At 34.0% G+C, this 72,089-nt stretch overlaps 3 protein-coding genes across 5 annotated transcripts; 1 reads left to right on the plus strand and 2 right to left on the minus strand.

The window, feature by feature from the left end:
* Positions 1-303: 303 nt before the first annotated feature.
* Positions 304-27,497, minus strand: LOC144448980 (apoptosis-inducing factor 3-like). 3 transcript variants are annotated; one of them, XM_078139372.1, is made up of 17 exons: positions 27,393-27,497; positions 24,617-24,979; positions 18,922-19,015; positions 17,995-18,104; positions 16,199-16,308; positions 15,624-15,668; positions 15,011-15,092; positions 14,533-14,645; positions 14,232-14,410; positions 11,686-11,816; positions 6,973-7,088; positions 4,867-5,079; positions 4,582-4,699; positions 3,938-4,036; positions 3,625-3,700; positions 2,582-2,686; positions 304-1,671 (listed from the first exon to the last, which is right to left on the minus strand). In XM_078139372.1, exons 2-17 carry the CDS (start codon positions 24,879-24,881, stop codon positions 1,638-1,640), a joined length of 1,890 nt encoding a protein of 629 aa, XP_077995498.1. In that variant the 5' UTR covers positions 24,882-24,979; positions 27,393-27,497; the 3' UTR covers positions 304-1,637. The 3 variants fall into 3 exon arrangements, with proteins under 3 accessions (XP_077995498.1, XP_077995497.1, XP_077995496.1); XM_078139371.1 differs by lacking the exon at positions 6,973-7,088 and adding an exon at positions 6,739-6,854 and having other exon boundaries at positions 18,922-19,018; XM_078139370.1 differs by having other exon boundaries at positions 18,922-19,018.
* A 258-nt stretch (positions 27,498-27,755) lies between these two features.
* On the plus strand, positions 27,756-30,077 carry LOC144449320 (cytochrome c oxidase subunit 6A, mitochondrial-like). The gene is made up of 3 exons (XM_078139840.1): positions 27,756-27,882; positions 29,187-29,347; positions 29,719-30,077. Exons 1-3 carry the CDS (start codon positions 27,780-27,782, stop codon positions 29,800-29,802), a joined length of 348 nt encoding a protein of 115 aa, XP_077995966.1. The 5' UTR covers positions 27,756-27,779; the 3' UTR covers positions 29,803-30,077.
* An 8,812-nt stretch (positions 30,078-38,889) lies between these two features.
* On the minus strand, positions 38,890-71,332 carry LOC144449198 (ribosomal protein S6 kinase-related protein-like). Its single transcript, XM_078139704.1, has 10 exons — positions 71,199-71,332; positions 59,071-59,262; positions 51,249-51,332; positions 47,734-47,802; positions 46,844-46,916; positions 43,329-43,477; positions 40,921-41,038; positions 39,870-40,072; positions 39,354-39,590; positions 38,890-38,934 (listed from the first exon to the last, which is right to left on the minus strand). The coding sequence occupies exons 1-10, from the start codon at positions 71,244-71,246 to the stop codon at positions 38,890-38,892; spliced, it is 1,218 nt and encodes a 405-aa protein (XP_077995830.1). The 5' UTR covers positions 71,247-71,332.
* Positions 71,333-72,089: the final 757 nt, after the last annotated feature.

Raw genomic sequence — 72,089 nt, forward strand, 5'->3', positions numbered from 1 at the left:
TTACAAAATAACATCCAAGTGATCCTTTTGAATAGAAGTAATGTATTTTAATTTGTATGTAATAAAAGAAATACTTGCCATGGTTTTGTGATTATATAAATTTACATAATTGCATGAAATATACAAAAACAATAATAATTGCATAAAATACACACAAAATAATTGCATAAAATATACAAAATACAATAGTAATTGCATAAAATACACACAAAAAATTGCATAATGTATACAAAATACAATAATAATTGCATAAAATATACAAAAAACAATAATTGCATAAAATACACACAAAATAATTGCATAAAATACACAAAAAACAATGGTAATAAAGGATTTGAAAGACTATATCTTGATATCAGATACTGCTGGAAGAAAAAAAACTGAAAATTGTAAACATTCTTGATGACAAACATCAGTGTATGATTTGTGTGTGTTTTATATACATGTACTACTCTATAATTTCTGTGTTTAACTTCTATATGGACAAATCTGCACTAGCTGCAACTTTGACATTTAATTTTTCATCAAGTAACCAAATATATGTGTTCACTAAAATGGGTCAGTTACTTATAAAAAGACATTGTATCTGTTAATTAGTGGTCACTTTTAACCATAGGTGGTATAGTGACAAGTTTAAATCTTGAGCGAAAGCTTGGTTTGCAATCTAATTTAAAACTACACTAGTTTGTAAGATAGTATCATTTTTCAATTAGACAACCACACTCAGTTCACAGAAAATTGTTAAAATAACAATAATTTGACATTGTACATATTAATCAAGCCATCTGTTACACTTTACCCCAACCTAGATGTAAAGATGGAATCTCCTTGTTATATCTCACAGCTCAATTGTGAAATCACTTGTACTCAAATAAGACTAGACTGTATATTAAGAGATTGGTTGCTGAACAGTAAAACTTACAAGTTTTCAGGCTGTCATGGAATGTTTTATAGTAGGGTTTTAGTTGTTCTGGTATAACAGTACATTCAGTAAATATGGATAGATAGCATGCATTTCTAAAGCACACATAAATTTATTAATTTACAAATGATTAATTTACATGATTATTTGAATTCTAAACAAGTTAATTTCATCAATCAAGATTGCACTAAAATATCAGACTTCCGATATTTCAACGACTGGCCAGTCATCTTCATATTGGAATGAGATCATGATTGTGGGAGACCTGCAAAAACTAGTTCTAACTACTATTACACCACCTTAGACTTGAGGTTGTGACCTTTTTGGGGTCATGGCCTCATTCCAAGATGAAGATGGCTGTCAGTGATTGAAATATTGAAAGTCTGATATTTTAAGAGAATTGTTGATATTTAGTAAATGATGATTACTTGGTATGATTCTGGTACTCTGGCTATAAAGGTATTGCAGATAAAAAATTGTAAATATATCACTGACAGACTTTATTTATAAATAGAAATTACAAATCTAAATAAAATTTCCTACATCATTATCGCTGCAGAAAGCTCAATTTTATATCAAATGTATCTCGCCATGAGGTTCTTCCAATATTGCATGTCACTGACTCCTGATGGAGAAACCAAGAAGTGATCTCTCTACAGGAGGCTATTTCAATATTGTAAATTATCACTCCTATAGAGACAAAGAAGTGGTCTCTTCAAAGGAGGCTCTTCCAATATTGCATATCACTCCTGTGGGGAAGAAAAAGAAATCAGAATGGATATATTAAAAAGAATATTGCTAAAAATTTGATCCACTGTCTTTATATTGTTAGCGGTAAGTATTATTACTCTGTAACATTTTTGATAAAAAGCCCTATAAAAAGATTACCTCAACCAATGAAGTTATGTGGAAGTTATGTGTTGCCCCCCTCCCATTTTCTTGTACATTAGTCCTGTTTGTTAATTGGGTAGCTAAAAACGTTGATTAATTTTTATGACCTTTATGGTAAGATTGCATACAAAACATTAGGACAAAAGGATTAGACTTTGGTGGATATTTTGACCAGAACTTGAGTAATAGTGAAGCCATGGTATTCATAGCATTAGTTGTCAAGCTTGAACCCCTGAGTGTGCCCTCAGCAATGGCCCCTTGTTACTGTACAGTCGATGATATTAAACTTTCAGATGGTGGTAACTTAATAATCTGAAGCTACGTTAAAACATTGCTTACCTATTGCAACCTTGACTTCAGGAGGTAAAACAAGGTATATTAAAATTACCTTTAAGTTTAAAACAATAATTATCTTTATTTGTCAATATAAATTTGGAAATTTGTCGAATGGTCACCATTGATCAGAACCCTATAGCCCTAGTATTGGGAGAAACTCTGTGTTATTCTGCAGAGTCCAACTGAGCATCATCCTTAATTCTTACACACAGACCTGGTTAATTTTAATTAAACCCAGCTGGAACTGGGCAAGTTCAAACCCAACCGGTGTTTGGCAGGTTTGAACCCAACCAACGTTTGTCAGGTTTCAACCCACACTGCAGTGATAAGAGATGTATGAGCTAATTGCTTGGCCACCGACAACCTGTCAACAAATCAATATCATCACCACATATTATATCAGTCTACTGTCATTTCATGAGATGTACTTACTGTAAATCTGATTTCCGGATTTCTTTGCCACTTAGAAACATTTCTGCTGCTTGAGATACTACTGGGTCTGAATTCATACTAGCAACAGCCACTACATTGTCACCCCTGATAAAAATCAAAACAATACAGTAACCATGTTACATAAATTCTATTTGATCACGAAACTGTAATGTCATGGTTAAAGTCTCCACTTTCAAGGTACTATTATAGCAATATTGACTGTAAGATACGCCATGTTGTTCCGTGCTCACTGGCCTCCTCTCACCCCAATGCTAAATTACTTAAATTCATGCAAGTTTTTCATGAAAAAACTTTGATTTCTTTCAAGTTAGTATTACTTGAATGTACCTCTGAAGTATACAGTGCACATTCTGATGCCTATGAATATACCTCTAAAGTATACAGTGCACATTCTGATGCCTATGAATGTACCTCTGAAGTATACAGTGCACATTCTGATGCCTATGAATATACCTCTGAAGTATACAGTGCACATTCTGATGCCTATGAATATACACCTCTGAAGTATACAGTGCACATTCTGATGCCTATGAATGTACCTCTGAAGTATACAGTGCACATTCTGATGCCTATGAATATACCTCTGAAGTACACAGTGCACATTCTGATGCCTATGAATATCCTTCATTGCTAACAACTCAATTAATTGAGAAAACACAAATCGTGGATATCTTACATAGATAATATCCTTGGATTGTTCACTAGATGATTAGACAGATTATGTCTAGTATTATGTAAGAGACCATGTTAGTGTTTATAATGCTCCAACATCAGTATTAATTATTTGATAGATAAGTACCCTTGACATGTTTCAAGGAAATAGATGGGCTGATAGGTCTAGGCTGTATAACTCAAGTAAGTCAAGCACCATGGGTAATGAACCTATTGACCATCACCTTCACATGCTTGACCTTTATTACTGTATACCTCTGGCATTATTAAAAGGATATTAATTTTCATGGTGTTTTGTGTGGAATGTACTTTGGACAAGCTCAAAATGAGATCAAAGCAAGTGTACATACCTTGTGTAGTATGCAGTGAATACAAGTTCATCTAGATCACCATCTATAACAACATCATCATAACCGACATTGTACCCTGCAAAAGAGATAAAAACATCAGCACATGGTGTATATAGTATCATGACCTCCATTGAAAGCATTAGGAGAAAACTGTCCAAATAGCTTGTGATCTCTGTATACCTTATAATAGAAGGTTGCCTATGAAGGGACTAGGTTGTTTACATATGACCATTTTAACCTACCAACAATAGAAAATTCTGACAAGTTCAGATGACACTAATTTGAAATCTAAGACATCAACATATAAACAAACCTGTAAATCTGAGACTTTTCCCCATCATCATGGTCCAGAAGTAAGGCACTGTATTTAGTTCAGCATCTTGGTCTAACATGTTGAGGGCAGCAGTGCGACCTGTAACAAATTACAGACAATGAAGTGTTACTGATACTGAAGATAATGTTACATCAAGGGCAATATCTGTATTGACAAAATTACTGCTCTCAAGATTCAGACTTCAGACTATTGAATGGTAGATTAATATACTTGGAAAGATGGTCTTTTAATATGTCCATGAGATCACAATGTCATGAACAATCCTCATCTACATATCCCTATGTACTTTCCCTCCAAATTTCAGGCCAATCTGCCCTGTAGTTCTGGTTCAAGTTTTGTTTATACTGAAGATCACATTTTTGACCAAAAACACACATCTGTGATACAATCATTTAAATTTGAACAATTTTCCATCTATATGCCAGGCAATTGGTGTGGCAGCTAAGTCTGTTTACACACACACACACACACACACACACACACACACACACACACACACACACACACTTCACTATGCCGATAGCACTACTGAACTAGTTCAGTTGTGCTAAAAACACACATATAACTTAATATTCGTATTATTAGTTGTCTTTCAATTAAATGAAGACATACAATGTACATACCATGCATATGAGCTATCTGCCAGTGCTGTATGTTGACTGTCTCGTCATTCAACATAGCTAGAGGAAATTCCACTATATCACCTGCACCAAAGACGTTGGACTTATTAGTTCTCATAAACTAGGTGAAAAAAAAAGAAAAACAGGAATATACTAGGAATTATAGATAGTTACTTCAAATCATCACTCATGTGACTCTTGTGAAATAAATGTTATCATAAAAAATATGGAAAATGAAGCATCACTAAAAACTTAATCACAAAGTTTGAATCAAATTATATTACCTACCTTATCTACTGTAAGTTGATTCCTTGCATTCATGGATAGACCACTGTCTTTCAAGAATTCTGTAGTTGGCACTACACCAGCACCTACCACACACAAATCAGCTGGTAACTCTTGACCTGACTTGAGGTCAACTGCTTTCAGTTTACCATTCTCTCCGAGGAATTCCTTGACACTGTTATTCATGAAGAAGTTGACATTCTTTTCTTCTAGCATCTGAAGGCACATAAAAATTGAAAGTAATGACTTTGTAGGGACAGTAGTCATTTTTGGATTTTAGCCTTACAGCATACAACAATGTTTTTGTAGATGATATTATAGGCAAGCCTTCAGTTGAAGACAAATCCCCAACTGGTGTGTTATATGGCAATGTTATTGTGTAAATTTGAATAGTTTCTTTAGATACAACGCTGCATAATTTATTGACTGATTTGCTATTTGACCTGATTATAGAAATCTAGGTCAAAGGTCAAGATCTATAAAGAGAGCTTACCTTTGGTTATAGACATAATGTGGAAACATTTTGGTTATTTCTCCTTGAAAATATTTACTATGGTTGAAGGTCAATGTCTCATTAGAAAGCTCGTCATTTATAATTTGAGGGTACACACTTGAATGGTGTCCATATGTATCAAACTTTTGGAGATAACAGAAAATATGTGCAAATATATATGGCTGCCAATTTGCTATACAGGTCAAGGTCACAAAATTAGGTGACTTGCATATGCATCACATAGTCAAACCCACGTCATGATTATGATATCATTACTTGAAATCTTTGATTAAAAAATCTATCAAGATAACCCAAATTTGGCTATTTGACCTTGATGAAGCTCTTCAAGGTCAAGTTCAAGATTAAAAGAAAGCTCATATTTGATAATATGGGTGTAGGCACTTGAATGGAGTCACTACGTATAATACATCGAAAGTAATGATTCATATTCACAAAGTTCATTGGGGCCAAAATCTGGAACTCTATCCCTTCCCATATAAGAGACACTCGAAGTCGGAGTATGTTCAAAGCTAACTTCAAGAGCTATCTTCTTAGCCAGTATTAGTTGATGTATACCATTTTGTTCTTTCTTTTAAGATTTGTGAGTAATTGTTTCCGAATTTAGTTAAATACTTCTCCGGATTTATGTGATATGTATGTTTTGTTTTGTTTTGTTTTCCTTTGTTGTTGTTGTTATTGTTGTTTTTCTCTCTGAGGACAAAACTCGATTAGTTGTTTGGTCAACTATTTTTGCCCTCATTAAAATAAAGTATTATTATATAGTGAAATTTGACAACAAACATGGCTGCCATTCGGCCATATTTAATTCGGTCACAAACCAAAGTGACGTGCATATGCCATCATAGTATATTACCTTTGTGCCAGGTTTGGTTGAAATTGGTTGGTTCATGCCAGAGACATGATGGTGAACACACACACGCACACATGCATGGACGGAACCCAATGTACAAGTCCCCCACCAGGTGGTGCCCATTGAGGACTAATAATAGATACACTCCTTATTTCTAAGCTTGACTGATGATAAATGTAAACAAAACTTACCTTTGGGAAAACCTTTAAATACACAATTTTCACACCTTCAAATTGACAGGTGTGTGTGTGTGTGTGTGTGTGTGTGTGTGTGTGTGTGTGTGTGTGTGTGTGTGTGTGTAAGTATGTAAATATATATGATAAGCATACATATCTATGAATTATGATGGTGAAATGACTGCAAAATACACACATAAACATGTAATACATTGTCTAATATGATATTCACACTATGAGAATTTGAAAACATGCAGTGAAGAATGCCAGTCGGGTATGCAAACACACAGGCAAGCAATGAATGAAAGACGACATCACTGCAAAAAATCTCTCACCCGCTGGAGAACCATTCCAACCTGTTCCCCTAATGTAGCTTGAAATGCAGTGTTGCTGCCACTGAGTAAAGTGATATGATTGGCTTTGTCAACAAGAAAGCTGGCAACTTCCATTCCTAGTTACATGCAAAAAATATACAAAATAAACAAAAACCACAAAAAAACATGCATGTATCTGTATTACAACACAAGGCAAGGGGTACACTCATAAAAATAAAGGAATCACTGATCTACCCTCTTAAGGGAGGCTCCAATTTGTGGTCCAACTGCTAGCTCGAAAGGTGTTGTTTCAAGCCCCACTGCTGAAATGCTAGCAGCCTTGTCCGAGAGATAGGCAGCAACTTCCATTCCTAGTAGAAGAAAGAAAGCCAGAAGATAGAAATGGAAATAAAGCATAGTGGCATATGGAAGGGAAATGAGATGTTCACACTGATGCAAGGACAGCTCAAACACTACAAATATGTCGTGAAATGAAATGTGTTTGTTTCAGATTTTGAAGCATAAGGGAAATGTCTACTTGATTCAGCTCTCTTCCATGCTGAAGGTAGTATCACTCTTATCAAATGCTTGTACATGCAACTAAGTTAGATTGCAAATAGATTTCTACAATCACTGAACAAGTACATCGTTAGTTGCAGGTTATATTTGATGCTTCAAGTGTTGTTTGTTATCATGATATGAGGACTAATGGTTTTTTAATAGTATGGTTAACAATAAACATGTCAGTAGACTTTATCTTTGTTAATAGACATAGATCATGGAGCAGATACATCAGGATCTACAGTTAGACCTCACACCACCAAACAAACCACACTTGTGTGGTGGTCTGAGGTTAGACAAGACACTTAAGTACTCAATTTCACCATTTCAAGGCAATTAAAGTGTGGCTGAAACTAGCATAAATGCAATTGGGAGGTTTTAAACCAAGGAAAAACATTACACATTATGGTTTGATCATTTTGATTTGAATTTCCCAATTAGACACCCAAGGTAAATTGCACCCAGCCACTAATATGGCAAAGGTCAAGTGGTTTTTGACTTTAAGTTGTTCACACACACACACACACACACACACACACACACACACACACACACACACAGAAAATGACTCTTATCAACTTGACATGAACAAACCTGAATAGCCTCCCCCAAAGGTTTGCACACCAAATATCAAAGCAATCCGACAACTGGTCTCGGAGAAGAAGTTGAAACTATTTTTTACCAAAAACACCCCAAAAATTCACTACAAATAGAAACCGACTCATACCAACTCGGTATGAATAAACCTGAATAACCTCCCAAAAGAGACATGCACACCAAATATCAAAACATTCTGACTCGGTTTTGGAGAAGAAGATGAAAATAGAAAAAGCTGACAAACAACAGAAAAAGGAAGACAGATGATGACGGATAACCAACCTAACCCTTAAACTCTGCTCAGCTCTTGCTGACAGTGGAGCTAAAAAGAGAAGTAAAATTAGAATTTTAAGCAATCAACATTTCTTTGTCTCCAGGGGCTCTCAACAGGCCATGAAAAGAACCCTGGGTAACGTGAGGCTAACGCCTCATTTGAAAAGCTTACATCATGTATATACATCATGACTGTTTTGCACGTATGAATTTAGATTATTAGATTATTAGCATAATTGTTGGGTGCTTCAGTTCTCATTCCAATTGTTTGACAGCTCAAAAAAGCCACTACTCCTTAAAAAGATATTGACAGCAATTATCTCAGACTTTATACTGCCATTACATATACAGCCCTACCAATCTGAATTTTACAAGAGTACACGAGTTTAAATTTAGTGAATGTTGAACCAGTGAAGGTACTTCAATTCCTAGTCAGAGAAAAGTAAGGATAAAGAGGGGAAAGTGGTCCCAAACATCAAATCTGTTTTTGTGTTGTTGAGTTATGTTGTTATAGCTTCAGAGTGTGTTTGTATACTTGTCAGTCTTTTCTGAAATTTTGCATAGATTAATTTATTCTATCAGACAACAAAGTAAAAGTAAGAATTGGACACTGATCAATTTGAATGTGCTGGGACAATGACTGATTGTTTGAAAAGTAAAACAAACCCCTAACCCTAATCCTAACCCTAACCCTATACCCTAACCCGAAACAAAACAAAACTATACAAATTCCAAGGGTAACAGAAGTAAAATGCTAACTAAACCACTTACAAACTAAAACTAACATAACATGAATGTTTTGCGAACAAGAATGCATGTCTTTAACTTCCCTAACTTTGTCTTTGCATTACATACTGGCACATGTGGAAATGACACCAAGAACATCCTGACTTCAGATGATGGAATCAGTTGTTTGTCATGGTTCACAAACCCACCAAGATGTATCTTCCCCTCAGTTCAAATTATGTAGAGCCATCATATTTTTCTTATCAAAAGTACAAGACATATGTATATATGCATCTAATTTTTGCATTCCAAAATATGATAGACTATTCAAAAAGTACAATTTTAGTTTGCATGATACATTGCAAAAAATATTGATGTTCCTGAACATGAAAATTCTTATCAATCTATTCATGAGAAATTATTGTAGATTTTAAAGACCAGGCAATCAAAATGCCTGCAATTGCTCCACTAAGAACAAAACACATTTTATGTTCTTTGAGAAAACTGTGAAAACGGATATCACTCTTCCAACTTTTGCATGTTTATTGTTACTCCTATTATGCTATTACAAAACAATAACACACAATGTCAAGTCCTGTAACCATATACACTGCTGGAAGATCAACACAAGTTGAAATGTCAAAGTTACGTACATATCCACTGAGTGTAATGGTATAAGATTTTCAAATATAGTGTAAGTTTCCCATTTCCAAAGGTTCAATTCTCAGCTTTGCGTTGCCCTAGAAATGTCAACTGCTAAAATCCCAATTTCACTTCTCTTTCCAGGAAAGATGCACTGCACAAAGACATAACAATAGGTTTTTCCAAAGTTTCAAAAGTTCCTCAATGCATGACAGTTCCAGCCACTATTTAATTTCACTTTAAGGAAGTCATGGGAAAATAAAATATTCTGAATCTTAATATAAGCATCTTGATAAATTTGCCTTCTATATATTTCCATATGGCATTTAGACAGTATAGGACTATTTTTATAATGATGGTAGTAAGTTCTATCTGGAGTTCTCCAGTTAATTTACCGCGCTTTCACACTAAAATGTTGGTACTTGGCATGGAAAATACTGAAAATCTATAAGATTTTCCTCTCTATTACCTGGGTCCACAAACCTTAGTGAAAACACTTTATGATAGGGATCTTATGAGGATCAGATTGAGCAAATGACTGAAACTGATTTTATCCAATGCAAACTTGGCATAATTCATCCATCATATGCAGTATATGTTATTAGTTATATTTTCACAATCTTAATACAGGGTTATTAGTAAGTTTTGTACATGAAGTAACTGGCATTAGTATTAGAATATGGAATGAATGAATGAGGTTTTTAGATGATCACACACTTTAGAAAGTAGAGAAATATGTTAAATTTTTAGAACTTAGAAGAAAACAAAATGAAAATTGGCACCAAGTAAATTTGAAAACCCTGGTTATCATGGACCAATCAATCTCTTTCCTGTTGAATTAATCTTAACACAACAAAAATAGTAATTAGTACAAAATTAAATGGTATTCCCAAATATTTTTCTTCATTCAACTAAAGAAAATACAAATGACCTAAAGGGCCTTGCCACTATGAGTCAAAAAAGGAGTAGTGATAAAACCAGTGGGTCACATATTTTCTCTGGCTGAATGAAGCCAAATAGTGGGTTTGATTTAACTACATGATACCTCTACAAGCATATTGTGAGAAATCTATGAAAAATAATGATGATTTTGGAATGTTTTGACTGCAGAACCAATGACATAAACATGAATTGTCATGACATAAAATGACCACGGTTTAAATTCCATTTTATTTTTTGTTTCAACACGGACACTCTAGCTTGTGCGAGGTATAATCATACTACTGTTAGAGTATTAAAATTGTCATTTCTGTGCTGTGCTGTGGTGTAAATAACATGAAAATATTCAAAATTATTAAATACAATTATAAATGCTAATTCATGACTGATGAACTTAGTAATAATAATCTACAGATGTAAATATTGAAATATCAAGATGTCATCAAAATTAATCATTACATGTAGAGTTACTTAACAATCAAATCAATATTGTGCACACTTGGATAAATTGATGATGAAAATTTACAGCAACAAAATATAGAATTGACTCTTAAATGTCAGAAAATTTATGATTATTTATAGATGTAAACACAGTAACTACAACAAGTGTTCATACAAGACACAGCACCATCAAAAATTACTTCTATATGCATGATTTTACAAAAATGGTGGCATGACTTTATGATATAAATGGTGGCAACAAATAAATACTACAAAGTGTCAGCAAGAAATGGCTTGCTTTTTGGTAACTGACCCCCAAAGTTAAGTCAATGTCAAAGGTTGAGGTCCTAAAAAGAAAGCTTACATCTGGGGATAGACACTTAAAAGGCAGTAAATTATGATTGTTCACACTGAAGTAAAATACTTTTTCTATGTGCTACACTCATTTATAGCATCCACATCATGTGTAAAAGTATACTGTTTCATTTGTTAATTGACCACATTAGAAAGGCCACATGCTTGGCTTGTAAATAAACCAATTGAAACAGTATACTTTCACACTTAATATGAAGGCTATAAATGAGTGTAACACATAGAAAAAGTGTTTTACTTCAGTGTTACTCATTGTAAATATGAATTCAGATGTGTACAGTGGAGAGTCACAATGTCATGGATGCATGTGTTTCCACTTTGTCTGAACCGGTTCATTGCAAATGGTTAAGAAAGTTAGATCTGCTTAACTTCTCGCTCTTCCTTATAAATAACATAAGAATATTTGGCAGTACTCACCAATAAATGATGTCCCTACAATGACGACACGTTTACCCTTTGCAAGTTTTGCAATTTTATTGGCATCATCAGGTGTACGGAGAAGACAGACATTCTCAAGGTCATGACCTGGTATGGGAAGGACTCTAGGTCTGAAGGGACAAAGAATACAACACTCACCACAGAGTATTCACTGCATATAATGAGTGAAGAGGTTTGACCTTCTGATACCCATCACTATTCACACATTGAACTACTTATTCTAGAACTGATACCCATCTCTATCCATACATTGGACTACTTATTCTAGATATGATACCCATCATTATCAATACATTGGACTACTTATTCTAGAACTGATACCCATCACTATCCATACATTGGGCTACTTATTCTAGAACTGATACCCATCACTATCCATACATTGAACTACTTACTCTAAATCTGATACCCATCACTATCCATACATTGAACTACTTATTCTAAATCTGATACCCATCACTATCCATATATTGGACAACTTATTCTAAATCTGATACCCATCACTATTCACACATTGAACTACTTATTCTAGAACTGATACCCATCTCTATCCATACATTGAACTACTTATTCCAAATCTGATACCCATCACTATCAATACATTGAACTACTTATTCCAAATCTGATACCCATCACTATCCATACATTGGACTACTTATTCTAAATCTGATACCTATCACTATCCATACATTGGACTACTTATTCCAGATCTGATACCAATCACTATCCATACATTGAACTACTTATTCCAGATCTGATACCCATCACTATCCATACATTGGACTACTTATTCCAGATCTGATACCCATCACTATCCATACATTGAACTACTTATTCCAGATCTGATACCCATCACTATCCATACATTGGACTACTTATTCTAAATCTCATACCAATCACTATCCATACATTGGACTACTTATTCTAAATCTGATACCCATCACTATCCATACATTGAACTACTTATTCTAGATCTCATACCCATCACTATCCATACATTGAACTACTTATTCTAAATCTGATACCCATCACTATCCATACATTGGACGACTTATTCTAGATCTCATACCCATCACTATCCACACATTGAACTACTTATTCTAAATCTGATACCCATCACTATCCATATATTGGACTACTTATTCTAGATCTCATACCCATCACTATCTATACATTGGACTACTTATTCTAAATCTGATACCCATCACTATCCATACATTGGACTACTTATTCTAAATCTGATACCCATCTCTATCCATACATTGGACTACTTATTCCAGATCTGATACCCATCACTATCTATACATTGAACTACTTATTCCAGATCTGATACCCATCACTATCCATACATTGGACTACTTATTCTAAATCTGATACCCATCACTATCCATACATTGAACTACTTATTCTAAATCTCATACACATCACTATCCACACATTGAACTACTTATTCTAAATCTGATACCCATCACTATCCATACATTGGACTACTTATTCTAAATCTGATACCCATCTCTATCCATACATTGGACTACTTATTCCAGATCTGATACCCATCACTATCTATACATTGAACTACTTATTCCAGATCTGATACCCATCACTATCCATACATTGGACTACTTATTCTAAATCTGATACCCATCACTATCCATACATTGAACTACTTATTCTAAATCTCATACACATCACTATCCACACATTGAACTACTTATTCTAAATCTGATACCCATCACTATCCATACATTGGACTATTTATTCTAAATCTGATACCCATCACTATCCATACATTGGACTATTTATTCTAAATCTGATACCAATCACTATCCATACATTGAACTACTTATTCTAAATCTGATACCAATCACTATCCATACATTGAACTACTTATTCTAAATCTGATACCCATCACTATCCATATATTGGACAACTTATTCTAAATCTCATACCAATCACTATCCATACATTGGACTATTTATTCTAAATCTGATACCCATCACTATCCATATATTGGACAACTTATTCTAAATCTGATACCAATCACTATCCATATATTGGACTATTTATTCTAAATCTGATACCAATCACTATCCATACATTGGACTACTTATTCTAAATCTGATACCAATCACTATCCATACATTGGACTACTTATTCTAAATCTGATACCAATCACTATCCATACATTGGACTATTTATTCTAAATCTCATACCAATCACTATCCATATCGTGGAAGCACTAATCTTTTTTTGACGAAAAATGAATGTCAGATAGATATCTAGAATTATAAATTAAAGAGTAAAGAAACTAACTGTAAGACAAACAAAACATCTCACAAGTTATACACATATAGACAAACTGACAGACAGACAGACAGACAGACAGACAGACAGACAGACAGACAGACAGACAGACAGACAGACAGACAGACAGACAGACAGAGACCAAATAAGTGACAGACCTGTGGAGCCACTGTGACATACAAATAGACAGACAAGTGCTCTATACATCAAAATGAACTTACCTTCCACCAGTAGCAATCAACAGCTGATCATAATTGATACTTTCACCATTTTGGAATGTAACAGCATTAAGGACAGTATCTATGGAAACAGCTTCTCTCTCTGTCAACACTTCTATATCATACACAGAGTAGAAATTACTATCTCTAAGAGCTATGTCAGCTGCAGCACTGTCTAAAGCCTGTTACAGTAATAGAAAGGACAGGGTATAAAGGGTGTTGTCATGGACACATAATTACATCATACTGTTTTGGAAACAAATGTACAGTACTGTAGTTGTCATACATACATTACTATTCTCACCTTGCTAAGTTTTGGTCTGTCATATGGAAGAAAGTTTTCCTTGGTTGCTATGACAACTCTTCCTTTGAATCCTTCCTGTCTGAGTGTTTCTGCACACACAGTTGATGCTGCACCTATGTGTTACAATAACAGATATGATTACGAGTGGAACATTTACAATTATCTGATTTTCAAAATCATATAAATTTCAAAATGCTAGTGTGATACAAAACAAGAGTAATGTCTATAGGTAATATCCAGTGTTTTGCTAAGATTATCAAATTTGATTTCTGCAAATATGCATTACACTACATAGCTAACAATAGCAGTCTGCTGATTGGCTAAGATTATGACTTGCAAGTAAAGCAAGCAGTGATGGATTTCATGTGAAATATAAATTTGCACACAAATGAAATTTGATAATTGTGAGAAAGTGTGGAAAGGCATATGCATAGAACTGGAGACAGAAGAGATGCACATTTTTTCTAGTAATCCTTACCTCCTCCTATAAGGAGTATAGTACTTTCTTCATCAGGTGATTTACTACACATTTCCTGAATTCTTCTTGACTTTTCAAGAGCCTATACAAAGACCATATTTATAGATATTTAGACATAACATATTTATATGAACTGAAATAGGCGCAAACCAAGTTGTAATAAACTGATCATTCTGTCTCTCTCATGTATCTGTTATCATTTTAAAACAATTACAGGGGTTCAATATTTCATTATATCAAAGGACAAACTTATTGTGTAATATAATGATGACTCAGCTGTGCAGTTACAAACAAATGTAAACTTAGGTAAAAAAAAAAAAAAAAAGCACCAAAATGTTTGTAGATAAATCCTTGCTTTCAACCTGAATCATCAGGTCTTCTTCAGTGATGTGAAGTCATGTTGAATCAAAGGAAGCTATGTACATCAGAATATACAAATATCTCTAAACAGTGATTAGCTGGTAAACTCTACTATCTGTCTGGGACTATATTTTGAAGTCATGCATACATAAACACTGTGACTTTACATCTCTAAAGAAGATCTGAGGACTTGGGTCGAAAGCTAAGATTGCCTGGTGCAGTACAAAGTTTTACTGACTTTATGCTTTCTTACCTTTTTATGGGTTTTTACCACTACTTTATTATCCTGGATGTCAACCTGCAATAATAAAAGAAAATTATGAAAAAAATATTATGATCACCTAGTGAGCAAACCCTATCCACATTCAACAATTTACAATATGCCATATTCCAATTACAGGAAAGATAAAAGATTTTATGGTTTAGCCACTAGGAGTGCTGTTCACAAGCTGTTCGGTGGCAGAAAGTAAGGGCCTGTATAGTACAGCATCACAGCAGAATGACAGCAGCCATAAAGATACCACTCATTCTCTATGTTGTTCCCACAATACTATTTTATTAGTGACTACCAGTAATCAAAACATGCTGAACCACTATCATAATATTCTCTTAAGAACATTCAGAGTTCTTTCACGCATATTTCATTGACTGCTTCAAGTAACCAGTGGCCATATACAAATTTTAGCCCTCACTTTGCCAGATCTGGTGTGCCCTAAAGGTGCTTATCTGTGAAATGGCCAGAACTTCTGTAACTGGAATATGACATATTGCACATGACTATATCATAACAATGGAATTTATTCACTTATGGCAAAATTCAACATTTACCTCAAATTTCTGCACTCCATCTAAACCAGGATAATCTTCTATATCACCAGACTGTGCATTAAAACATGCTCCATGCCAAGGACAACGAATTCTTCCATTACACAAAACACCTAGTGTAAATAAATCAAAACTAATTACATGTACAAATACATAAATACATAATTATAGACACACTTTCCACATTATGAAACATCACACTATAGTTTAGGACTGTATTAATTTAAAAGTACAATGTCATGCAATCTACAGTAACAGAATGTATAAAAACTTTCCACCTTCTTTACATACACATGGAAGTAAGCGACAGTCTAAATTCAAGACAGTGCATAAGAATTACAACAACTGTGATTCCATTCTTAGGTGTCATACTGTTTCTGAATGACTTGGTATGGAAATACTTCAGTACAAATAAAAAATTCTTTGGTGTGATAACAATACTATATAGTTGTATTTACAGATGAAGCTACTTTGATTATACATATTAGGCCTAATAAAAAAAATTGTGTGGTTCCAATTATGCTCAATTTTAGAACAGGTGGGGTAGGGAGATTCTTTATTTTATTCATTATATTTTTTTTAATGTGTGAGTATCTAGTTCAGGTAGTTATGTTTTCCGTTGTTTCCCATATGGTCTCTGTGTTATTGGTTTCTTCCCATCAGATGTACAGCCATTACAGATTGGAAGAACAGTTTTATATTGTCTTTTTAAGTTGATGTCAGTTTCTGCGTCCACTATTTCTCGGCAGTGAAAAACTAGGTAGGGTCGGGTAATCAGAACCAAACAATGTTTTTTTTCTAGGCCTAACCAAATTTTTGAGTTTCAGTGAAAGGGATTGAGGCAAGACTTTGTGTATATTTGACTCAGCATTCTAACATATAAGTGAAGCTGACTCTGTTATGATGGCAACCTACGGTAGTTGTCACAAGGTTGTGGTTTTGAATATAGATTTATAAATTTACTGTACTAGTGACGTTTTGATGAATGGTGATGACAGGTATAGGTCAGGGACCTTTTAGTGATGACAGTGTGCTAATTTACATGTCGGCTAATTTACATGTCAACAACTAAACATCTGCTGGGGTTTGTGTATACCCAATCATCGTTAAGCAGACACCTTCAAATACTCTCTAAACCAGTGATCACATGCTTCTCCTAACATCAAGGCCTGAAGGTTAACACTACTTGTTGCTGCTGGTTTGCTGGCTACTGTGTGCTACCACCTGACTGGTATTGCATTCAATACCAGGAACTCAACCTACACCAATGGGAAACTACGTTAATTTGCCAATGGTGAAATGGACTACAGACATTAACTGTACTTAGTACCGTGTAAAACGGGTGAGTTCATGACTTGCAGATAATTGTATACAATACCATATGGACTCGCTGACAGCCATTTGAGCTCCACATTTCGCGTCTATGGCTATTTGCTGCCATGTGGACTATAATTCATTAGATAATTAGTAGCAGGGCCTGTCATCACCATAATACGTATATAAGCTTTATTCTTGATTTTGTACAAACCTGATGAGTGTATCAGTGATTTATGGCAAGTTCCGTTTCATTTTATGTAATATTATTTCATGGTGAAATAAATTGATACATATATGTTGTTCTCTGTCATCTCATTTATACAATACTCTGTTCTATCCCTTAGTTGTGTGTGTCACTTGACCATCTTGTGATAATACTAAAGCTAAAAGCCTTGATAGTGCAATATTGATTCTGTCCCTAGATAGAAGAGTAATCTTAGATGTACATTATACCATGGTATAGTCTTGACTTGATTTCTTACCTTTGACCAAAGGTGCCCCATAATGTGTACATTTATGACCAATAGCACTGAAAGCTCCAAGTTCTTTGATAAGGAGAGCTTTGCCTGGACCAACATCAACTTCACGCATCCTGAAAAAAGATATAAATGTAAACTTTGATACTGATGACGTTGACGAAGATGATAGCAGTTCTGGTGATATTTTTCTTTTTCTTTCTGCTTTATTCTACATACTTTTAAAACATCACCATTATTGACCTAATAGAAAGAAGTCTTCAGACTTCACTATTATTACACATAATTATGTACCAGAGATAACTTGCACTGATGCACATGCATACTAGTGGCATTTTCAGTGCAGTGCAATACCAAAAACATTATTGCATACCTGCATGCAAATGATATGCAAATGAGGACACACACGTTCATTACACATGAAATCGCATGATCATGCTGTATGATTTTTATGATTTTTATGGAAATTTGCTGTGTCAGATAAACATATGTAATAATAACAGAACCCCATGCAATGTGAATTCCAGTGTGGATAATCAGGGGTATTTGCTCTTGTGCTTGCAGTGTTTTCTGCTGCACTTTCACTTGCTACGCTTGTGAAAGTACGGGTGCAGAGGACACTGCAAGCACTCATACAAATACCCTGAGTGCACCATACTTGCACTCACTTGACATAGACTTCTGTCATATTATCATCTGTTTGTGCTACCTTTATTTATTTTTTCTGTGACATACTGAGATACTTGTATCACTCATTAAATCAAGACTAAATTTATTTCATTTGGCATTTAATACATCGTATCACTCATTACATCAACACTAATATATTTTCCATTGGGCATTTAATACATTTGGCATTTGATCTGAGTACAATGTGACTTTTCTCTTAAAAAACTTGTGATCCAAATCAAGAATAAAATCTGTCAGACTTACTCGCCATCTTTCATATCATCTACTTCGCAAACGACAGCTTCCACTGGTACTATTTTCTCTGGTTTAGGCATGGCTCCAACCCCATGTTGGTCAACTGCTAAGAAAATAGACAACAACATTTATTTGAAAGATCAGACAGTTTCAATGTCTGACAGTGTTAGCAATGGATAGATAAAAAACATAATTAGCAATGCATTACACTAGTTCATCTGCAGTGTTTCTTGAAATACTACACCTAACATCTAATACACAAAGCATGCTGTAGAATATATTATATCACATTGTCTAATTATTATTATCTTTACAATTAATAATTAGTTTGACAATTCCACAGTGGAAAGACATACTTATACACCACAGTCTAACTTTCTCACAGTCCCTCTATCACAAGGCTGGAAATGCAGGGAAGCATTCATACCTATTGTCCGTACAGAGGAAGTTGAAAATACTGTCATGCATATAATTTACTGGTGACCAGATTGTTAGTGCTAGCGTTTTGACATAGTAGCATGACAGTTAACTGTAATGTGTTGTGCCCACTATGAACTTATCTTTGGCACTAATTTATTGTGGCACGTAGACACAATTGCAACAAAAACTCCAACATTAGGCATTAGTGATAGAAGGACTGTGGCACACTAACAAATTATTCGAAAAGCAGAGATTCCTGGGAAAATACCTAAATGTGACAAAGTAAGTATAAGAAAGAACAAAATTTTACAGATGAAGGAATCATCAGTTGGATTCCAAATCATTTCAGATTCAGATTCAGATCTATTGTCATAATTATGTATAAAAAACACTTAGTCTAAGAATGTAACTATTTGAATGGAGGATGAGACTGTAGATTATCAATCACAAGTTTTTAGGTTGTATTCACTATACATCATTTAGTCAAGTCTTGGCACTCTTTACCATCATCCCGAACACAATGATATTTACAGACTAGTATAGATACAAGCTGTAATGATATTTACAGACTAGTATAGATACAAGCTGTAATATTTACAGACTAGTATAGATACAAGCTGTAATGATATTTACAGACTAGTATAGATACAAGCTGTAATGATATTTACAGACTAGTATAGATACAAGCTGTAATGATATTTACAGACTAGTATAGATACAAGCTGTAATGATAGTTACAGACTAGTATAGATACAAGCTGTAATGATATTTACAGACTAGTATAGATACAAGCTGTAATGATATTTACAGACTAGTATAGATACAAGCTGTAATGATAGTTACAGACTAGTATAGATACAAGCTGTAATGATATTTACAGACGAGTATAGATACAAGCTGTAATGATATTTACAGACTAGTATAGATACAAGCTGTAATGATATTTACAGACGAGTATAGATACAGGCTGTAATGATATTTACAGACTAGTATAGATACAAGCTGTAATGATATTTACAGACTAGTATAGTTACAAGCTGTAATGATATTTACAGACTAGTATACATGTAGATACAAACTGTAATGATATTTACAGACTAGTATAGATACAAGCTGTAATGATATTTACTGAAAAACACTGGATGAGATCTAAGTTACCATGCAAAGAAAGTAATAGTAGCCATGCAACAGTTGGATAAACTTTATCATAATTCTTAACAAATCTACATATGATGGTAATCATAAAATTATCAAGTCTAGCGACTCATCGTGACAGACGCCCTTTAGGTCACTCGTATTTTCCTCAGCTGAACGAAGAAAAATATTGAGGAATAACATCTAATTATTCCTCGATGTTTATCATTTCATGTATGTCAATTTCTTCACTAGACAACTATATTATCATTTCATGTGTATGTAAATTTCTTCACTAGACAACTATATTATCATTTCATGTGTATGTAAATTTCTTCACTAGACAACTATATCATTTCATGTGTATGTAAATTTCTTCACTAGACAACTATATTATCATTTCATGTGTATGTAAATTTCTTCACTAGACAACTGTATTATCATTTCATGTGTATGTAAATTTCTTCACTAGACAACTATATTATCATTTCATGTGTATGTCAATTTCTTCACTAGACAACTATATTATCATTTCATGTGTATGTAAATTTCTTCACAAGACAACTATATTATCATTTCATGTGTATGTCAATTTCTTCACTAGACAACTATATTATCATTTCATGTGTATGTCAATTTCTTCACTAGACAACTATATTATCATTTCATGTGTGTCAATTTCTTCACTAGACAACTATATTATCATTTCATGTGTATGTCAATTTCTTCACTAGACAACTATATTATCATTTCATGTGTATGTAAATTTCTTCACTAGACAACTGTATTATCATTTCATGTGTATGTAAATTTCTTCACCAGACAACTGTATTATCATTTCATGTGTATGTAAATTTCTTCACTAGACAACTATATTATAATTTCATGTGTATGTAAATTTCTTCACTAGACAACTATATTATCATTTCATGTGTATGTAAATTTCTTCACTAGACAACTATATTATCATTTCATGTGTATGTAAATTTCTTCACTAGACAACTATATTATCATTTCATGTGTATGTAAATTTCTTCACTAGACAACTATATTATCATTTCATGTGTATGTCAATTTCTTCACTAGACAACTATATTATCATTTCATGTGTATGTCAATTTCTTCACTAGACAACTATATTATCATTTCATGTGTATGTCAATTTCTTCACTAGACAACTATATTATCATTTCATGTGTATGTCAATTTCTTCACTAGACAACTATATTATCATTTCATGTGTATGTCAATTTCTTCACTAGACAACTATATTATCATTCCATGTGTATGTCAATTTCTTCACTAGACAACTATATTATCATTTCATGTGTATGTAAATTTCTTCACAAGACAACTATATTATCATTTCATGTGTATGTCAATTTCTTCACTAGACAACTATATTATCATTTCATGTGTATGTCAATTTCTTCACTAGACAACTATATTATCATTTCATGTGTATGTCAATTTCTTCACTAGACAACTATATTATCATTTCATGTATGTAAATTTCTTCACTAGACAACTATATTATCATTTCATGTGTATGTCAATTTCTTTACTAGACAACTATATTATCATTTCATGTGTATGTAAATTTCTTCACTAGACAACTATATTATCATTTCATGTGTATGTCAATTTCTTCACTAGACAACTATATTATCATTTCATGTGTATGTCAATTTCTTCACTAGACAACTATATTATCATTTCATGTGTATGTCAATTTCTTCACTAGACAACTATATTATCATTTCATGTGTATGTCAATTTCTTCACTAGACAACTATATTATCATTTCATGTGTATGTCAATTTCTTCACTAGACAACTATATTATCATTTCATGTGTATGTCAATTTCTTCACTAGACAACTATATTATAATTTCATGTGTATGTCAATTTCTTCACTAGACAACTATATTATCATTTCATGTGTATGTCAATTTCTTCACAAGACAACTATATTATCATTTCATGTGTATGTAAATTTCTTCACAAGACAACTATATTATCATTTCATGTGTATGTCAATTTCTTCACTAGACAACTATATTATCATTTCATGTGTATGTCAATTTCTTCACTAGACAACTATATTATCATTTCATGTGTATGTAAATTTCTTTACTAGACAACTATATTATCATTTCATGTCCTGCCCATCACATTTATAACAATAATTCTATTTAAGTCATAGGAGCACAGCTGTACAAATTTGAATCCTGTATTAAGAATAAGATCAAAGATTGTGCAAGTACATTACATGTACTGTATACAATGAGTGTAATTGTCTTCAACAGGTGAAAACCATTAATTATTAGCACTTGGTATTACTTACATATCACCCTTTGTGTCCTTACACTTACAATAATAAAATCATGGTGCATGCAGTCATTAAGCATTGTTTGTTACCTTTGCCATTTGCTGTGATGCTACCAGAGGCTGCATTGCCAGTGTTTTGAATGGAAGCTAGTGATTAAGCATACGTGATTAGAAAGCTGGTTAAAACAAGCAAAGCAAAGGGCTGTTTTCACATCAACTGCAGTATAAATTTTCAAAGCAGTTGGCAGCATGCAGGAGAAACTATGGTAGAAATATACCCTGAAAGGAAAGCATCTGAAAAAGATGTTTTTAGTAGCATAAACACATGAAAACCCTAACAAGTTGAAAATACTACTGTATCATTACTAACAAATTCTACACTTTCAATAATAAAAATCCTTGGCCTTAAACCTGCACTAGCTACAACTGACAGTTTTGCATCAAATGACCAAAGATATATCAACAACAATATATTTATTTACTTATAAAAAAAACCCATTGTTTCTGTTAATTACCAAGTGGTTAATATTATCTGTAGATATTGTAGTTGTAAGTGTAAATCTTGAGCAAAAGCTTGGTTTTGAATCTGTCACCATGTTAAAACTGCACCTGATAAAACACTTTTTTAAAGCAACATTTCAGTTGCAGCTAGTGCAGTCTTACAGTGTAACTACAGGCCTGGGGTACAATTCATCAAGTTAGAGGCAGCCAAATGTTCACACAACATAAATTTTGCAACAAAGTTTACAGAATTGCTCCAAAAAAAAAAGTCTGCATGTTTGTTTTTTAAAATGGTAAACAAATATAACCCATGTATGTTACTACATGAGGAAAATGCAAAGCAAAACCTTTTAAATTTGCAGGCACTTCATGCTTTAAGATTTATTTCATAATCAGCTAACTGACTCCTGTATATACACTCTCATTTGTCAGCCTTTACTCTCAATGGAAACTTATTGCAATTGAGACCATCTAAGAATGAAATTAAGGTCCCTTTCTCCTCAAAATGGAAACATATTGAAATTAAGACCATATCTAACAGGCTTTATTCACATTACTCTATAGTTAAACTTAACTTAGCTGTTATAAACACTGGTAAATATACACATGTAACTGTGAGAGTCTAAGAAAGAAAAAACATGTCATGCAAAGTTCATTATTAGTCAAAATGTAAAACAGTCACAAGATTTCTTAATGTCACTATTACAGGTACTTGACTACAATAGTACACAATAATCAATGTGTTATAACTGGTACTAATTTGAATGACAATTGTCTTCTTGATTATATTAACTATATTCATAAGCTTTTGTAATGGAACTACTCTTCATTTATAATATTGAATACAATTATAGTGTTTATACTACTCTGTGCAAAACAAGTCAATAGCACGTCATTAGTAACAAATGTAACCCCCCACGGCCCAAGGGCCCCAGGAGGCCAGGCTACAGCATAAAAACTGTTATTCATTTCCAAAGCAGTAACATCAACTAATGTAAGGCTGGAAATTTTCACTAAAGACTTCTTTTCCTTTTTTTCATTGGAAAACTAAAACGCAAAAATAAGTATTGCCTTTATTGACTAAAATGCCTTCTTGTACATGGAACAGAGTGTACCAGTCTGGTAACTAGTAAAAATAGGTCTTTGAGAACTAGCTGAAAACTGTAAAATCACAAAATTTTCTGGCAAAAATATCTAGGTTTACAGTATTTATTTTATACATCAATACTATTGCAATTCAACTTTAAAACAAAAGTTAAATGGAAAGTGGAAAGGAATATAAAGAAGGAAATGTGATAGCAGTAGTTAGTAAACTTACCATCCTTTGTATTACATATACCCATTGTGCTGAAGCTGTGACGGGTGACTGGTAAAACTTTATACTGTCCAGTTTTCACAGAATTGATGTAAAAGTTGTGACTGCTACTAAGGCTAGTGTAATGTTGTGTGACTGGTCTGGTATATGTTGACGATGTATTCTGAAATTCTCTGCTAAAAAATAAACTTGTACTTCTCCTGCTTACTTGATGTGGACGGAATCTTAGAGTTGATAAAAACAGTTGTGTGAGGATTTTAACTGACATCTGGCAGGTACTTTTGACAAGGCAACGATCAATAGTCAGAGCTTTATTCAATGACCTTTACCCTTTGACCTGTACAATGACCCATATTCCAAATGAACCTGGAAATAAAAGAGTAACATGTTACGAAGTTGTAAATCAAGTCATAGCTGATGAAACATATATAAAGATATGTTTCAAGTCTGTCGGTAATGGAATATTTTAATGACATAAATGAAAGACATTTTGTATTCACAGCTTTTAACTATACTGGCCATAATCATGCAGTGTTTCTTTCTTTTTTTTAATTTTCACTTCCTTTGAATTTGAAAAAATTCTTTAAGATTTACCAGATTGACCAGAGTACCAAATCAAAAACTAAATATTTCAAAACTTTTTGAAACAATCTATTTTCCTTTAAAAGAAGTACTTGTTGATGCAGCAACCTATCTCACACTTGTATTAAAAAAATTCAAAATGACTTACAAGCTTTTCTCAGACCTCATAACCACTATACATATAGTACACATAAGACATAAAATCTTACAGATGCAAAGGAAAACAGTACAGGATAAAAAAGCAATGTCATCCAGTCAAACCCAAATACTTACTATGATAACAAGAATCTGGGTTAAGGTATTTTTTGATAACTTTAATAGGAGTCAGGAATAATCTCTGTTAAGGTCAAAGATCATACCACTGTTGCTAAACTACCTCATATGAACATCACTTTTCCAAAACATGTACACAGTGTAGGCCTGCCCACTTCTGACTGATTGTGATAAGTGACAATTCAATTTATTCGTTTTTTGACATAAAAATCATCATTTTATGTTAAAGCTATTGTTTTTGGCTAAAATTATTTATCAACAAAATGGTGAAATGGTTGAAACAGTGAAATTGTGAAATAAAGAAAGAAACAGAGAAATGAAACATAAAAGAAACAACAAATTAAATGATCAAGTTGATCTCATAGGCTACCACAATCTACAACCGAGGATCTACCTGTTACAATATTGGTTCAAATCCTGCAGTAGGGAGACTACCAAAAGACAAAAGATATGTGTAGTATGGGTATTAGTACTATGTGCTATCCAAATGGGTCACTTTTTCAAGTTTGCAATGTTTGACCAACAGATAAGATTGCTCTAAAAGTGTAGCAGGCATATGGTGAGAACTTGGAAAAGTGGGATATATGTATGTATGTATGTATGTATCACAGTATGTATGTATGTATGTATGTATGTATGTATGTATGTATGTATGTATGTATGTATGTATGTATGTATGTATGTATGTATGTATGTGTGTATGTACATATGTACATACGTTACGTATGTACGTAATATGTATGTACGTATATATGTACATACGTACTTACATATGTATGTATGTACGTCGAATGTATGTATACGTACACATGTTACATATGTACATATGTAATATGTATGTATGTGTAGGTATTATCAATGGAGAATAAATGAGTATAAGAACAAATAGACTCAGGTTTTAGAACATTCTGATAGAAATATATCAAAAAGGTTTTTACTGCCAAATGCCTGTAACTATATAAACTGAACAACAGGTTTTGTATTTTTATCATCAGTTAGTTTCTAGGCAAGGTGGTGACCTTTTATATTACCCAAGAAGTATATAAATGTCATGTAACCACTTCAATAAAAGACTTATAGAAAGGCGTAAGAAATGGCATACCTAACATATATAATGGTTACTGGGAGCTTGGAGTAATTCTACTGACAGTATAATTACTCCAAGCTGGGAGCTAGTGTTAACTTATCCAGTGGAAATAACTTTGAGTAAGATCAAAACCGAGTTACCCCCCCCCCCCCTCCCTCTCTCTCTCTCTCTCTCTCTCTCTCTCTCTCTCTCTCTCTCTCTCTCTCTCTCTCTCCCTCCCTCCCTCCAGGAATGAGAACCTAGGTGACGTGGGTTTATTTATTTTAGTTTTATGAGATCGAACAACGTGCTAGGCAACACTGCAATCAACGATATCCCTCTTAATTTTTTTTTTTTAAAGACAGTACGTTATAAACTTAATGCAAAAAAGACACTGTAATATATTTGCTTATCCCGGTACTTATCCATCAATCCTAGCTATGTCTATGATCATGGTGATTGTGAGGTGGTTTACAAATTACATCATACATCATTACATGTAATATTGGTCAATGAAACATCAGTACACATTACAGTGGTATCTTCTTCAGAAATCAGTATAAACAGCATTGAACTCTATCACTCTAAAATATTCGTATTGTGTGTGTTCGGTGCTATAAAGCGAGCTCCAATACCGTCAAACATGAAAAAAAATTGCTTCAACAACACACGAATCCTCTGTCACAATCTTCTGAGCTCAATCTAGTAGTACTACTACACTAGTGGTACATGGTAGCAGTACACAGTGGAAGTAATACTAATAGTGGCAACTGTAACCATGACATCATACAAAATCGTCCAAAAATTGAACTCTACAAAACACAAGAAAGCCTAAAAATGAATGCGTGAATACAATACCTGTAGACTAGTAAATGCCCCCGACCACCTGTCGACAACAACACACAGTCCAGTCAACAAAACTCAGGCTGGACTACTCGCTGACGCACGTACATTGTATATACATGGGACCTAATTTGCATGCCCGGTTAGGTCACAGTTCAAAATTAATAACTCCCTAAGATCATTGTGGACAGCGCATTATTAAATATCTAAATATGACACTAACCAACCTTATGAGCACAGATGTCAACAAATAATGGTAACAGTGACATATTTCTTGATTTTCAAAAGTAAATATTGTGACATTGTGAAGTAAAGGATATTTAACCGTTTACTCGTAGAATCATTACACACCTAGGGTACCATCTACATCCGGGTTTCTTCATTCGTAGTTCTGTAGGCAAAATGGCGTCTCGAGCAATATCAATTTTACGTCGCCCCTTTTCAACGTCGCTTAATCGCGCATCTGCTGAGTATGGACAAGCTGCCCATGCTGGAGATCATGCAGGTATTATTATAAGCAAAATTTTGAATATGTATACATCTTTAGACATTCCTAGTCATATTTTATGTGAACGACATGACCCAGTTTCGTGGCCATCATGGCGACTCCTCGCCGGTACAGTAGCCAACGCGCACGTAGGCATCGTAATAATACACTCTCACTAGGGCAAATCGATTTTACGGCCAATACTTATTTTATAGTGACGTTATATAGAACAGCTCATCTAAGTACTGATTGAAGAGTATGTGAGGTGAACCCAGATATCAAATATATTTAATTGAATGAGGGCACAAATTGTCACATATTTCGAAGGTCGTAACCTCTGGGAGGCTCCGAGTCTGATGAATAAATTTGAAGCCGGGTACAGATTTATTCATTGTAATGCTGTAAGTGTCATTTGATAAGAACAGTTGTATGGCCTCTTCTCATAGTAGTTCACATTCATAAACAAATTAGAAGTTCCACTGGCATTTCATGCACACACACATTACAGACACATTATTAACAGGTACATGTACTGTTAGAACAATTTAGCAGTATCAACAATGAAACAGATATCACAAAAATGCCTTTACACAACGGCCAAATCATACCTATTACCTGTCCAGTACACCATGGATGTATTAGTGAGACTAATACATCCATGAGTACACTAAGGGATATTGAAAACACTAAGTGTATTCGTTATAATATTAGTAAGTTTGACTCCACGTTTACCCTATTTCTTTCATTCTTTCTCATTTAATGTAGTTAACACCTTTGTTAATCCTGTCGCTATCTTGAATCACTGCTAGACCCACTGGAAACAAGTCTTTGACTTTGTGGCTTATCCTTGTAATTCAACAATTTGTACCAGTTTTTATTTGTATATCTGTTCTATCAATCTTGTTGATTTACTAAAATAATCTAAATCTAATATAACCATAAAATGTAAAACAAGTATCTGCTGTTCCAACCTGCCCTGCCAAATAATCCAATTCATTTGTTTGCTTTCCTTGTATGTAACTAACTGGTAATGAAAATAAATTGATCAAAACTATAATCAGAATTATTAATTAGTAAAGGAAATGAATGTTTTACAGGAACTTGTCGTATACTTTTCCCAGGATTAGTGGGTGTGAACATTTCTGATACACCTTTACAAATGCAACTTCACATAATTCGATAACAGGAATTATTGCTGTTCCCCAGAATGCACTGTTTCTACTGTGTCTATGGCACATGAATGCCAGTGATGTTGTGCATGTGAGTTTTGTGTTAGAGGATGTTACTTCTAGTAATTATGAATTTTCTGAATTTTATTATAGGTGGTGCAAAAACTTGGAAACTTCTAAGCTTCATTGTGGCAATACCAGGTGTAGCAATTTGCATGGTGAATGCCTATCTAGCTGAAAAAGACCATCTGGATCATTATATGGAACACAGACCAGAGTTCAAAGCATATTCACATTTGAGAATCAGAACCAAGGTATGTAATCTGCTTTTAACCACAAATCTTCATTTTGTAAACTAAAGAGCTATTGAAACAGCAAAATGAATGTACTGTGGTCAAGAAATTATAAATATTACTGAATTAGTAAACATTGACTGTACTTTTCCATCGTTTCTGGGGAATGTCACAATGGTTACAAAGAAGTTCCACATTGGCTAACTGATTAATTCACATGACATTCATGCTTTCAATTTTTTCTGCCACTTTCACACAGCACACTACAGGCACTTGTGCAAATACTCCGAGTACACCACACTTACACTTGCATGTCATGGGGTTCTGTCATATTATTTTTAGGAAGTACAGTCCGTGATGTAATACCAGTATTCAATTGTCTTTCTCTACAGCCTTTCCCATGGGGAGATGGTCAGAAATCACCCTTCCACAACAAAATAACCAATGCACTACCTGATGGCTATGAAGAGGATTAGAGATGCAAGCCTTTGTTTTGATTTGCCATATTGGTAGCTTGCTGCAGTAGTCTAGAATATTTGATTTATATAAACCATCTAGTACATGTAAATTAATATTTTCTTGTTTCAATATATTTGTGAATTATATCATGTACAACAATATATGTTAAATGAGAAACCAGTGACAGTTCAGTCATTTGCAAAACCACACATATTGTTACTCTATAACTTTACTGGTATTGTGTTGTGCTTGGAGTTTGGTGAAATAAATGCTGAATGCAATTTTTAAAATTGAGATTTGTACATTGGTTTTATGTATACTTGTAGTATGTAGAGATGACTTCTATTAATAGTGATGTAATATCCATGTGACATGGTGAGATATACACATACTTTATACCAGTTAGTAGAAGTGCAGGAGTACCAAATGGGAACACATCAGGGTGTCTTCTTGAGGTATTGAGATGGCTCCTACCAAACGTGGGGTTCTTACTAAGGCTTTAGCATGTTTAGATTTTACAATGAAAGAAAAGGTAAATACCAAGATAGGGGGCATACAAACTACATCTGAAGCTTGGGCACCTTAAGAGAACATTGGAGTGTGCTCCAGCCAGATGCATACATTGAGGGTTTTTAATTACAACAGCTATTAAACACTTTGAAGAGGTTCAAGATGACAGTGAAAATAAACTAGTTACTTGTAGCTGGATTGCTGTCATAGTACTAGGGTAGATGATAATGCATTTCTCTTTCTGCATGTATACCTTCATTGTACACTATTGAGTAACGTACAACACACAAGGACTGTATACAATAATCACATGATAAGCAGTAACTTGTAAATGCAAATTTTCATTTTTATTTCATACTACATCTATGATTATGCCTACAAAAAACTAATTTAAATACACAACTTGTGTAAAGTTTTAAGTATAACACCTGCAGCAGTATAAAGAACCAGGAACCATGTATATTTGCAGAAATCGGGTTATTGCAAGACAGCAACATAGTACAATATTTTACCCACAACTGTCTGATTTATATGCCATTGGACATTCTTTATTTTAGGACTTCCTCAATAAGCCATATTTCTATAACAATTATAGTTGATTGATTGAATGTATGTAATGAAAGTATGCTTTGATAAGAATTGAAAAAGTGGACTTTTTGCATAAAAGTGTACCAACAACCAAATAAAACATGCTCTGAATAAAATACTTTCAACAGCAAGTTATCACCAACTTGGAGAGAGAGTCTTTCCAAAGAGTAAATTTTGTGTGTTACATCTGTTCAAAGTGGAGTCATAACGTGTGCATACATTTACCTTAGGTTCCTTGAAAATATTTTACATGTCTTTCAACAGTCGAAAATTTATACAAATGCTATCTCCTACAAAAAATTATTGATATCTGAACTGATGAAAGTGGGTATTCAGAAAATCCTCAGTGGCAAAATTTTATACTTCGAAAATACTACTATCAAAAATACTAATACAAAACTATACACTAGTGAGATGTGTATGACTTTCAGATACTTGTGTCTGGGAGTACAAATCAGAGCGTTATGGGTAAAATATTGTACAGTGAGCATGGGGTACCATGCTAATGTACATTCAACCATTAATAAATGGTTATATAATAAGTCTAACATGCTAATATATGATGACTTGAAGATATCCTGTCCATTTCATCTGTTAATAATTTGCATGTTAAAAATTGACAAATGGTGGTCAGAAATGCATGCTTTAATTTTCCTGGTTGGTTGTTAAAAATGACTTTCTTGTGTGTATTTTTACATGTATTTAGGCAGGGTTTAGTATGTTTTCAAGTCTAGGTGTACCTACAGTATTTAAGATAACCCTATCACAATTGCATTCTTCATTTCAACACATATAGAATAACTTTAGGTAAACCTGCATTTCCACATTTCAGAATACACATCAATAATTCATGGTGTGCAAAACACTTTTTGCCACTCAGTGATTAGTGTTTTACATGAACAAAAACCCTAAAATGAATCTACAATAAATTACACAAACCTCTGAAACTCATAGAAAAGTATATAAATAAATAAATACATAAACCATATAAACAATAAAAAATAAATCTTTATATCTTCTGCAGTGTTCCTTTTCAGACTACATTAGTAGTGCAAGTAGTACAATGTGAGTTCTTGGTCATTTTACTAATTAACAATTATTGCGTATGTGCAGTTCTCTGGCTGAACTACAACTATGAAAAATGCTGTTGAAGGTTTTAACCAATAAACATGACATAATTTGATAAATTGAGAGCTTTTGACTGCAAACTGTCAGTCTTGTTCACTCCATTAAAGGGCGCTGTTGATAAGCTGAGAGCTGTTGTCTGCAAACTGTCAGTCTTGTTCACTCCATGATAGATGACGCTGTTGATAAGTTGAGAGCTTTTGCCTGCAAACTGTCAGTCCTGTTCACTCCATTAATAGATGTACTTTTGGTTGGCATTTTAGACATTGCAAAGTGGATGTACTTTTGGTTGGCATTTTACTGAGTGTACTTTTGGTTGGCATCTAAACACAAAACAATATTGCATCTGCCATCATACACTCAACTAACTAATTGCATTTTTGGTTGACATACAACAAAACAGCCTATCCAGCCAGCCTGTTGCTACCTTTACCATATATGCCATCATTTAGATTTTTCTATGGGTGTTGTCTTGTTGCTAGGCATATTTGCATATATCTTTGAATGGCGATAGGTAGTGTTTCTAAATATCGTGGCCAATTGTAAATGGTCAATTTAATGAACTTTTTTGCAGATATGAATCAAAACTGTAATACTACACAGAAACTCAACTTTGCCTAAAGTGCAAATTCATGGGTGCCATCTTGGCTTTTGGTGAGTCACCTCACTCTTCTGCCTTCCTTCATCCTGGGTTGCCTGCGAAAAACTATGACTATCAGCCATTCACAAACAAAGCATTTTGTCTACAGAATGCACCCATTCTGTTGGGCAGAGAATCAAGTTCAAAAATGTTCCTTTTCACATTCAAAATTCTTCTAGATGAATACCCATACTGCTAAGTAATTTCATCATTTTAGGGACATAATTTCTTGTTACTTTCATTTATATCGATGTTGCCTTGTTTAGTTTGTAATGTTTTAATTTGTTGATTTTTAACTGCGAAAATTGTTGATTGTATTGTAAAGACCACTGAGATGTAGTATGTTTTTTTTATAATGATTCTTATCATTATGCCTATAGCACTAGTAGTGAACTTAGAGATTCTTATCATTACGCCTATAGCACTAGTAGTGAACTTAGAGATTATTATCATTACGCCTATAGCACTAGTAGTGAACTTAGAGATTATTATCATTACGCCTATAGCACTAGTAGTGAACTTAGAGATTATTATCATTATGCCTATAGCACTAGTAGTGAACTTAGAGATTATTATCATTACGCCTATAGCACTAGTAGTGAACTTAGAGATTATTATCATTACGCCTATAGCACTAGTAGTGAACTTAGAGATTATTATCATTACGCCTATAGCACTAGTAGTGAACTTAGGTTCAGACATGCTCAAATGAATGTACTTTGGTTAGGAAATAAAACTAAAAAAAATCACAGTAAACAAAACAAAAGTATTACACATTTTTGTTGGCAGTACAGTATGACCATGCAACCTTGCATTGTGGATATTGCAAATTAAAACTAATTCTGGTTGGCAAAAAAGGGGGAAAAGTTGCATTGTAGACATTTCACTAAATGATATACTACTTGGTTGCAATAAAAGAGACCAAAGGTACTTTATAAATATCACAAATCAAATGTACCTTTCACTGACAGTAATACAAAACACAATGTTGCACATTACAAATAGCAATGGAAGCTAGTCTATACCTATCTGACTTGACATCCTGGCTTCTGACAGCATAGAAAAACATTTTCAAGCCAGATAGCCAAGTTGACAAGTCTCTTGGCTAAATGAAAACAGACAGAACCAGTTCATCTGCTTTTATAAATTAAAACAAATTAAGTCATACCATTATCATATATTCAAATATAAATTTACAAAATATAAAGCAACATACATATTATATCATACTTTTACATGCAACACCCATGTTTACATAACAGTCTCGAAAATAACCAGCTCCTATTCTGTTTACTACACGAACCTTATTGTCTGTCACTGTTGTAGCATAGTATCAATGTTCTAGTGTTATGAGTGTTGCACTATTAGAAATCCAAGTTATGTCAAGGACAGTGCTGCATTTCTAGTATAGCGCCCTCTTGAGTCAAGGTATAACAGTATACATACAAAGATCTATGAATAAATGATGACAATTGATCTAGAGGACATGAAACTGTGAAATATTAATTGATGGTTTCATTGCTCAGAGACAATATGCAGAAAATGTTCAACATATGCTCTAGCTCTACATGATTTACATGATTCTAATGTATTCTATCTTGATACACCCTGCTCTACACCGACGTATTCTATCTTGATACACCCTGCTCTACACCGTAATCTATCTTGATACACCCTGCTCTACACCGTATTCTATCTTGATACACCCTGCTCTACACCGACGTATTCTATCTTGATACACCCTGCTCTACACCGTATTCTATCTTGATACACCCTGCTCTACACCGTATTCTATCTTGATACACCCTGCTCTACACCGACGTATTCTATCTTGATACACCCTGCTCTACACCGTATTCTATCTTGATACACCCTGCTCTACACCGTATTCTATCTTGATACACCCTGCTCTACACCGTATTCTATCTTGATACACCCTGCTCTACACCGTAATCTATCTTGATACACCCTGCTCTACACCGTAATCTATCTTGATACACCCTGCTCTACACCGTATTCTATCTTGATACACCCTGCTCTACACCTTATTCTATCAAGGGTTGATACACCCTGCTCTACACCGTAAGAGATGTTGCTTCATTTCACTTGCATCACCCTACCCTTTATATCTCTTCTCTCTTTTTGAGAGGGGTAGACATAGCAAATATTACACATCAACAATGCTCCAGTACTGATAAAATAGGACTCATTAACTGATAGTTATAGGTCAAGTCAGTGGCCATTAACTGAAAATAATAGGACATGCTTGGTTAAAGCTCCATTATTTTGTCAGAGGTACAGAATAATGGATATTACCCACGAGTGACCGATTATTTTCATTTAATGGCCTCTGACTAGCCCTGTAACGAAGTTATACTTCAAATTCGTGAAATTTTAGGTTTTTCACCAGAGATTCAACCTTGTTATCTACAGCCCTGTTAATAACCTGTTACCCATTATCATGTTAATTACAAAATTCACTATAGAAATCCCATCCCGCATATATCTCGGCCTAGTCTATATGGAAACCTGCTTTCTGCACAAGTCACTTTGTAGTGAAGTGGTTATAGATCATGTCTTTGGATAGATAGGCACAGAACTAGAGGTACTGTGTTCGAGACCCATCAAGGTAAGGGTTTGTGTAAAAAATGTTCCATTAACTGACAGAGTGTCCGCTAAATGAAATTGAAAGCACAGTTGAAACAATGGGGAAGAGTTGGCAAGGAGTACATTGTATAACTATATTAAGCAATAGACATCTTTAAAGATAATACATTCTTTCTTCATAAAGCGGTATAAGTGATCAAAACAAGGACAACGAAAGACTACAGGCAGTGTACACAGTATTAATATTCTTGAAATGACACAAACACATAAGTACAACTATGAAGACTATATTATACAATCTGGCAGTGACAATAATCTCTCTCAGTGTACAGCTATACGACACCTTATACTGAGCAAGTAGTTTGCTCAAACCTATACAAAAATCTATAACAACAAAATGTACAAAAACTTTACAAAATACTTCACAAAAATGTACACATCAAATACAAATGCTTTTAAAGAGTTTTCATAATTTCAACATCAAGAATAATAACTTTGACTAAAGTAGAATATATAAACAATCTATAGCAATCAGCACATAGCAAATGTAATAATAACTATTATCTTGATATCAACATTTCACTTAGGTTGACATATAAATTGAGACAAAAGGACTGGAAAGCAGTGAAAAAACTTCAACAGTTATAATGTAAATATGTATTACATGCTTGAATGACAAACATTGTAAAATGCTGTACAGTGCTGGTGTGAGCTGATGGACTTTTATGAACTGTGAGCTACTTGCAAGTCATAGTTACCATATTGTACTTTTCCCTTGGACTTTGTGCTTCTTAATTGCATACACCAATAAATATATATTCTACTAATTTGTCAATTCAGCAGTACCTAACAAGCCTTATCTTTCCGGTACTAAGACTTTACGTCAGCATAAGTTTTAAATTTAATTCTCTCCATACTGGTATTTTCTAAGCAGTTCAGATTACAAATAATGAAGGTAAATGTGAAATATCATGTCTGGCAAGAAATTAACACTTCCTATGAAAAGTAGAACATTTCTGGTCCAATATCGCTATCAATTCAAAGATTACACTTTAAAAAAATAACATGATAATTATCAAACGATTTAAAGTTTTAATGTATCTCACAATACAAGTAATACATACATATCAACTTGATAAACCTCTTAGACTAATGCTATTGTACAAAAACAATCCACATGTTAATATAATACCACTTGCGAGTTTTCAGAGATTTGAAATAAATCTAATTTGTTAAGTATTATGAGCCCTATCGACTCACGGATGGACTTAATGAAAATGCCCTGCTTTCTGAATGTCTGCTAAGAATTGCACAGAAAATTAAATGACATGAATGTTGGCTTTAAAGCTGCACTGGCTACAACTGGAAATTTTTTTATTAAAAATGTTTGTTTGGGTACAGTAACTTACTTGTAATATCATACACCGTGAACAGTATTGCATCACCTGTGAGTTAAACATCATCTTTTGTAGCCGTATACATGATAAATCAAATCAAAAAATATATTTTTGGGTCCACATTCAAAAATCAGCACCCTCAACAGTGATCACGATTTTAACCTGTTTCTGTACTCATGCTGATTTAAACATTTACAATGTCTAATTATTGATATTTTAACATGGTTGTCTGATTGAAAAATTATACTCCAGTTACAACTGTACAGTTTGAACATGGTGACAGATTCAAAACCTTTAACATTTGTTCATTGACAAGATTTAAACTAACCACAACACTATTTACAGACTATACTAACCACTACACTATATACAGACTAAACTAACCACAACACTACCTACAGACTAAACTAACCACTACACTACCTGCAGACTATACTAACCACTACACTATCTACAGACTATACTGGTGGCTGCTAACCACTACACTATCAATAGACTGTACTAACCACTAATTAACAGATACACTATCTTTTTATAAGTACATGTAATTGATCATTTTTATGAATATGTCTTGGTTTATTTGATGAAAAAATGTCCCTCTTACAGCTAGTGGAGGTTTAAAGGTGCATGTCTGAAACCATGAGATTGAAAAATGGTTGCTTTCACTTGCAATGTGTGGGACACATTGCCTCACATAGGCATCTATAAATACAAGGTACTTTACAGTTCCAGTAAGTATAAACCATGTCTAAGTTACAATTTTAATTTAAATAGACAGATTTCTATATAAATTGTACGTGAAGTAATTGCACAAGTCTTGGAATAGTACATTATTGTTCCAATGGATACCTTGTTTCACATTCAAAACAAAATTAATGACTCAGAGATTTGGTGTTTCTGTTTGTTATAATACAAATTATCGGAAGTGCTAATCTCATATTTATGTATCAATATTCACGAATATTCACTAAAGAGACCATGACTATGATATATGAATCACTTATCAGTAATCACAGAGTTAGGACGATCGAGTAACTATGTTATCCTTGATAGCTATTATGTCCCTAATTGACAAATCAGATACACTATAGTGACTAGAACAAGACACCTTGCAGGCACAAACTACTAGATGTATCAAAAACTTGATATGACTGCATTTACAGGCACTGAGTTCAAGAGTACAATAAACTTTTTTGTATCACAATGTTAAATATAATATTAATTTTTCTTTCTTTCTAGATATTTTCTACAACTTATTTGTATCAAAGTTATGCACTGTCTTAAGTCTATCTAATTTAGGATATTTCTTATGCAAATGAGTACAAGTTGTGTACATGTAAAAGACATCAGATGCACATAAAGTGTCTGCACATAACAGTATCTGCACATAACAGTGTCTGCACATAACAGTGTCTGCACATAAGTATCTGCACATAGCACTATCTGCACATAACAGTGTCTGTACATAAGTGTCTGCACATAACAGTGTCTGCACACAACAGTGACTACACATAACAGTGTATGTATATATATAACAGTGTCTGTACATAAGTGTCTGCACATAAGTGTCTGCACATAACACTATCTGCACATAACAGTGTCTGTACATAACAGTGTCTACACATAACTGTCTGCACATAGCACTATCTGCACATAACAGTGTCTGTACATAACAGTATCATACACAGACTGCAAGGACACGAGGGAAATTACCAAGTGTGAATACTGAGCTATAAACAACAACTAGTATCGTCATTCTACTTAGCTCTATGATCAAAGTTGATGGACATTGTCAAACATTAACTCATGTTTTGAGTTTGTTTTTGTTCTCAGTGAATTTGAATGTGTTGATTGAATGTCCAATTATTAAATATCGTATTTTTTCCAACACATGATTTCACTAGCTGTCTCTTCAGCTCCCACACTATACAACTTTAACACACACATGATTTCACGGTACGTCTCTTCAGCTCCAACATTATACAATTTTGAACAACGTATCAACTAGATAATATTATGCAATATCAAATTTTGAGTTTACATTAATCAAATAACTTAGTAATACTTTTTATCCAACTGGCAGTGACTATCACACTGTGAATTACAATGTACTACGACTGACAAATATACACTATGATGAATTTCAACAAACTAAACTTCAGTTTATCATAATTGAGTTGATGATGTGTCAAGTAAATGATATTTTGATCAGTTTACCCACACTGTACAGGTTGTTGTCATAAATCTGTGAAGGATGGATTCACCCAATCAAAGTTTGTCACCTGTGGAGAGATAAAAAAATAAGAGTACTGAGGTATATGTAATATTTAAGAGTACCGGGATTTTATATAATATTTCAAACACAGTACATTTGTTGAGGTTTGGGAACTCCAGAAACTGACTTGGTGAGAGAGAAATCAGTTGGTAAGTTTGCAATTTCCATTGTACCATAATTTGTTTGGGAATCCAGGTAAAGTCGCTAGGGAACTCTGATAGCTTTCACTGACTTTTGTCCTCACCAAGGAACACTTGTGGCATTGACACTTATTTTTAATAGATCAGAATACTTGTCTACTACATTAACAGGAAAACAGACTGGTTCACAGTGATTGAAAACTTCCTCAAAAGCAAACTGTAGTACTTTGTAGGGTGGGTGAAACCAACACAGAAGTTACTATGGGTTCAAAGTATTACCACTTACCATGCTTTCTTCTACACTTGGACCTACAGAATGTCGATTCAATGCATTTTTGTCTGTTAAACTTTTCCCAATGTCAGGCATGGATTTGAAACGTCTTCCACTTCCTATTCTGGCCAGTGTAGACCTTGGAGGTATTCTTTTATCCAACACATCATCAAAGGAAAGTCTTTGAAAGAAATCTTGTCGTTTGAACACATCTAAATTCTGTAGTCTTCTACTTGTATCTTTGGCAAGAAGCTGAGACAACAGAAATTTTTAAAAAGTTTGTATACATACCTGATATGTCATAGATCCTACAATTATATGTACTTAAAGTTGATTATTTTCAATAAAACACAAGAAACAATTTGTCCCAGTTCGGCTGCATATGCACAAATTTGTAAAATATATAAAATTTATGTGAATGGGTGTTTCAAACGGTAGAAAATGTTCATGCATTTATTTATTTGACATAACATGGCAAAAAAAAAGATAAAAAAATAAATACAAAGCTGACAGTCACAACATACTACTTACAGCTTTAATTACATTCTTTGCAGCAATACTGATAAAATTTGGCATGTCATAATTACATGCCATTATACTGTCATACATATCCAGATGACTGTTACCACCTTCTACTGGGAAGGAACCAGTTAGCATGGCATACATGACAATACCAAGGGACCACCAGTCAACACCATAGCTGTAAGGCTGTTCTGGGTTTAGGGCTTCAGGTGCTGAAAATAAACAAACAAACTGATCAGTACCCTGTGTGCATTGGGTGTACATTTTGACAATAAAACAGGGACCACCAAATAATCAAAACAAATATATTAATATTGACCAGCATTGCCAACAGAGGTAAATTGCCCTCCCACAAATCCACACCACTATCCGTCATCTTTCTGGCAGGGATAAATAACTTACCCTCCCTCAACCCCACACCACTATCTGTCGACATCTTTCTCACAGTCCTATAAATGTAACTAACTTACCCTCCCTCAAACCCACACCACCATCTGTCATCTTTCTGGCAGTCCAAACTAACTTACCCTCCCTCAACCCCATACCACTATCTGTCGACATCTTTCTCACAGTCCTATAAATGTAACTAACTTACCCTCCCTCAAACCCACACCACCATCTGTCATCTTTCTGGCAGTCCAAACTAACTTACCCTCCCTCAAACCCATACCACTATCTGTCGACATCTTTCTGGCAATGCTAACTAACATACACCATACAATATGCAGACAGACTTATAAGAATGAACCGAGAAAAGACACAATTATTGTGTAAACGGAATATTCTTCACTATATCGTTTAGCCCACAGAATGACCTACCTACACATGTTAAATTTAGCTGTACAAAGCATAGGGTACTAATACAAAACTAAGACATGAAGACACAGAATATCATTCCAGTAATGAACCTATCCATGTATAGCATAAATAGTTCTGGCACTGTAACCCCTTGTCAATCATCTAGCCAACCCAAAGTAATGAACTTATCCATGTATAGAATATATAGTTTTGGTTCTGTAACCCCTATTCAACCATCTTATAACCAAAGTAATGAACCTACCCATGTATAGCATAGTCCCACATATAGTTCTGGCTCTGTAACCTCTTGTCAACCATCTAGCCAACCCAAAGTCTGTCAGTTTCACATGACCTTCTTCATCTAGCAGAACATTTTCCATCTATGAAAAAACACAAAATCACGCTCAGGGGTTCATAATGTTAAAAAGTCATTCAGATTTCCAGAAATTCATGTCACATTCTGAAAGTTTTCATGGTCAACTATAGTGTGACTTTCCCAAAACTATTTGCAGTCAATTCACTATAAACAGACTAACATATATGATTTATTGAACATTTTAAATTAAAACTGATCACTAAACAACAAAGTTCCTGATATATGTAGAAATTTTAGTCTAAAGGATCTTGGTAGACATACCCTGATGCATATAGAAAGTCTAAGACAATATATTATTTACCTTAATAAGATCTCGGTAGACACACCCCAATGCATGAAGAAAGTGTAAGACTATATACCTTAAGATCTCGGTAGACACACCCCGATGCATGTAGAAAGTGTAAGACTATATATACCTTCAGTTCTTGGTAGACACACCCCAATGCATGTAGAAAGTCTAAGACTATATACCTTAAGATCTCGGTAGACACACCCCGATGCATGAAGAAAGTGTAAGACTATATATACCTTAAGATCTCGGTAGACACACCCCAATGCATGTAGAAAGTCTAAGACTATATACCTTAAGATCTCGGTAGACACACCCCAATGCATGTAGAAAGTCTAAGACTATATACCTTAAGATCTCGGTAGACACACCCTGATGCATGTAGAAAGTGTAAGACTATATATACCTTCAGTTCTTGGTAGACACACCCCAATGCATGTAGAAAGTCTAAGACTATATACCTTAAGATCTCGGTAGACACACCCCGATGCATGAAGAAAGTGTAAGACTATATATACCTTAAGTTCTTGGTAGACACACCCCGATGCATGTAGAAAGTCTAAGACTATATACCTTAAGATCTCGGTAGACACACCCCGATGCATGTAGAAAGTGTAAGACTATATATACCTTAAGTTCTTGGTAGACACACCCTGATGCATGAAGAAAGTGTAAGACTATATATACCTTAAGTTCTTGGTAGACACACCCTGATGCATGTAGAAAGTGTAAGACTATATATACCTTAAGTTCTTGGTAGACACACCCTGATGCATGTAGAAAGTGTAAGACTATATATACCTTAAGTTCTTGGTAGACACACCCTGATGCATGAAGAAAGTGTAAGACTATATATACCTTAAGTTCTTGGTAGACACACCTCGATGCATGTAGAAAGTGTAAGACTATATATACCTAAGTCCTTAAGTTCTCGGTAGACACACCCCGATGCATGTAGAAAGTGTAAGACTATATACCTTAAGATCTCAGTAGACACACCCCGATGCATGAAGAAAGTGTAAGACTATATATACCTTAAGATCTCGGTAGACACACCCCGATGCATGTAGAAAGTGTAAGAATATATACCTTAAGATCTCGGTAGACACACCCTGATGCATGTAGAAAGTGTAAGACTATATTTACCTTAATAAGATCTCGGTAGACACACCCCAATGCATGAAGAAAGTGTAAGACTATATACCTTAAGTTCTCGGTAGACACACCCCGATGCATGTAGAAAGTCTAAGACTATACCTTAAGATCTCGGTAGACACACCCCGATGCATGTAGAAAGTGTAAGACTATATATACCTTCAGTTCTTGGTAGACACACCCCGATGCATGTAGAAAGTATAAGTCTATATATACCTTCAGTTCTTGGTAGACACACCCTGATGCATGAAGAAAGTGTAAGACTATATATACCTAAGTCCTTAAGTTCTTGGTAGACACACCCTGATGCATGTAGAAAGTATAAGACTATATATACCTTCAGTTCTTGGTAGACACACCCTGATGCATGTAGAAAGTGTAAGACTATATATACCTTCAGTTCTTGGTAGACACACCCTGATGCATGTAGAAAGTGTAAGACTATATATACCTTCAGTTCTTGGTAGACACACCTCGATGCATGTAGAAAGTGTAAGACTATATATACCTTAAGATCTCGGTAGACACACCCTGATGCATGTAGAAAGTGTAAGACTATATATACCTTCAGTTCTTGGTAGACACACCCTGATGCATGTAGAAAGTATAAGACTATATATACCTTCAGTTCTTGGTAGACACACCCTGATGCATGTAGAAAGTGTAAGACTATATATACCTTAAGATCTTGGTAGACACACCCTGATGTATGTAGAAAGTGTAAGACTATATATACCTTAAGATCTTGGTAGACACACCCTGATGCATGTAGAAAGTGTAAGACTATATATACCTTAAGATCTTGGTAGACACACCCTGATGCATGTAGAAAGTGTAAGACTATATATACCTTAAGATCTCGGTAGACACACCCCGATGCATGTAGAAAGTCTAAAGCTAATGCTAACTCTGCTGCATAGATTCTGACAGTATCTTCAGTGAAATGGCCTTCTATTGTCCATAGTGTAAATAGATCACCATGATCCAGATAATCAAAGACTGAAAAAAAATCATAATAATTGCAATAACACATTTTGTAAGCAAAAAAATAATAGTATAGTGTAATATATTTTATTTGACATGAATTAATGTAAAAAAGACATCATCTAGAGTCAAAAACAACATACAGAAACAACAAAAACAAAAATAATAGATAATTATAAATATATATAAAACACTAAACTAATACGACACTACATGGTTATTTAACAAATGTGCATACATGTAATAAGTTAGAATCAGAATTTATGCTCTTTAAAACCAATTATGTACCAAATTAGGAATTAGCTGTGTAACAGTCTTTTGGTTTCATGACAATTAGAAGTATAAGGAAATTATATTAAACATGAATCAGCATGCTGAGATTTGCTAAAAATTACTTTACAAAATTATTCAAAATTGCATTAATATATTGCCTAATTACTGAAAATTGTTATTTATGCAAATACCTCCCTCATTAATGTTCTTAGGATGTTTTACCAAAACCTAAGCAGTTTTAGGAACTGCCCTAAACAAGGTGTGTATCACATTTAATTCAAGTTGAATTTAGCCAGCTGTTTTTGAGAAAAATCATGACACACACACACAGACTGACAGACAGACAGACAGACAGACAGACAGACAGACAGACAGACACACACACACACACACACACACACACACACACATAGATACACAGAGACAGTACCATACTATAACCTTCCCTTGCAGGAGGTAAAAATGAAATTATCACCATGTTGGCTAGCAGTGGCTTGACAATGATGTTCACTCGAAGAGTGAATTGACATATTGTACCGTAAGTGGAGACCGACAGCAAAGTCCCTGGGCTAGGAATCGCAGAGAGTGTGTGAAATATGGACAGTCCAATCTAAACAGGGTTCAAGAACATTTTATTTTCTTTACAATCACAGTAAGTTGATTTATTTCTTCCTTTTTTCCTTCCGTAAGGAAGGAGATACCTTTAGGGGTGAAAATTCTGTCTGTCTGTCTGTCTGTCTGTGTCATCGTTTTCTCCAAAACGGCTGGCTCAATTGAAATGAAATTCAGCATATGTTCCATAGGTTAATGGCAAGAACCAATTAGATTTTGGTAAACATTCCATGAATATTAATGTACAATTTACATAATTACTGGTTTTCGGTAATTAGGCTATATCTCAAGAATGCACGCTTCAAATTCATTATAACTTGGTACATACATTTGTGATACAAAGTGCATCTGCCCTGATTTAGCTTTTAGTTTTAATAAGTTATTGGCATATTTTCAGTAATTAGACGCGGTGGCCACAAAAAAGAAAGTTGTTGTTTCTGGTCAGGAAACGTTGCCTAAAGTGGTGTGACGACGCAATTTTTTTTGTTAATTGTTCATGATTAGTTCTGCAGTTGTCTTCCCTGAAGTAGCAATTAATGTAGGGAGAGTTATTTTGTGTTTTCCCTTGGATCTGCAGTCTGCATTGGCTGGACAAACACGAGAAAAAAGAAGATCGTGGCGGGGCATTTAAGTGACGCAAACTCATCGGAAAATGCTTTTTTTTTTCTTGGCCTACGGTGATAAGTGATAACAAAATAGCATTTTTCAAAGCTTTACAATGGGTGCGGAGTTCACAAACAGGTGAAATATTTATCATATCGTTTCAATTTCATCAAATATGGACTTATCATTTTGAAATTTCACACACTAATGCACAAATGAATAAAGAGAAATCATATCTTTTTAGATTTTCGATTAGAAGTTTAGAAAGTATTATATTGACCTCAAACCATCTCCTTTTTACTGTTTTTTACCGTTTTCTTTTCTGATTTCTCCCGATAACAAACTAACGCTGTTTGTTGCAAGGCTTGTAATCGTTTATCTAGCTCGGTATCTCAGGAAATAAATACACATTTATTTATCAAGTGTAATAATCTATAATTTATACTGAAATGTATGTGGTCAAAATATGGAAAATAGACCAAGCCTATGAAGAAAACGGTTGACCTTCAATTCAATACTGTTGTTCACTGCCTATGTAAAAATCGATATTTCTATTCAGCAGTCCATTGTGTGGGTTCGCAACAATGTATCGATACTGGTGACCTATACATTGACCTCTATATAATTAGTGTAGTGAGGGCATGCCACTCAACAAAATCTTTACAATTTTCCCATAGTGATTAAATCCAATCTATGATAACACTCACAAATGCTCAAAGATGATCGGAACAATTACTGGACAAATCGAGAATGACTTAGCTAAGGGGCGACGTCAAAAGATCGATGTTTACAAAAAAACTTAATTGCTTTAGTTTGGGGGTGGGGGGGGTTTTGGCCAAATTAATTTCTCAACCGTCAAAAACGATTTAACGTCATACTTGGCAAATTTAGTATGATTTCAAGGCTGCTTTTACCTATAACACTGCGTACACTCGGTCCGATTTATCAGGAGTACGCGGTTAAATGGTTTTCTGTTTTTATTTAATATAATTCAGTAGTATATTGGTATGTTGTTTGAAAGTGGAAGTATACAGTATGAGTCTGAAACAATTTTCAATTTTAGGTCAGTTAAGTTAGATGGGGGGTGGGGGGTCTGGGATCTAACTTAAGTAATTAAGTTAGATATATTATATTGAACTTTTGATGTTGCCCCTAATGATATAAGAAATGAAGCTAAATATATTTCTATTTTGATTGACGGCAACACTGATAGAGCTGTGCAGGAGTGTGAAATAGTCTAAATGCGATGAGTAGACAAACCGACTTGTAAACTCGTGGTGAATTTAGTGGGACAAAACGAAGTTCAACACGCACATGCTGATGGTGGTGTTAGTGCGACAAAAACTATATGTGAGAAAGTTGATGAAAGTTGGAAGCAGAAACTTAGAGGATTTGGAGCAGATAGTACATCTGTCGGTCGAAACAGGAATGTATACACTTTACCCAGTGACAAAGTAGGGCATACCATATCACTTCACTGTATTAAAGTTGTCAAACTGTTATGATGCTTACCATGAAGTATGTAAACTTTCTGATGCATAATTATAGCAATGTGGGTTTGAATTTTGTTTATTATTTGCCACGGGAACAGGTGTACATATCCCGCATATGTAGGGGATCACGAAAGCCAAGTGAAGTCGAGGATGGAAAGCTTTCCTGTGCTGAGAATAGGAGGTGGGCATTTGAACAACATTTTTGACAACTAACTTTCATTGGGACTTGAAAAATCACAGATATAGAGCTAAATTTCTTGCACAAATCATGAAATTGCAAGACTATACCCTTATGGAAGGCATTCAGTTTAAATGTGGTTCAAACTGTAATTACAGCAGAGATATTATTATATACATCTAAGGATGATCTATATATTCTGTGGATATACACTATACTTACCCAAGTAAAGATGTGTTCTGGTTTGCCAAGTTTCATGTGCCTTAACCAGGAAGGGATGACTGCATAATACTGACTATTTATAATAAGCAAGATATCGGAATAGACAGAGAAGGAGATGTTATCACCAAGTTATTCATTTAACACCAAGTATTGTATTATATACCATGGCACAGGAAGGAAATGACATTTAGTACACCCTTATCTTGAGTTAACATGTGTTTGTGATGGGTGGGTGGATGCATGGATGTTTTTATTATCATTGACAATATAATGCTTAATATGAAGCACATACTCGTATTACTACCTTCCAACTGGATACAGAAATATATACCACACATGTACAATGATTTACATGTTCCAGCTTACATAGTCACACATGCATATATGTGCATATGCATACATGCACACACATGCACACACACACACACACACACACACACACACACACACACACACACACACACACACACATACACATGTGCACACACGTGCACACACACACACACACACACACACACACACAGAGTCCATTATCTGGTCATATATACATTAATTTAATTTTGTACTTTTAACATTAATGTTTTATAACTTTTACCACATTTAAAAGTTATGTCTTAGCAAACATGGTACATCAGACAACCAATTCTGCATCATATTTTACTTTAAAAGTTACACTTCATTGAGAAAGGATCGTGACTGAAAACTGGTTGGCATATGCAGTTATAAAATGTCACATTAATGAACATAAATAATAAATGATGAATCAGATTCAGTCGATTTATTCTGGGTAACTGTGTGACATATAACATGGTAACCATATCATCATTATCAGCATACCTATGTCCTCAGAATGATTAAGAAAGTTACAAAAATGAAGACAACCTTCTGACCTGTATAAGTGCTTCCTGTTTGCACTGCTTGACAATATCAGTCTTTATAACTTCTGATTTTGAGACAACCTAAAAGTGAAAATAAAAGCTATTAACCAATAACCATAAATTTAAAATAAATGCCTCACTTCACTTCACTGACAGATGTAGTGACATTCAGATCATTGTTTGTTGACTGCCTTGTGGCCACCAAATAGTTCATGGCAAACTATTGATTGACAATATATGTTATAAGTATAGTCTATAACTTTCAGGTGATTGCATTTTTTTCAGTAGACTTGTAATATTTATGTTTCATTTTATGATGTACCGGTACCGGTATCTTATTTAGTTTTGTCTTTGTACATTTCACTGGATTGATCAGTCTTTTGGAAGATTGACCTTATTAGCTGAATCAGTATTAAAGTTAACTAACAATTTTACCTAAAATGTAAATTATAAACAGTTGTGACAGTGGACAATTTGGAGACCTTTAAACTCCATCAACTTTGTAATGAGTAAGTCTTCCACAGTTGTAATCATTCCATGTGATGTTTGGTGAAAAATGAGTGAGAGTAAACATTTGTAGTAACTCTCTCCAAAATAAACTAAACTAAACTAAACTAAACTAAACTAGATACACAGATAGACAGAGACAAACAAAAAGAAAGTCTATATGTGTGCATACACACATACATGATTGAATGGATCAATTGAATGTTGTTACAAGAAAATAATTATCATAATGAAAAGAAATATTTTTATAGGAAAGTGCTCCTACTGTACCACTGTGCAATCTGATGTGTTCTCCCCAGGAAATAATGACAACCGTCTATTATTGGTACATGGTAAAATAGAAATTTATTTTGAGAAAGTCATCCATATTGTTTCAAATTCAAAGGATATAAAAATGTCCTCCCAACACTTGGGACAATATATTACGTATACAAATATTATTTTATCAAGAATTAAGTCCATTTCTCTGTATATAACTTACAAATTTAATGATCACTAATCACATTATCTTAGATTTGATGGAAATTCTGTTATACATTTGTCAACAAATCATACTTTAACATATATTATAGAAATTACTCTTTGAATTATTGATAAAAAGAAATCTCAACACACTGAAAATTCTGGATGTCATCACAAAGGTAGACCATGTGACTTCCTTCCATTCATTAAGATGGAAGCCAACATTAACGAAATCAAAACTCTGTAAATTGAATTCATTATAATTTGTAAGTAATCATATAATTCAAAGATTACAGGCTTTCGTTTGGAAATAATAGGGATATATTCTATAAATAGTTCTTCTTAGAAATGACTAAAAAGCTGAAATTTGTAGACTTGATAGATCAAATCTAGTATAAAATCATATTATATGATATATCCATTCTAATACGACTTCTGTTTTGGGTCCTTTTGGCTATTTATGCAAATACATGTAATTTTCTGTTGAAATCTTGAAATAATGAATGCACGCTCTCTCATGTCTGTCTGTCCAGCTTTGTCTGTCTGTGTCTGTCCAAGGGCGTCTCTCTGTCTGACTTGCTCTTTGTCCGCAGTCTCTGTCTCAATCTATCTTTGCAATCAAACTACCCTGGAAGCCATGCTATACCTAAATGTATTCTCACTTAATAATACAGTATGTTATATCATAGAAGCACAACATGGATATATAAAGCTATAGTGTAACAAAAACACTTAACATTTTAGTAATGATAAACATTGATATACAAGATATAAAGTTATGTATAGCAAACAGGTCTATGCATACATACAGACTTTGAAACAAAATCAACAGATTTTACAATGAAATTCGGCATCTTTAATTAATACAAAAATGTTAAACAATAATTACCACTATTGCAAAGTCAATAATTTTTTTTTTGAAATTCAATATCTTTTATGTAAAATGTTCAACGTTATTGAACAATCCTTCAACCAGCATATATATGTATATGATGAAGTAATGAAATAAGTAAAGTTGACCTGTGTTTGCACCCATGGTAATCTGTCACAGTCAGAACTATTTACTGGTTGACGTGACCTAAAGGTCATTTACCTTTCACCCCTATCAATCTTCTTTCTTAACTAAAGTTACATATCTTATACATTGATACTGTAATTTGTTGCAACACCAAAATCAATGAGTAGTGAAGGTAATAAAGACTTAATAAACTGCTAAAACCACCCACTCTCTCCATTTTTACACTTTTTTTCAGCAAATGTTTCCTGAATTATGCAGTCTTGTGCATTTAATTTTCTGCTCTCGATCCCTGAATGAATTTGTTTAATGTTGATGGAATTATAATTCCCCAACCTCACTTTTCAGCCTTCAAAAGTTAAAAACCAAAATAATTGGCACATGTACATATGCTATTCAAGAATAAATGTTCATGACCTCTGGATTCATATAAAATTATATAGTAAGTTATAAATGAAAATTTCTACTTGCATAGTCAAAACATTTTGGGAAGGAAGTACGTGGCACCCCAATTTGATATGTATTAACTATTAAGTGAAAAAAAGAGAAAACTCCCTCAGTTTAATTCTGACTAATACTTGACTACTGTTAGGATATTTTGAGAACAATCTTCTGATATGAAAAATATGGAATGAAATACATGGAATTGTCAAAATCAAAATCAACTCAACATCACACAACACAACATTTGGTAATGATAAAAGTATCATGCATCCTCTGCTTACATATGTACATCCTAAGGGAAGTATACAATCTAAAAAACAAGTCCCTTACACAAATAAGTGCATCAAATGAGCACAATGTAAACACTAAATGTGATCTCTACACCATCGATATACCATATTATGATCATTATGACTTTTGAAGATACCTTAAAAAATAACATGATGGCCGCCATCTTTTAACCACCAACTGTATGTGTATTACATTAACAATAATATTAATAATAATAATGTTGGTTTTTATATAGCACTTTCCCACTTTATACTCAAAGTGCTTTAATTATTACCCCTGGCATGGATCTATAGCAGCACAAGTGTCATTTTACAGCCCTTTATACTTCAACTCAATGGGGCACATACATTACAGGTTTCACATATTTAAAACAGCCATTTATACTACGTCAACTCCTTGGGGCACATACATTACTAGTTTTACATATTTAAAATAGTTGTAAAATAGCTTAAATCTGAAGGAATATTAAACCATTTTTCATATGTTTTACTTCTTGTTGTCAATAAATGTCATTTTTCTCAAACTGAACTGTCATTCTAGCCACATTTTCATGGTTGACCATATCATAATTGTTATTTTTCAAGAAAGGGTAAATTCAATTTTTCCACGACTTTGAAAGAACAGTTCCAAAGATTTTGTAATATTTTCAAGGAGTGAGAAAACACTTACATTACTACACAGTTGAGATGCAGCAGTACAGTGTACAAGTTACCCATGTGTTAAAGTAATGCTATGACAATCACATTTTAAGGTAGGTGTTGGATGGGTGGGTGATGGAGGGGGTTGCTCTAATTGTCTGAACACTTACCTTCATTGCATAAAACTGTTTATCTTCTATCTTTTGCACTTTTAGGACACTCCCAAAGGCACCCTTAGAAATCATGTGCAGAATCTAAAAGAAATACAAATAGTGACACTTGAATTGCTAGCATGTACTTGACATTCAAAATAGTCAAACATAACATACTAAAACTGTTTACTCAGATGTTGATATGGAATACTTTGCAAACAAAGATCTGGTAAAACCTACCATAAAATAGACAGGTGTGAAAGAAGCTGGTCCTACAATGGATTATCAATGGTATGAGTACAAGAATTGTCCACCTAATCATTTGTATACTACATAATTTGTCTAGAAAATAAAAGTGGATCTCATTGCACAGTGTAGCCCAGAGTCTTGTTGGTTTTGATAGCTTGAGACATAGTAGAACAACAATAAGGTTCTTGGCTATAGGTCTAAATGTAGTGAGCTTGGGTTCTTGGCGTCATACTTATGTCATAATGATAAACTATGTCTTGTGATTTTGTTTTCATTCCGGGGTACATGTTGTTGTTGTTGTTGTTGTTGTGGTTTTTTTTTTAATGTCTGTACATCATTAGCCTAGAATCCAGACAGTAACGAATTCAAAACCCCCATTCGTATGGATTCCAGGCGGTAACGAATTCAAAACCCCCATTCGTATGGATTCCAGACAGTAACAAATCCAGATGGTAACACATTCAAAACCCCCATTTGTATTGATTCCAGATGGTAACAAATTCAAAACCAATTTGTATGGATTCAAGACAGTAACGAATCCAGATGGTAACACATTCAAAACCCCATTTGTATGGATTTTAGACAGTAATGAATCCAGATGGTAACACATTCAAAAACCCCATTCCTATGGATTCCAGACAGTAACGAATTCAAAACCCCTATTCGTATGGATTCCAGATGGTAACGAATTCAAAAAATCCATTGTATGGATTCCAGGCGGTAATGAATTCAAAAACCCCATTCGTATGAATTCCAGAATCCAGGTAGTAACAAATTCAAAACCCCCATTTGTATGAATTCCAAACGGTAACGAATTCAAAACCCCCATTTGTATGGATTCCAGGCTAGTACATCATGTGCTTTCAACATTCTAAAATACTGTGAAAGCTTTAAATCTTTCATTTAAATTCAATTTTTGTATGTAATTTGTATATGAATCCTGCTAAAATAATTACATGAAAAACTTAATCTACAAACTTACATGCTTGCAATCATTTCCTAGTTCATGACATTAAAGTAAACAAAGTTACAACATAAAGAGCACAAAAAATTACAGTGGAACAGAGATCCTAAATAAAGTGCATTAATAGCTACAATGTGACTGTCTTGCACCTATCAGCATACATCAAATATTACAGATATACAACAGGGAAATAAAACAAGAAATATGAATTTTAAGATCTGGTTTATGGCATGCCACTACCGTCATTGTCATAAAATTATAAAGCTATTTCACTGATCATGTTTAAGTAGGTGTTCATCTGATTAACTACATGCATTGAATGGAGACATAAAGCAAGAAAACTGACAAATTAAGAGTGAGATTGGAAGGTAATGGTCAGTACACTACAAACAGTAACTGTTGTAATTGTTATATAAATCAAACCACAGTCATTACATTCACAGCAATGTTTCCCCTATGTAATTAACATTCATTATTCACAGGCAAATCATGTGCAATTTTGCCCTATTTCATTTCATCTTCTTAACATGTTTAAGGCACTCTCAAAGAGTGTTAGGGGTGGCTATTTTTAGCTTAGTATTAATGTTTCTCATGAACCAAATGACCTTATATTTCTTTGATCAACAAAATGTTATTATAATGCCACTGATGATAAAATGGCAACACCATGAAAAGTATTTATTGCTGAAATGTGAAGCTTTTAATAAATCAATGATTCATAATTTCCTTCTGTAAGTTATCCAGACTGTTTGAAGTACATGAATGGTTATGAATTGTAAGTATCACCAACTTGTACACATATACTCATTTTTTTTTTCAACTTATCAATGTCTAAGGACATTAAAGACATTAAGATGATCGACACATAGAAACACATAAATACCTAGGGTTATCTTAGTCTGAAATGCCATGAACACATACATACCTAGGGTTGTCTTAGTCTGAAATGCCATGAACACATAAATACCTAGAGTTGCCCTAATCTGAAATGCCATGAACACATACATACCTAGAGTTGCCCTAATCCGAAATGCCATGAACACATACATACCTAGAGTTGCCCTAATCTGAAATGCCATGAACACATAAATACCTAGAGTTGCCCTAATCTGAAATGCCATGAACACATAAATACCTAGAGTTGCCCTAATCTGAAATGCCATGAACACATAAATACCTAGAGTTGCCCTAATCTGAAATGCCATGAACACATAAATACCTAGGTCCTAATCTGAAATGTCATGAACACATAAATGCCTAGGTCCTAATCTGAAATGCCATGAACACATAAATACCTAGGGTTGCCCTAATCTGAAATGCCATGAACACATAAATACCTAGGGTTGCCCTAATCTGAAATGCCATGAACACATAAATACCTAGGGTTGCCCTAATCTGAAATGCCATGAACACATAAATACCTAGGTCCTAATCTGAAATGCCATGAACACATAAATACCTAGAGTTGCCCTAATCTGAAATGCCATGAACACATACATACCTAGGTCCTAATCTGAAATGCCATGACCACATAAATACCTAGGGTTGCCCTAATCTGAAATGCCATAAACACATAAATACCTAGGTCCTAATCTGAAATGCCATGAACACATAAATACCTAGGGTTGTCTTAGTCTGAAATGCCATGAACACATACATACCTAGGGTTGCCCTAATCTGAAATGCCATGACCACATAAATACCTAGGTCCTAATCTGAAATGCCATGACCACATAAATACCTAGGTCCTAATCTGAAATGCCATGAACACATAAATACCTAGGTCCTAATCTGAAATGCCATGAACACATAAATGCCTAGAGTTGCCCTAATCTGAAATGCCATGAACACATAAATGCCTAGGTCCTAATCTGAAATGCCATGAACACATAAATACCTAGGGTTGCCCTAATCTGAAATGCCATGAACACATACATACCTAGAGTTGCCCTAATCCGAAATGCCATGAACACATACATACCTAGAGTTGCCCTAATCTGAAATGCCATGAACACATAAATACCTAGAGTTGCCCTAATCTGAAATGCCATGAATACATAAATACCTAGAGTTGCCCTAATCTGAAATGCCATGAACACATACATACCTAGAGTTGCCCTAATCTGAAATGCCATGAACACATAAATACCTAGAGTTGCCCTAATCTGAAATGCCATGAACACATACATACCTAGAGTTGCCCTAATCCGAAATGCCATGAACACATAAATACCTAGGGTTGCCCTAATCTGAAATGCCATGAACACATAAATACCTAGAGTTGCCCTAATCTGAAATGCCATGAACACATACATACCTAGAGTTGCCCTAATCCGAAATGTCATGAACACATAAATACCTAGAGTTGCCCTAATCTGAAATGCCATGAACACATAAATACCTAGGTCCTAATCTGAAATGCCATGAACACATAAATACCTAGGGTTGCCCTAATCTGAAATGCCATGACCACATAAATACCTAGGGTTGCCCAAATCTGAAATGCCATGACCACATAAATACCTAGGTCCTAATCTGAAATGCCATGAACACATAAATACCTAGGGTCACAGTGCCCAAATCTGAAATGCCATGACCACATAAATACCTAGGTCCTAATCTGAAATGCCATGACCACATAAATACCTAGGGTCACAGTGCCCAAATCTGAAATGCCATGAACACATAAATACCTAGGGTTGCCCAAATCTGAAATGCCATGACCACATAAATACCTAGGTCCTAATCTGAAATGCCATGACCACATAAATACCTAGGGTCACAGTGCCCAAATCTGAAATGCCATGAACACATAAATGCCTAGGTCCTAATCTGAAATGTCATGACCACATAAATACCTAGGGTTGCCCAAATCTGAAATGCCATGAACACATAAATACCTAGGGTTGCCCAAATCTGAAATGCCATGACCACATAAATACCTAGGTCCTAATCTGAAATGTCATGACCACATAAATACCTAGGGTCACAGTGCCCAAATCTGAAATGCCATGAACACATAAATGCCTAGGTCCTAATCTGAAATGTCATGACCACATAAATACCTAGGGTTGCTCTAATCTGAAATGTCATGACCACATAAATACCTAGGGTTGCTCTCTAATCTGAAATGCCATGACCACATAAATGCCTAGGTCCTAATCTGAAATGTCATGACCACATAAATACCTAGGGTTGCTCTAATCTGAAATGTCATGACCACATAAATACCTAGGGTTGCTCTCTAATCTGAAATGTCATGACCACATAAATACCTAGGGTTGCTCTCTAATCTGAAATGCCATGACCACATAAATACCTAGGGTTGCTCTAATCTGAAATGTCATGACCACATAAATACCTAGGGTTGCTCTCTAATCTGAAATGCCATGACCACATAAATGCCTAGGTCCTAATCTGAAATGTCATGACCACATAAATACCTAGGGTTGCTCTCTAATCTGAAATGTCATGACCACATAAATACCTAGGGTTGCTCTCTAATCTGAAATGTCATGAACACATAAATACCTAGGGTTGCTCTAATCTGAAATGCCATGAACACATAAATACCTAGGGTCACAGTGCCCTACTCTGAAATGTCATGAAGACATAAATACCTAGTAGGGTTGTCCTAATATGAAATGTCATGAAAGGTAAATATTATCCAAGTCAAAATATTCTCTTGACTTCTGGGATTTCTTTCTCGTTATTTTAATATTTATCTTCTTGACCTCCAATATCTGAATCAATGAGTAAAATGGTCTGATAACTCTTGAGATTAATAACTGTTCAATAAATCAGTGAAATAGAATTTATCAATTTAAAATATGCTAATATAATCTGTTGGTTTTTTTCCCTAACTTTTTTTAATCTTTTAAAATTACCTGAAAAGTCAGTTAATGCATTCTAAAGTCAGTTAATGTATTCTCAAGGCAAAATGCACCGAGTCTCATGACTACGTTGACTTGTCAATTTTCTTTTCCCTTTTGTGTCACTTCATTTTTTTAACCTGAGTTACCATGAATGGGTTGGCTAAATTCAAAACAAATCAAAATTCTTTTTAAATTGCGTTTGTGAAGAACAGTTATAGAAGTTAACAGAATAGTGAGTTGATAGACATTTTATAATTTTAACTCTGTGAACCCTAGATTCATCCATGGTCTGGTATAATTACTGGTATACCCTGGAAATGGGTTTGTTAGACTTTTTACAGAGTTAAAATAGTTCAGACAGAAAGAAGGTGAATGGTTACCATGGCAAATTTAGAATCTGTAATTATATACATTTTGGTCCCATTATATGTAATTGCAGAATCCAAATGGCTGTTCGTAATAGGTGTGATGCTGTGAAAAAACCTTGATCATCTGTTTCCAGGGTAACAGTCTTAGAAACTCAATTTTCCAGTCTGTACATTTAAAATGCCTTCCTCAAGATTAAATCTGATTCATTAGATTTTTCAAATGGAATAATTACAGCTGTCCAGCTGGGGCATACTAAGCTATTGTTGGTTGTTCAAAGTTTTCTTCCCATTTTCTTCATCAAAACTAGATACTATACTATCTCCACTATTACCCCTTCTTTCAACTACTTACCATAATCATCACTATACTACCTCTACTATCACCCCTCCTTTCAACTATTTACCATAACCAATACTACAACTACACAATCTCCACTACTGCCCACTCCCTTTCAACTACTTACCATAACCACTACTACACTATATCCACTACTGCCCATTCCCATTCAACTACTTACCATAACCATTACTACAATATCTCTACTACTGCCCATTCCCTTTCAACTACTTACCATAACCATTACTACACTATCTCCACTACTGCCCATTCCCTTTCAACTACTTACCATAACCATTATGATTACTACACTATCTCCACTACTGCCCATTCCCATTCAACTACTTACCATAACCATTACTACACTATCTCTACTACTGCCCATTCCCTTTCAACTACTTACCATAACCATTACTACACTATCTCCACTACTGCCCATTCCCATTCAACTACTTACCATAACCATTACTACACTATCTCCACTACTGCCCATTCCCTTTCCACTACTTACCATAACCATTACTACACTATCTCCACTACTGCCCATTCCCTTTCCACTACTCACCATAACCATTACTACACTATCTCCACTACTGCCCATTCCCTTTCCACTACTTATCATAACCATTACTACACTATCTCCACTACTGCCCATTCCCTTTCCACTACTTACCATAAGTTATTAACCATCACTATACGTACTACCTCCTATAAATATGCTTTGAAAAAAATTCTCCCAAAATGTATTCACTGAATAAAACCAAATGTTGGGAATCCAAGTAGCATGAAATCTCAGTCTTAGGTTAATCTGATGAGCTCATTTAGGCTTAGTTTGAAACAGGATTATTTAATCACCAATTTCTGAAGTGACAATGGATATCTCATTACATTAAGTATATGTGATGACTGTATAGCTATCTATTCATTTGGTCAAGTGAATACCTGAACTTCGTACACCCTGCAGTGCTATATAATCTCATTCAAAAGTACATCTCAAAGTGAGTTTAGCATTATAGTTTCCAAAAGAATGATGCTAACATGAGCATACTGCATTTATGACTTACTTAAATAGGATTATCACTGCAGATGACCTGATTTTAAATTCTCATGTATTTTGATTTTTTTCACAGTATAATTAGATTTTTAGCCACAATTTTATTGACAGATATATGGCACATAAACAACTGTGTTCCAGGCCTCACATAAATTGCATACAGTAGCTTTTTATCATCATTGTGGGCTAACAAAGCAGAGGCACATATAACTACTTTAAGTTTCCCCCTTGTCTCTTTGAAATATGATAAATGAGTTGGTCTTTCTGCATTCAGATCTGATCTATACTGGCAGACTACAGGCTTATCTCATGTTTTCAAGTCCCTAATCTGAGGGATTAATATTATCTCTAGTCTAAGTCAGCTATAAATCTATTTTATTATGCACAACAGTCTGTTTATGTCATGGGTTATACTGCACACTTAACTGGGCATTATGTGTTTCAACAATTTTAAGTTTTTCTTTAAGCATGACAACTTGGCAAGCAGAAGGTTATAATGATATATTTCATAACTCCCACTTGTTCTCAGTCATAGAAAGCATGTACCTGACATACAAACAAGGCAATACATTGCATCTGCCTGTCAGTAACAGACACATAATCAAGTATTTCATTTTTATTATCAAGGTAGATACAATGTACCGCAGTCATTCTGAAAATATCTTGAAATCTTGAATATGTAGAAAGTAAAATCTATTTGATGTTTGCCAGCATTTTACTTGTATTTAATACATGGTACAAGAAACTACTGGGTATGACCCCCCCCCCCCCCCCCCCCCCCTCCCAATCTTATTATTTACCTATCAATACACTGGGAGATATGTTTTAATGAATTCACTGCACACTTGTCTAGAACAATAATGGTTTCTAATTAGATTCCCTGTAAGGATTGCAATTTGCAATTACCTTGATAACTTCATTATTCTTCATCAAATTTGAGACAAAAAAGAAGTGAAAGATGAGTAAATTATGAAATAAAGTTGACTGTCTCACCTCAAATTCTGTTTCTGCCATATAGTGTTTGACTTCATACTCAGGAAGAAAAACAGCTTCTACCTGGGGTACAGGCCACTTGGTAAGTGATGCTGCATAGGGATTGGTTAAAGTTGATGACCGTGGTCTTCGTCGGGATGTTCTGGACCAGATGCGCTCAAAAGCTTCTGGTTCACTGATGCTACGAGAAAGCTGTGCAAAGAAGATACAGAAGTAAGACCGTTTTGTCTTAGCACAGTAAAGTATATGAAAAAATATTCAGCTTGGAAAATAACATTTTGTAAATTTTTCAAAACTACATTTTATTTCACAATAATGATTTAAGGATTTGATAAACTACCTAACAAACAGACATTCTTGCTATGACTGATGGTGGGCTTCATTTCAGTTGAGTTGAATAAACTATGACTCACAATGGAAAGTGAACCAGTATTTTGTGTGTTCATACATTTGTGTCAAAAATAACTAATTTTTGAGTATAAATTTGGCATTGGCACAGAATGTGTCCAGTATAACTCATTTTGAGTATAAAATAAAAAAATTGGCATATAAAAGACATTATTGCAAATGGAGCTATAATTTACCTACTGCATTGAATGGCAAAACTACCATTTTACTGCACAAATGATCATTATATATGGAGTATCAATAACATATATAAAATCCTATAGTGAATACTTTCAACAATCTGAAAATTGAATCAAACTACCAGCACTCATGCACTTAGAATATTTGCATCATGGCAGTCTGGATGTATCCAAGATGTGAATAGAATTACTTTTTTTAATGAGAAATGACTACATGCACTATCAATCACAATGTACTGACTATGACTATGTATCTTTTCCTTCTGCAATTTACTGGTATTGCAAGCAATTCTACAACAAAATCTGAAGATCCCCCCTTTCCCCCTTCTAGACTTATAGAATGATTTACTGGCCAATGTTTGTAAAAGGGAATGCCAGCCAGGAAATGAAGGTATTTTCATTAACTTTAGGTTTTGGGAGAGTAATTTCATGGCTTTACATTCACCACTATGTTCAAATTAAGAGAAATGAAAAGTTGAAGTTGGCTCTGATTTTGGGATCTTTGGGCCACATGGGAGTCAGCAGAAATGTTGTAATTGGTGTAAAATCAATATTAATGATGTTTTCACTGAAGGTAATAGGCACTTTGGAATTTTGAATATTCATTGCTCACCTATTGCATAAACATCTCTGCTAACACCTATGAGGCACTGTAGCCCACAGCAATTTATGTATGTGATATGAAATCATGAAATCATTCTTCAAAACCAAGAGGTTACAAAAATACATCTATTTGCTAGAGTGAGTATTCTTCTTTAACTTCTACTCCAATGTGGTTTAAATAATTGAATTATTAATAATGATTATCTAATCTAATTATGTTTAAATTATATGGAACTAATAATTTCACCAAATATTACATTTTCTGTACACATGGCAGTTATAGAGGAATCAGTGCTTAATATTTCTAACCCAGTTTTTCCATTTACTATTCAAATAATTTAATAAATAAGACATTCAGTTTAGACTGAGCATTACCATTTTGTTGCAAAAGATTTCAGACAAATTTCATGTTATATGAATAATATAAATGCTATAAAATGTACCTTTAAGAGACTTAAATTTTCAGTGAAAAGAGAAATTGGCTGTTTTGACTGGACATGACTTTTGCAGGTTTTACAAAGGTATGCATGAATTAAAAGTAAAAAAAAACACAAGCAAAAGAGTTAAAAATTAATTTCGAATGGAAATTTAGCAGTTCACAATAATTTGTAAAATAAACCTGAATCTTTTAGTTTGAATTTAAATCCAATAATATGGCTATAAAAAACGTGTAAATCAGGTTCATGTGATATTGACATTCCATGTACTAAATATTCATAATTCACATGCAATCACTGACCTACCCAGACAGAAAGGGCAAACAGTATATGATCTAATCTGAGTCTTTACAACGTAATAACCAATCCTACCTCATATAAAATTCATGACTTTTACAGTCAGGATATCAATAATTTCCATTTGACTGAACTCAATATCTGATTTCTCAAACCTCACATCAAATACTGCATGACGTAAAACTTTATGTGTATTTAGAAATAATATCAGAAAAATGTACAATTTATCGTAACTATATCAGAATGTATTTTTACCTTATGCTAACAAAAGCTCAAATGTCAAAAGTCATCCCAGAGGTCAAATGTCAGTGACCCAACTAGGTTGTCTTATTTGACCAGGTAAGCTATAAGGGTATAATAACAATGATAATAATCTTTATTTATACTGGGTAGTCTTTTAAATATGTCTCCCAAGAAGTCCAGTCGGTTCAGTGTTAATGCAGGAGGAAACAAGAGTACCTGGGGAAAACTTGCATTGTTCGGTAGCATCAAACTGAGTAAAACTCTTCTTACTTACAGCGTGGTAATTTTAATCAAACCCTGAATGGGCTTTGAACCCTGACTGCAGTGGTAAGAGGCAAGTGGTTTACCCACTCGGCCACCAACAACCCGTTATGGGTATATGTACATATGGACGGTTGAAAAATGTACTGTCACTTGACAAATATGGAAAGTTAAGTTTTTAAAATTGTAATGCCTGATAAAAAAAGAGGATAAAATACCTATGGCGATAATTGCAGTAATACATACTGTGTGTGTGTGTGTCTGTGTGTGTGTGTGTGTCTGTGTGTGTGTGTGTGTGTACATGTGTGTGTGTGTGTACATGTGTGTGTGTGTGTGTGTGTGTCTGTCTGTCTGTCTGTCTGTGTGTGTGTGTACGTGTGTGTGTGTGTGTGTGTACATGTGTGTGTGTGTACATGTGTACATGTGTGTGTGTGTGTGTGTGTGTGTGTGTGCATCATGACAGGGTGCTAGTACGTCATGTATATCATCTGCTGATGTGTCACTGTCCCTTCAACTGTGTTAAACTCACTAATGTCTTACTGAGAAAAGGCTATTGAACTGCAGTACTATTTGCAAAATGTCCTTGTGATGATATTTATATACGTAATAACTATTCTTAAATTTCATCAAGGTTTTTCTACATGATTTCACATCAGAATGAAATTCTCTCAGAATTTAAGATATTAAAAAAGGCTAAACATGTACAATGACAATGAATATATTCCTACGACTCTAGTATTCTTCAGCTTATATTTCATATAGAACATGGCTACTTGGCCCGGACAAGTGATTTGATGGCTTGGGCAAAGAGGTTGCCCCAAGAGACAAGAAGAATTTCTCATGATCGATGTCACAATATTATGTGATTATTTTAACAACTGTACTTCTTATAATATATTGTGCAAAAAAAATCATTTTAACTTATACTGCACTGAGTACCGGGGTATATAGTATGAATATTAATTTGGACATGAACATTAGTACTGTCCAGAACTCTTCTTTAGTATGGTATGGATAAAACTTATCTGTACCTGTAGAAACTTTCACAGGCAAAAAAAATCAATTGATTGCCAGTGCATATGCGTCCACCCCCCCCCCCAAAAAAAAATAAATAAATAAATAAATAAATAAATAAATAAATGATAAAAAATAAAAAATAAAAATTCCACTATATGTGGCCTGGACAAGTACTTTTTGATTACTTTGGTCATTCTTAGATATTGTCCTAAATATTTCTTCTATAGTTTTAATTTTGCTTAACTTTAATCACAATACTTTTGATCTCATAAAAATTTCCTGATGTCTGAAAGATTTTAGGAAAATCTATTAAAGTAGAGGTTATTGCACACAAAATATTTTACTCGGTATGAATTTTGATTTATGACCAATTTGAACTGATTATTTAATTATATTACCAAATGTAAAATTCTTTATTTTTTCTTTCATTAAAAAAAGTTACCTGGTGACTATTAAAACCTTGTAATGACTATTGAAATGATGGACCTTGAGATGACAAATGGAAAATTTAATGAATGTTTAGTAATAGTATATGCCTTTATTTTTCATGGTCAATTCTGACACTTGCAATGAGCAAATATAAATATTTTAATACAAAATATCACATACTCTAGTGCAATCAGATTCATGGACATGTTGGATATCCAGTTGAAAGACATGTTAAAAATCAGCGAAATGGTCAAGTGAAGCTCATGCTATTTTTGCTTAGAACTATATCAACAAGTTTAATCGATATTACGGTCAGTGAACAAGTACATGTACATCAACAATCACTGCGGTTTGACAGAAACCATTATATATTTGTCTTGAAACTTTACAACTTTGTTTTGATTTTGCTCCATAAAACTTACCATGCTATTTTAATTTGGTTCTTATAATATCAGTAAGTAAACATTCCTTGAGTAAATGGTTAATATTATGCATATAATGGTCAGTGAACATGCACTGCCAATGAAGAGAAAGGGGCTCAATTGCCTTGAAGTATCTAGGTTAGATGATATTATACCGGTACATAATTATATATAGACATACATGCATATTACACGTAATAGTGTGCCATTATATAGTGCTAATGAATCAGTCAATTTCTATAGAGGCCACATGCCACACAAACCTGGAAGACAAAAGACACATGTAAAAGACACAATTACGATGAAATAAAGGTAAATAAAAGAGCTGTAGCCTCTACACATCGGATTTTAATCAGATTGATTAAGACCAGCATCTAAGTTTTCTTGGAATACTATAAATGCTGTGTACATCATATATCTACGGTTGAGTAACTCTGTATGAGCAGGGCATGTCCTGTATAATTAAAATTATAATTTTAATAAGCCATATGTTACACTCACCATACATCACCATATTTTGTTCAAGTACATTTTAAGAAAGTCACTCACACTCTGGAACAGTTTGCCCAACAAAATATGTGATATGCCATCCACAAGTCATATAAACAAATATGTAATATGCCATCCACAAGTCATATAAAAAAATATGTAATATGCCATTCACAAGTCATATAAAAAAAGAAAAGCATACTTTCTTCAATCTGTAGTCTTTTTCCTTCTTATGAAATAACAAAAAAATTTAATAGGAAAAAACCCACTTCCTTTTCCAAAAGTATTCCGTACTTTAATACATTCCAGCTTTCCTATGCAAGACTTCATGATGTTTTATGTTTTTTCCTTGATATTATTTTTTTCTTATGATATCAGCTGTTAATTGATTATTGTATATATATAACTAGTTATCTGAGTGGCGAGACTAGATCAGTTTATATATTTACTAGTTTTTCTCCTACTATTTTATAATGAACAATTGTCCAAAGTGAGTTGAACATATCTTTTGATGCTGTTATGTTAAATAAAGATTCATTCATTCATTCATTCATTAATTCATTAAAAAAAGTAAAATAAGTTGGTTTGTGGTCGTCTTAATTTACCACATTGCAAATGACCAATACATATACATCAAGATCTGATTCAATAGTTTATTGACATCAAGATTTAATTAATAACACAATATTGAATAAAATTGCACTTGATTTTTTTTACTAGAATTGTAGCTTTAGTTTGAATCATCACATCAGTATTGTGATTTAGAACTAATAGCTGCGATATGTGTAGTAAAGTATAATGTTGACTGTGTTGTGATTTGGAGAAAAGACTAAAATTTTGACTCTAAATATTAATAAACAAATAGTTTTCATATAGTACAACATTAACATAACATATAACATTATTACATATGTACCACCAAAAAATTTCATTCCAATACTTGCAAAATCCATAACTCTGAACTCTAAAAATAATGACAATGGCACTCTAACACAACTGTACAGTTTATGTGATAATTAATAAAAAACAATTATTTTATCCACATGCTGATCTATCTCTGTTCTTACCTATGAAATATGCACCATCATTTTACTGTTACTGTGTGCGGATCTACTTACTTGGTGAATATATGTAATTTTATTGTTACTACGTGCTGCAGTGCAGATCTACTTACTGAGTGAATATGTGTCATTTTACTGTTACTATGTGCAGATCTACTTACTGGGTGAATATGTCATTTTACTGTTACTATGTGCAGATCTACTTACTGGGTGAATATATGTCATTTTACTGTTATTATGTGCAGATCTACTTACCGGGTAAATATCATTTTACTATTACTATGTGCAGATCTACTTACTGGGTGAATACATGTATATGTCATTCTGTCGTTGCTATGTGCAGATCTACTTACTGGGTGAATGTCATTTTACTGTTACTATGTGCAGATCTACTTACTGGGTGAATATATGTCATTTTATTGAAGGTTTATCTACTTGCCTATTAAACTATAACTGTGTTTTTAACCTTTATATTTGCCATATACACCATCATTTGGGTGTTGCTATGAATGTGGTAATGTTGCTAGGCATACATAATGTGATAACCTTTTAAATGTTAATCCACATGCCTATACCCATCCCAGTTTTGATCTTTGCAACACAATCATTTCGTAGTTGTCTTCTTGTTGCTAGCTATATTTGCATCCACTTGGCTACCCATATTCCTGTTATTATCTTTGTAACATGCACCATAGTTTGACTGTTGTTAGGGGCATGGTCTTGTTTAATACTAGGCATATTTGGATTTTTATTCACTTACCCACCAAACAATATTGTTGTCTCTGCAAGACATACTGGCATTTGACTGTTGCTAAGGGCATGGTCATGGTTGCTAGGGTCAGTTGTGTCAATATGTCTGCAAAATAGATCCGCTGGGGACAATTTCAGGCACATTCATCAAGTAGTTTCAAAATATAGTATTACATGATAGTAATTGTTTAACTTTATTTAAAAATTTACATTTTTAGACTAATTTGAATATAACTTATGGGATCATCATGTCCTGAACAATTCTTCCACTACTAACACATCCCCAGAAACATTCCTCGTTAAATTTTAGCCAATCTGCCCAGTACTGCCTAGTAAGGCATCATCACAAGAATTTACAGAATTCATTTGTATGGCCCCTTGCAAGCATGCATGAATACTCCACAACATGTATACAACATCATTCTTTAAAGCTGACACCAACACTATCAGCGGAAACAGAAGCATCAAGGCTGAGCCGACATTGAGGCGATCAGCACTAGCAAGTACTATACACAATAAGAATGTTAGAAGGTTACAAAAACATTCTACATTCACTAGCTAAAAAGTTCACTTTTCTCTATACAAATAATACTCCCAGGTCCTACAAGTGATTGAATAAATATTGCTTTTAGACTCACAACTTTCATGGTACTTATCTAGACAAGGTAATATATGACATGCACTTTATATCAGAGTAAAAGTAGCATTATTGGTGGGGTTTCACATTTCAACAACGGATATTTTATCCACCTGGCACACATGGCTGACAGAAGTTTTACCAAGATATACAAATGTCATATTAGGACATCATTTTTGATTCACATCTGTTGTCATAAAAACAGGACTGCAAAGAATTGGTTGCTATTTTTAAAGACAAGTGTGCAAGTTGTGATAAAAATATCCTTGTAAACACATACCATATTGCACTCTTGTAGTTTCCATGGAAAAGAGAAACTCCTTCTATACAAAGTCTAAAGTTTGCCATCAATCACGCCCCACCCCCATAATGTTTGGACAACCAATGTGCAATACCTGGGGGAGGAAGGAGGAATGGAGAGAGGAAGTGAGGGAGGGGACACATTCTTGGTAATGGTATCCTTCAAATCTGCATTTGTACAGGTTGTTGACATCTATTGACATTATCATTACATACACGTATAAGCCTACTTTATCATGATGTAAACTGTCAATGACCTTACCATCCCACCAACCCATCTCATTTGACACATGTGCAAACTGTGCCACAGATGTCTATATTCTTCTTTGGATTTCCTGAACTTTCAATGTGATGCCAGATGACAACATGTGGCAAGCAGTTATTAGAAGTGTTTCTGAGTGATGGTTGAGAAGACAGATGTTTTCAAATATTATGTAACTCATCTATTGAAAGATCAGCAACATTGTGAATTTTACTATAATGTTCTGATTATATGACATATACCATAGAATAAAACAATGATTCCACAATACCAAGAAATTTAATTAAAAGAGTGTGGCCTCTTATCAGGGTAAATAAATACAATACAACATTATCTTTTTTTATTAATAATTTGAAAAAAGTAGGGAAAGAATAGCAACAAAGTTCACTGAGTAAAACCCAGAGTTATTCACTAACTATCATTCAAAATATGATATTTTTAATATCTTCATCCATAAACAAATTTATTTGTGAACAGTAAAATATTTTATCTAAATAGACAAATAAAATATTTGTCACATTTGCAAGTCTATATAAATTATCTGTTGCAATCAGATTAAAATAAACTGAGATAACACAGACAGATGACTAAATAACTGGTGATTCATCTGTAGTTGTAAGTATTCCACAAAGAGGCATTGAATTCCTTACATGTGGTAATGACACAAAATCTATATTTCAACCAATGTAACTCAACACTAGTGAAAATGTGTCAAGTTTTGATCATTAGCAATGAAAAATCTACTAGCACAACTATAGTGATTAACATTGAACTGTCTTCTCCTGTGAATGTGTGATTAAATTAGCAGTGTAGCACCTCCTGATTCACACTAGCACTTTGACCTATTATTTATAGCTACAAGATACACATTACATATCTAGATATTCTGTAATGCTATCTTCAACAATGTATGTAAATATGACAACAATTTCAACTCCTAAATATAAAACCTCTTTTTATTTTCATGACTGACCACAAACTGACAGTGAGTGTGTGAACTTGACTAATACATTATGTTACTGTGTAGGTCAATAAAACTAGGTCCCTTGACGACATTAATCTTAATCAGATAACCACAAATTTCAGGTAATTTTAAGGACAAACTTTGTAGACAATTGATTTTTCAGATGCAAGCACGTCTGCTCACATGATTATATCTAGTAAATTCAATAGTTTTTGTTAATATTAGTGTTATTCATATAATGTTGTCATGGCAACAGGCTTTATGAGAGGAAAACACTTTTTATGAGGATATTGAATTTTAGATATTCCATTAAAGTTGTTATTTCATATTAATTAAACTTGTTGGATAATATTTATTGGAGACACTATTAATTTTCAGTTTGAAAATTCAAATTAAAGGTGAATTAATTAGAGTGTTTACCAATTCATTCACTCAATTTGATATCATTCTGTACTACTCTACTATTTACCACTGGTGACAACTGCCCTACTTAAAAACATAAAGTTCAAACACAATAATGAAGTTGCCTTGGTGTGCAAAGCAAATGGAATTAATCAATGCATATAAACAAAGAGAAATTATGATACTGATAATTTACTAATGACATTTTATGTAGATTGCATGATTTCAATAAATTCAAGGTATTTGTTGAATTCAAAACTGATATCATTTTGAGGTAAAATCTTGATACCTGATCATGTTTTTATCTTCAGCTATTTACAAAACTTGTATAATACTGTATCAGTTGTGTTATCAACTCAAAGCATGTCACAAGAGAGAATCAAATATTTGTTTTACATACATCTACAGCTTTGACAGTACAATTGCAGACCCAGTCATTTGACACTACAATTACACAGACCCAGTCATTTGACAGTACAATTACACAGACCCAGTCATTTGACAGTACAATTATATAGACCCAGTCATTTGACAGTACAATTATATAGACCCAGTCATTTGATAGTACAATTATATAGACCCAGTCATTTGACAGTACAATTACACAGACCCAGTCATTTGACAGTACAATTATATAGACCCAGTCATTTGACAGTACAATTACACAGACCCAGTCATTTGACAGTACAATTACACAGACCCAGTCATTTGACAGTACAATTATATAGACCCAGTCATTTGACAGTACAATTATATAGACCCACTCATTTGACAGTACAAATTATATAGACCCAGTCATTTGACAGTATGGTATATAGACCCAGTCATTTGACAGTACAATTATATAGACCCAGTCATTTGACAATACAATTACACAGACCCAGTCATTTGACAGTACAATTATATAGACCCAGTCATTTGACAGTACAATTATATAGACCCAGTCATTTGACAGTACAATTATATAGACCCAGTCATTTGACAGTGCAATTATATAGACCCAGTCATTTGACAGTACAAATTATATAGACCCAGTCATTTGACAGTATGGTATATAGACCCAGTCATTTGACAGTACAATTATATAGACCCAGTCCTTTGACAGTACAATTATATAGACCCAGTCATTTGACAGTACAATTATATAGACCCAGTCATTTGACAGTACAAATTATATAGACCCAGTCATTTGACAGTGCAATTATATAGACCCAGTCATTTGACAGTACAATTATATAGACCCAGTCATTTGACAGTACAATTACACATACCCAGTCATTTTTTATATTGCTGAGTTCATTTGCTAACTTTTCTACTATCAAATAGAGTACTGCATTCCTCCAGTTGAGAAGGTAATTTATATTTAAAATTTAAACCAGTAAAACTTAATAATAAAAATAAAACTAGTTTAGATTAATATACATATAGCCTGCAGTGGAATGAAACATAGATACAACAAATAATACAAACACATACATGACATTCCAAAAAGCAACCTTAGGCCAAAAAAAAATTTTGTTTCTGGTCAGCACACGCATCACTTAAACACTTAAATACTCCACCACACCCCAACCCCCACCCGACAACCCCATGACTTTTATGATTTTGATGCTATTAGATGACAATATAAACAAACTTTATTGAATTATTAATTACACAAATACAAGACCAATGAAAGGAGTTATTCAAAAAAATATATGGATATTTGAATTTTAAAAAGTTTCTAATCTGCTGAGGAAAGTTTCTAGTTTTCCAGATTTTAGTACAGTATTTTTTTACATTCTCAAACCAGTAGTACATAAACCCATCCAAGAACAGTGTACAATAAATGCCATTGGTTTTATTTTAATCTGCATTTTTCAGTTGTTACTAAATTCTTTTATGTTCTGCATTACTTCATTATGAAATTCTAAATATCTGATGACAAAAGAAACATGAGAAAAATCATGTAATATTAGGATTACAAATGATGTAGACTGCTCAGCTGCTGAAAAGGGGAAAAATAGCTTCAAATGAATTTCTATATGAATAACATCTAGTATTAGTAGTAAACAAATAAAATATTCATTACACTAATGCGTAATCGTTGCTTTAAGTTGATATGGTAACAGTTTATGTATTACATGTTGTATCAATTTTATACTTCGTATGTTCTGCATTGCTTCCATTTTGTGATGAGTAGAGGTGAAATTCGATGACGCATAAAGATCTTGCGACCTTTAGATCAATTCACAGTCACTATTTTCGTCCTAATTATTCTCCCTCATGACTATGTGTTATCATCTGCACTGTAAGTATTATATTATAAAACCCGGTTTCTCACACTCCTTTGATAATTGATCAGTTTACATTATGTATTAAAGTATGTATTAAAGAAAGCAAATATCTGTTAAACGTGTTGGAATTTATTTGTTCTTTGGATGAACAAATCTATTTACATCATAATTAATGATAAGCTTGTGTGTGTGCGAACACATACAAGAAGTCCTGGAAAAATACCCGAAAGGCGTGGTGATGACCACCTCACGGTAAATTGCGCGGACAAGAGTTGAAAATAAATTTCGTGGAACATGGGGGAAAATGTGCATAAAGTTGGAACGCTATAACAGTGCTACATGGCAACAGCGAACGACTTCTTTACGTGGCTTCTTTCGTACGTGTACAATGGAAAGGTGAAGTCCACTTCAACAGAAAATTGATACACTCGAACCGTGAGTCTCGCGTAGATGACAGGCCCGTCAATACAAGACATACATCAAAAGTACATGTATATTTCTAATGTAAATGTGACATGTAAAACAAATACATTTACATACAATATGCTTGCACGTCACCTACCACGCAGTTGCCCCAGGAAAGACCATCACTTGCAATAGTGTAAACAAAACATCAAACACACATTCATTCACTTCAAACCCATGTGCCACTGCTAATTTTCTTTGGAAGATATTCTCCGTAAGACCTTACCTTTCTGCGCTTTGCATTTTCCCACAAGTGGCTTTGTTTGTTACCCATTGTGACATTATTTTCTGGAGAAATCTTCCCAAGAAATCACCCTGCACAGCTTTCCATTCCTGCTTTTCGGAACTGACAATTTCCCCGACATCACAACGCACTTCTCCCGCCGGTTTGTAATTTCAATTTTTGTTTGTCAGGTGCGCCCTCGTGCGGTAGAGGTGTCAATATATAATATCATTTATTGTATCGATCAATCGTGACCAGATCGTGACGAATTAAAAATTCGAAAAATTAATTTAAAAATATTTGTATGGCCCAGTATTTCTAATACTTCGTTATATAAATACAGGTACTCCTTTGTCGAGGTTTAAAGGTCCGGGCTACGAGTGTGAAGCTACCATCACATTCATATTCATCTTCACTTTCAAAAGTTGACCTCTAGCTCAATGTGAATATGATGATAGCTTCACGCGTTCATCATCAGATTCGAAGTCTTCCGAATAGGTACGAACATGCGTTCGGTAAATCACATATCCTTCATTGGCAGGTTGAAATCATGTGATTATAATTACTTTTCACTTGATTTGCGTGGATTTGCATGCTTACTTCTTATTTTTGCCAGAGTATCCAATTTGCACCATGAATTATTGTTGTCATGGACCATAATTTTTACAATCGATTGCGTTGACCCTCCTCGATCAAGGGAACTACATACATTGTGATAATTGTGGTCTTGACAACACTATTTTGTGTAAATTTCACCAGTGTAAGTGTTAAGTAGGGTTTAAAAGATAGCGACACTGCGGGAAATCAAAACACACCCAACCAAGCCGTATTTTATTACATTACTCATACAGGTTTTTTGTACGTGTCACCCAAATATTGATATTTCATTTTCAA

Source organism: Glandiceps talaboti, chromosome 18, assembly GCF_964340395.1.
Source record: "Glandiceps talaboti chromosome 18, keGlaTala1.1, whole genome shotgun sequence".
Classification (NCBI taxonomy): domain Eukaryota; kingdom Metazoa; phylum Hemichordata; class Enteropneusta; family Spengelidae; genus Glandiceps; species Glandiceps talaboti.

Bases quoted from the DNA above. Each gene is read 5' to 3' on its own strand.
- LOC144448980 (XM_078139371.1), bottom strand. From the start codon at position 24,881: ATGTCAGTTAAAATCCTCACACAACTGTTTTTATCAACTCTAAGATTC. The intron at 16,309-17,994 runs GTAAGAAATCAA...TATTTACACTAG, and splicing joins TGGGGCACCTTTGGTCAAAG to GTGTTTTGTGTAATGGAAGA. The intron at 11,817-14,231 runs GTAAGTTCATTT...TTGTCCCTTCAG, and splicing joins TTGATTGCTACTGGTGGAAG to ACCTAGAGTCCTTCCCATAC.
- LOC144449320 (XM_078139840.1), top strand. From the start codon at position 27,780: ATGGCGTCTCGAGCAATATCAATTTTACGTCGCCCCTTTTCAACGTCG. The intron at 27,883-29,186 runs GTATTATTATAA...ATTTTATTATAG, and splicing joins CCATGCTGGAGATCATGCAG to GTGGTGCAAAAACTTGGAAA. The intron at 29,348-29,718 runs GTATGTAATCTG...CTTTCTCTACAG, and splicing joins ATTTGAGAATCAGAACCAAG to CCTTTCCCATGGGGAGATGG.
- LOC144449198 (XM_078139704.1), bottom strand. From the start codon at position 71,246: ATGGGTAACAAACAAAGCCACTTGTGGGAAAATGCAAAGCGCAGAAAG. The intron at 47,803-51,248 runs GTAAGTGTTCAG...TTTCACTTTTAG, and splicing joins AACAGTTTTATGCAATGAAG to GTTGTCTCAAAATCAGAAGT. The intron at 46,917-47,733 runs GTCAGAAGGTTG...TATTATAAATAG, and splicing joins AACAGGAAGCACTTATACAG to TCAGTATTATGCAGTCATCC.